Source organism: Nelumbo lutea, chromosome 4 (genome assembly GCF_056320005.1).
Source record: "Nelumbo lutea isolate HS-2025 chromosome 4, American lotus-T2T, whole genome shotgun sequence".
Classification (NCBI taxonomy): Eukaryota; Viridiplantae; Streptophyta; class Magnoliopsida; order Proteales; family Nelumbonaceae; genus Nelumbo; species Nelumbo lutea.
The window spans coordinates 32,561,672-32,633,760 of NC_142687.1; the positions used below are offsets into that span (position 1 = coordinate 32,561,672).

Here is a 72,089-nt window from a genome sequence, read left to right on the forward strand (position 1 = left end):
CAATTGTGGATTTACAATTTTGAAAGGAGAAGTTCGACCAGAAGAGGGAACGAGGATTCAGTTAATGGATAAGTTAAAGAGTGTTTTAAATTTTAATTAATATATGAAAAATAATTATCGGTTATTTAAATAAATTTGGTAACTATTGTATACGTGACAGTAATAGAGGTTTTAGATATGGTATGGTTTTCCATATCATAGTCGGACCCTGAATGGAAATTTCAATCAATTACATTAAAATTTGTTTACTTTTCATCTTTCTATGATTTATAAAATATATCTTTCAATTTAACAACTAGGGAATGACCCCATACTAAGTATGAGGAATAAGTAATGTTAAATTTATATTATGTAATCAATACTGTTAAATTTATATTTATTAATATTTAAAATCATTATTAAAATTTCAAGAAATATTTATTTCAAAAAATAGCTTTTTAGTAATTATTAGTTTGTTATGATAGCTAGAGGGTTAAGGCAAAAGTGGTTGTGGATAACCACTTTTATATTTTCTGCATTTTTTTAGGAATGGATTGGAAATAGTAGTAATGAATTGTGGGCTTTAATAGCAACTTCTTAAAAAATGCCACATATCTAAGAAAATGAGAAAGCCATGTATCTGAATGGTGGGGAGATGTAACATGGTTGTGGGTTTTAGTAAGAATTTCTCAAAAATTATCATGTGTCTAACTTTCCAATAAATGAGAAAGGTACGTGTCTGAATGGTGGTAGTGGGCTGTGAACTTTAATAACAATTTCTTAGAAAATGCCATGTGTTTAAATTTGAAAAAGCCACGTGTTTAAATGGTGAGGGCTGTTCCTGAAAACCTTTATTTAAATAACATACAACAGACACAAAGAAGGGAATATATATCCTTTACTCTCACTCCAAAAATTATCACTTAATAAACTGTACTTCAAAAACTATCCATAAATAATGAATAAATTAATCTTAAAGATACTATATATATATATATATATATACATATATATATATATATGTATATTTTAGATATGTATTTACCGTCACATTCTTCCAATTATATCTTTTGTTGTACAGTGCAATAAATGCACCATAGCTTTAATGATGGATGTGTCATACATTTACTGAAAATCCGAACTCAAATTCCCAATCTGTCAATTTTGTATTAATGAGGAATTAGCTGTCAGGATGGCTTATCTCCAACCAATCCGACCATACATTTTCCCTGAGTGAATGATTTAGCTCTTGTCTGAAAATTTGGCTTCATCTTCTATACTTGCTGACTGCTGTCTACAGTCATTCTCTTAGAAATTTATTCTTTTTTTTTTTTTGTTGGCCCGACTTGTATGTTTAGTCACTCTCTTCCACCTTGCCCATTATTTCTAACTTAATTTTCTAAGCCAATATAAAGTCATTGATTATATGGTAATTGGTTGCGTGTGAATTTGTTGCAATTGCCAGGACAAATTTTGGACGACTAACGTGTCCCTGAGACCAACCGGTTCCTTACATTTGGGCTATTGCTGATTCAGTTGTAGTTGAGCTCAAGAATGATAATTTTAATTAGGCCCACATTACTTGTGGCCTTAGTCTAGCCTAACCAACACTCTTACAGCGTCATTAGAATGGTTTATTTCACATAATATCTTTAGTTTTTACAGTTTGATTGGTTCAAACCCTTGAGTCCTTTAGAAAATTCATGAAGTATTGTATGTTTTAACTCCCAAATTTAAAATTCATTCAAGTGATTATACTAGAACGAATTGGGTAGGGAAAAATGAGAATAGGTCGAAGCAGTAAGAAATGTTTTAATTATTAATAATTTATCAATAGATATGACATTAAATAGTACAGAATGATAAAATGGGATTCGGGTAAAACCCCATATAATGGGGATAAAATTTTGATGGCGATGAAGCGGCTCTGCTAAATGGGTTGCTCAGCGAGATTCCCTAGATGACCCATAATTCTTCCATGTGGAATTTTGGTTGGGAGTCCAAAATGGCCCATATGCCTGTATGAGTGTTTCCTCATGCTGACCAGTGAGACGATTCCACATCAGAGGATCGGTGGCCCATGTCAGGTTGAGAAGCAAACTTGATCGTAAACTAGAAACAGAGTCTCTATCAATGTTGGAGTCTCATCTAACCTATATGACTCCTCAAATCTTGATGGGGATTCTGTTTCTTGTTCAGAGCAATATTTCTTTCTTAATTTGAGGTTGATGTGTGATCATCTCATTAGTTGTTATGAAATAACACTCATACAGATATATGGGCCAAAGCCAACTTCCATGTGTGGGTCTTATGGGTTTTGTTCACCAATATGTGGGACTGCAAACAGTATCCTTTTGTCTGAATTCTAATTTGAATATGATCCAATTATGGATGATCTGTATTTCATCCATTGATAATTGGATTTGAATACAAATCCATAACAATCTGATCCAATATAATATTCAAATATATGTGCCCTTATATCTGCATAAAGTTTCTTTTGTATCTTTTTGGTATAATTGGCTTAAAATTGCCTATTTAATTAAGAGTGATAGGTTTGAATATTATAAGGCTCAGTTTGGAAGGAGTACAAATACAAATATGTAGTGTAAAATTTTATATTTTGTATTATTTTATATATATTTATACTGTATATATTTGTATTTGCACTCCTTTCAAATTGAGCTAAAAACTAATTTTCAATTAATTTTATCCAAAACACACAGTATAGAAATTATTTGTAGTTTATTTTATCAATGATATATATTATTTTGATCATTTTTAATTAGTTTAATTTATTAATGAAATTTAATATCTAAAATCAATTAAAATTCAATCCAATTGTGATTTAAATATGATGGATAAAATTTAATCAAATCTAAATATAACAAATCAAATTTAGATTTAAGCATATCGAATTTGATTGGATCTGTTTGCAGCCCTAGCCTATGGTCATATGAACTGGTTGGGTGGGTTCGCAATCTCTTTGAGGCAAGTTATTTTATATAATTAAAGCTTTCAATTGTTAACATTCATGATCGAAAATGGTAGCTGGTAGGGGGATTGAATGCATGGCCAACCAAGAAGGCCTCACATATAGTGCCCCTTTTGGATCTATTATCTTTTTCAAGCTGGCGGAAATGTGATCGGACCTGCTTCCCATAGAGCACTCTTAAGCAGGAATATCTTCTGTACTTGTATATTATCATTCATGAAGAGATATTCTTAATGCACAAATACAATGAACTCTGTGATTGTTATAATTGAACGCTTTAGCTGTTTAGTGGGCTGTGGAACCAATGATAAGGTTTTACATCATTATTTAAATACATGGGGCTTACATCTTTTATAGTGGCGTTATGAATTTATTATTGATGTGAAACTTCATCATTGATTCCACTACTAATCAGCTAAAGCGTCCAACTAATCCAAATTCATGATCGGTGTGAGTGAGAAATAAATCCGGATTTGGGGAAAATATAGTTGGTCTTTTGGTTGGGAAACTCCCTATTTAATAGGGATGAAACTGGGTAAGAGTACTCACGGTTTGGTTAAAACTGAACTGTAGTTTTTTTTAACAGAACTAACTTGATCAGTTTTTAAAAAATCCGAACCAAAATTGAACCGATGCAATCGGTGGACCGATTAACTGCAGTTCGGTTTTTTATACACTCAAAATTAAAAAAAAAAAGGATGAGAGAGAGAGAGAGGTGGCAGTCCTGGTGGAGTCGAAGCAGCGATCGACGACGTCTTAGTTGGTTGCTATATATAGCTGGGGCTGGCTAAGTTGACTTGGTGCTTGCTGGTTAAGTGGCAACCAGCAATTTTTGAACGCTTTAGTTGGTTGCTATATTTAGTTAACTGCCAGTTTTTTTAAAAGATTAACTGAAATCGAACAGCAATTTTTGAATTTCTAATAATATCAAACTAAAACCAAACAAACTGATTCGATTAACCGATTTTTTGGTTCGGTTTCAATTGGTTTTTTCAATTAATTCAATTATTCATTTTTTTTTGCTCACCGTTTGTGTTGAACAAAATCCGTGAAATCTTAAATGGGGCGGAGCTTGTACCCCTGCCACTTGACCAAGACTGGTGAACCTACTTACTTGATACAATTCTATTGTTCGGAAGCCTAGTGGATTCATGCAGAAATATTTTCTTTCTCCTCTATAAATGAGAGAGAGATTACCATTTTAGTAATTGAATCAAGGGTCGCTCTTGCTTTGTCTCAAAAGAATAAACATTCATCAGAAAGCTATTAATTGCTTGTCTGAAGGTTTGCTTCCACTGTTGGAAACGTGAGAGACGACTACGGTCTAGAGAGCTATTGACGAATCGTTATTAGGATTTAGGGCAATAGCATGGTTGCATTCAGGTCGCAACTGGTATACTGTAGCAGAAACTTTGGGACTGGAGAACAGTTTTGCTTTTTCTGCCGAATCCACTGATGCATATCTTACGTGTTGATCACTCTATTTATGACTCACTTCTATTCACCTTGTTGGTTCATCTTCATCATTCATGGTTCATGGTTGGGTTGGGAATCCCATCGGCCATGAGCCATGAGAGAGAGAGAGAAACAAGAGGCGTGCGTACGTGGCTGTCTGACTCTGGCGAGAATCAGCCCACAGGAACAGGATGATAGGAAGGAAACATCCTTATCTTGTCTCAGTAGCTATTACTCGCTCCTGCCTTGGAACGTTTGCCGCGTAACTTGCTACGTTAACCTTGCTAGTTATTTTATTAAGCAATCGTGACTCGTGAGTCGTGACCCAAGTACAAACCCAAATACGAAAGCGGTTCAATTTCTTGCAAAGTGTGTTCTTTGGATTTGAAACAATATCTGTAACATAAACTCATTCAATTTTGTCGCTTCTACACCCCGGCCCGGCCGTTTTGTTGTTGTTGTTGCACTTATTTTCCTCTTGCTTAATTTGCAGTGCAAATTTTATTTGCTTAATTTGATGTAAATGCATGTATGTATTGGCTGAGTGTAAAATCTGGTCTATTTTTACTTTACATTTGGTTTTTCTTTTGCATTTTTTTGTGGGTGAGAAATAAAATTTGCATTTGGATGTGGTTCCCACCTTATATGAAAGAGAGTGGGGATAGGAGAATGGTTATTTGTTTGTAGGAAGCAAAATAATGCCATGGCCTCCTTAATTACATGGGAGAGTAACTGAAGTAAAAGGATGTAAACTTTGCATCAGTTTTTGAGATGCAAAATTTGTATTTATAAATGAATATAAAATAAAAGAAAATATAAATTTTGCATCACATAAGAGTGCAAACCATAATTATAAATAAATAGATGTAAAACTGAACCGGGTGTCAAATTTTTATTCAGTTCAGATTTGCACTTCAGATCCTTTGAAAACAACAATGGGATTAGTAAGTGTGATAATATTAGACATAACCATTGAAAAGTGAAGAAAGAAGAGGTATTTTATATTTGTATTAGAATCTATGGTGTTGACGTGGAGCCGCTTTCATGGTGTCTATAAAGTTGTTCTTAAGTAGTGGATGATACACATCGCATAAGAGAGGGTAAGTGCTGTATATATATCTGACCTAATTAGTGGGTTAGTGACAGGGTGTATCAGGGCCTACTGACATGACATGGTATGGAGAGAGACAGAGAAACAACTTATGCTGTCCATAGGCTCCCTCGTGTATTAGTAATCCATACAGCCATACCAACAGCTCTGTTAGTGTGACTTGAAATTCATGTGACATAGGGAGGACTCCATGAACAACAGTACTGTTTGCTTGCCAAATGTAGAGAAACCAAATTTTCTTTGTCAAGAGCTTGAACCCATTGTTGCCTTCATAACATTTAGGGTTGAACATATAACTTCATGATTTTTATGTTTTTGATTGGAGAATTGTGATAATTTAATATAGATTAATAATTTCAAATCTTTCTTTTTTCACTTTTGTACTAAAATTAATCAATAATTACATCAAACGAACAAAAAATGCAACCCAGTGCATGAGGCCCCCGCTAATACATAACCATGAAGTTGAGTTTAGGTTTATTAATCAAATAGTATGAGCATTTGATAGATTTTATAAGATTTTTACGAGTATGGGAGATTGGGTTAGGGTTAAGATGGCGGGTTCAAACCCTTTTGTTAGGTTTGAATATGAGGCTTGTGTATCTCATCTTTTTTTCATAAAAAAAATCACGACATGACTTGCACCCGTATGTATACACATTTTTGTCTCCAATTTCTACTTCGACGCATTTATTAAAATTAAACAATTCCTCTAATTTTCTCCTTTTTTACGAAAATCTGTTTGGTAAGAAAGTAAATACGAGCCATCGATTCTCTTGTTTTTATATCATTTTTACATCGTTCCGAGAATCTCTCTCTCTCTCCTGGTATTTTATCTTATGCCATCGATAAATCCGAGCCAATGCTATAATGACATTTGAAATTCTGGGTATTGTTACTATTTATAATATCACGGGGTCACTACTATTACTTTCTCTTTCTGTGGGTACAAGCAAGGTGGAAGGGAGAGAGACAGAGGCGGAGAGATTGCCGTCCATCTGGCCATGGCCGGCGAAGACGTCCCTCGCATGGGTCAGGCTCTGTTGGACCTAGTTCATGACGTTGGGCGGATCAATGGCTTTGGAGATACTTTCAGGAGAGAATGCTCTTATCTTTCCCGGAGGATTTCACTTCTATCGTTTTTGTTCGAGGAGATCAGGGATTTCAAGGGAATTCATGGGCATTCCTTTTCTTCCACATCTGCGCCGTCCTCATCTTGCCTGAAGAATCTTCTGATCACCCTCAAGGAGGCTAAACGGCTAATTTCGCTTGCAGCAAATTACGATCCCAAGATTCCTCATGTAAGTCTGTTACTCAGAATGCAATTGGGTTTGTTGAAATAATTTGTATCAGAATCTGCACAACGTATTCTTTCTTCATGGGCATTAGCAGAGAAACTTAGCTACTCTATGAATTTTCAGATTCATTTTAGTTCCCTGTTGTGTTGGTTGATCTGCTATTTTGAAATCATAGAAATACTCTTTTCATCCTGAACCGTCTAATTCCTTTACAAAAGAAGGATCTCCAGTGTGCTGGTGCGGGCCACCGTCTAATTCTTTTCACGTTTAAGATTTTCTTAGCAGTGCATAACTGTCTACCAAATTGAACAGGTAGTCTTTCTTAGTTATACTCCGACATCTGATCAATGGAAAGCAAGAATGCTCCATCTTGTTTACATTACTTTGAATTCCTGGGAATGGCTACAAGGTCATGGATCATTAAACCTTGGGTGGAAGAAGATTTAGTTGTTTGTTCATTTTTGTTTTCAGTAGAAAACATGAAGCATGCGACAACTTCATCTCTGCTGCAAACACGCATTACCACTCATTTTCCTTCCTCTTACATAACCATTCAGAAAACCTTCAATATCCTTGATGAAATCATAACCTCCAAAATAAATTAATGTCATTGTTGTTAAATCCCAAAACTGGGCATTGTTGGATTGGAAAATTTTGGAACTTTTACTAACAAGAGCTTGAGTCTAAAATTTGAATGTATGTTCTCGTATCTTCATATTGATTCTAGTAGATGAATCCTTTTGAGTTATAATTTGGCATTCCTAGAACTTTATATCTATTCAAGATTTTTTCCAACAAGCCAAGCCCCCTTCCCCCCTACCCCCCCCCCCCCCATAAACACCCTTAAGTTTTTAAACTTTCATCGCAATTGTTGCTCTCGACTTTAACATGTAAATTTGAGGTCAGTCCTCCAAAATAGCTGAACTGATTCTGTAGTTTATGTAGCATGTTGTTTACTTTAAATAGTGATTCCATCTAACCAGAGCCCTTGTTCTCCAATTGTTGAAACTTAAAAGATGTCCATCATGATCTTTTTGATTTTATGTTTATATCTTCAAGAATTTTTTGTTTCATGTCTAAACCTTTGTTGTTGCTGCTTGAATCAGGATGCAGATGCCAAGAAAATCTCCCTGAAATTCCAATGTATAACATGGCAATTGGAGAAAGCATTGGAGGATATACCATTTGATCATTTTGACATATCAGACGAGGTTCGTGAACAGGTAAGAATTGAGAAGTATATGGTGCTCTTGCAGTCTTGTGTTGTCTGCATTTTCTCCTAATTCATTCTCTTGGGTTAGGTTGAATTGGTACAGTCGCAAATGAGAAGAGCAAGAGAAAGAGATGGGTCTCTAAATTCAAGAACATTGTCTCCTGCCTTATCCAAGCCACTTGACAAAGAAGTTGATGTGCCAGTATCGGGCAATAGGGCAAATGGAAGATTGCATATTGAAAAAATGGGTAATGTCAAATTTGAAAGCCAAGCAATGGGGAATATTGTTCCAAAAGTTAATGGCAAGAGAGACCCTAACATGGAACAGATGAAACATGAATTGGAACGGCCAAAGGGCTTCTCAATATCATCTAACACCTCCAAATTAAATGGAACTGATTTTAGCAAGGCACATAACTTAGATATCAAGGGCCCAGAGGAAATTAAGAAGCAGGACCCTGTCATAGTTCCTGATGACTTCCGCTGCCCTATATCCCTTGAGATGATGAGGGATCCTGTTATTGTGGCAACCGGACAGGTAAACATTTTTGTGCTTTCATACACCATATGCTTATTGTGTGACCAAGCTTTTCTGAAGAATTTTAGAAACTTGATTAAATTCTTCATACTTGCTTTTCTAAATTATCTCCATCTCGATTCTGCAGACTTATGAGAGGTCTTGTATACAAAGATGGATAGATACTGGGCATAAAACATGTCCTAAGACTCAGCAGATTCTTCAAAATTCCACACTAACTCCAAATTATGTTTTGAGAAGCATAATAGCACAATGGTGTTCAGCAAACAATATCGAGTACCCAATGGGATCAACAAATGGGAAGATTAGAAAGAGTGATGGAACATTTCATGATATTAGTGAGGAGAAAGCAATCATTGATGCTCTGGTCCACAAGCTATTGAGTCGGTCCATTGAGGATCAGAGAAGTGCTGCCACTGAAATCCGATCCCTTTCAAAGAGAAGCACTGACAACAGGATGCTGATAGCTGAAGCTGGTGCTATTCCAGTTCTGGTCAACCTGTTAACCACAGAAGATGTGAAAACACAAGAAAATGTTGTCACTTGTATTCTCAACCTCTCTATATATGAGAATAACAAGGAACTCATAATGCTTTCTGGTGCCATTCCTTCAATTGTCCAAGTCCTCAGAGTGGGAAGCATGGAAGCTAGGGAGAATGCAGCAGCAACCCTTTTTAGTTTGTCACTTACAGATGAGAACAAGATAATTATTGGGTCCTCTGGAGCAATACCAGCCTTGGTAGAGTTGCTTCTAAATGGAAGCTCAAGAGGCAAGAAAGATGCTGCAACAGCACTGTTCAACTTGTGCATATATCGGGGGAACAAAGGTCGTGCGGTGAGGGCAGGGATTCTTGTACCATTGATGAAGATGCTCACAGACTCGAGCAGCTGCATGATTGATGAAGCTCTGACAATCCTATCAGTTCTTGTAAGTCATCCAGAGGGTAAGGTTGCCATAGGAAAGGCCAACACCATCACTGTTCTATTAGATATATTAGCAACAGGTATGCCACGCAACAAGGAGAATGCAGCTGCCATCTTACTTGCCTTATGCAAGAAAAATGCTGAGAACCTTGTCCATGTAGGAAGGCTTGGTGCTGATGTTCCACTTACCGTTCTGGCAAAGAGTGGCACAGAAAGGGCAAAACGCAAGGCTTCTTCACTATTGGAACTTCTTCACAAGATACGGCAGTTTTGAGTGTGCAGTAGTATTGGTTGGAAGGATTTGATTTATTCCTTGCTTCCTGTCATGACAATGAAATTTTATACCTTATTCTTTTTTGTGATAAACGAAGATAGGAACATCAGAACATGAGAAGAGAAATCGCTCATGGTTCTGTGTACTCCTTTTTCTTGTAGTGGGGTATAGGAAGTCCAGTTGTCTCTGTAATTACCTCATCCAGTAGATAAGAACTTTTTTTTTTATGTTTTCCTTTTTTCTTTTACCAAAAGCTGGTCCATTATGGAGCAACCCTTATTGTTGTTGAATAATAATTGAACAATGCTGACACAAGCAGAGAGATCCCTTCTTAAATATTAACCAATGTTTAGTGCAGGTGTTGCTATTTGTTTGAGAGATGGATCAAATGCCAAACATTAGCTGTTCTGTAAGGTAAACCTTGGTCAATCTTGTTGCCACTGTCTTTTTCCAGTGATCCAGTTGATTTAGAAATGAAACCAAGCTAAAACTTTTTCTTTTATTTTTTTTGAAAAAAGATAAGATAATATTGTTCAAGAATTTTAACTAAAGATACAACAAGCATGCAGGAGCAGGCTCCCACACACAAGAGCCAAGGCCCCTCATACAACAAGATACAAGATATATCAGATGCTCAACAAGTTTACATTTTGCAAAAAGCTGTCCCCTGGTCCCCAGACTGAAGAGAAAACTCCTTAGAGGCAGAAAACCAGACCCTAATTTGCCCACAGACAAGCTAAGAAGTTCATCCTCTGCCTTCTCAAATTATGGGACACCCTCCTATTTCTGTCAGCGCACAAGGTCCACTCAAAAAGCTATAGTTCATATACTTTACCTTCCATATACTAGTTAAAAGTATAAACAACAATTCATAACCTATATGGTGAATCCAAATGCAGTGGAATATGATGCCTTCTAGAGCACTGGCATTTTTTCCAAAACCACAGAAAACCTACTCTTCTATAAAACAAAACCACTCCCAACTATAGAACTAGATGATTTATTTTAATTTCAAACCTATATCTCAGAAGTATTCCTTCTCAATGCAGAAACATCCTAGTTCTGGAAAGTCTCAGGTTCATCAGTGGATTCATTGCACTGTTGACGTGGTATGGCACCTGTTAGATTTTGTCCAATGGCGTCACCAATCATGGTTTCACCATGTCTGCTGTTGATTGAAATCTTCTGCTGAACCCTTTGCTAAACCTGCTAGATTTCAAAGCTCATAGACTTCTCTGCCATAAAAGATTACCAAATTATGAATTGCATAATTGTCATCACAAATAACAATTGTGTGTAGAAACACCGTCTTTTTGCCACCCACAAATAACACTTTCAAGAACAACAGTACAGAGTGAAGTCAATGAATCTACTCTGCATTTAAACAGGAATTATCTTACCCACACAGTACTCTGATTGCTCTATTCAAATAACAAAACCAATCTAATTATAAATTGGATTAATTTATAATGCTATTATTTTCAATGCATAAAACATGTACTTCCGGAAAGTATTGGAAGTCAGAAGGAAACCTCTGTTAAAAGAAGTATCAACACAAGCATTTCTATCATAAATAATTTCTTAATTATTAATTGCACTACCAGTATTGGTGGGAGCCCCTGACTGGGCTGCCCTTTAGCATTCACTAGAGAATAAGGCACTTCTGACTCTGAAACACCCTTAAATAATTGATATAGTGGATAAGCTCTAAGCATGTATGAAGCTGGAGTTCTGGATATATTTAATAAAATTCTTGACAGATTACTTCATAATTTAAATTATGTGCCTCAGGTAGAAAATAATCCTGTACAGAAATGTTTTGAACAAATCTTTCATATTCCTTGATATGGCACTACCATGGTTCTCTCATTCCATGGGCATTTTGACATTCACTTATATTTGTAGTACCTTTTTTAATGTACAATCAGTAGGTTCCAACTTGATCCCACCAACACTATTCTTATTCCTTCCATGGTTATTGTAAGCCCATTAGTATCTCACTTTCTAACATTTTACAGTCTTTCAATTTCCCCAGGTTTGTGGTGGTTCAGACCAATTGATAATGGGAATGAGAAGAATGAAACAAAGAAACATGCACGGGCTAAACTTTCATCAGTAATATCAGCATTCTAATGGCATTAAATATTCTAGAAAAGAGAAGGCTTTGGTTGGATAGTCACCTTGTGAGTAGTAATTAACAAGATGCTTAAAAACTAAAAGAAACATCACTCATAAGATAAATTACACTATTGGATTGTCAAAAAGAAGAGATAATAGAGAAAAGGTCATCACCATCATCATCATCATATCCACTGTTAAATTATTAGTGCTTAAATCATTTCTTACTACTTCTGCCCATGTCCTTTTTGGTCTACCCTTATCTCTTCTAGCCCCTTCCACTCGTAGAAAATTTCTGGGTTTGTCTTTCTGTTTTTTCTCTTGTTTGTTTTCAAGGGTAGCCGAGGCTACTCTCCTTTGTGAATTTCTTCTATTGCAATAAAGCTTTCTGATTTTACTGATAAAAAAAAGACTCTTTAAGATAAATTACACCATCACATATAACATTCTTCAAAAACAGGGACAGCCAACCTTGAGACTCCTATACTTTGGAACCGACTACCTTGAGTTACCATAAAAGGATTTGATTTGTTATTTTCTACCTATTATGGCGGTGGTCTTGTATTGTTTTTCAGGTGTGAAAGATGAAAATATAGACATGAAAAGATGAAATTGTTCTCATTAATTTATCTTTATTTAGTACCTGTCTCTAAGCAATTCATTTGTGTCTAATAATTCTGCTTGCCATGCAGTAGGCAGTAGCTTTCTTTTTCTTTTTCCTAGTTTGATTCATTGTGGAACAGACCTCACCAGACATTGTCAAACATTAAATTCTGATACAGAGTGAGCTTCCTTATTGTTAAATATTAAATTATATTTATATTAGGTGCTATTTGTTATTCAAATGCTCCAAAGACAAATAGTTTAGCATTCTGTCAAGTAAGCACCATCTAATTTTGTCACTAGTTAATTTTGTTTCTTCTATCTTTGAACAGTAGTCTAGTTAATGAAATTCAGTTGTAGCTATATATAGGTTTCAAAAAGGGTTTTAGCTATATATAATTGGTTCCGTTGTAGCTGACCCCATATATTTGGGATGAGGCTTGGATGATGATGATTACATATTGGTTGAGATTATTACCAATAGTTCATATATGTTGAATTTGAATTCAATGGAAATATGATATTTTCTAGAATGATCTTAAATCCACAAAGACTAGTCTGCATTGAACCAAGAATTAGTTTTATCACCATGGAAATCTTTGACTGCCTCTATGCACATTTGTAAAAACTAATTTTACAATAAAACTAGATTCATATTCTAAAATGAAAAATCCATGGGTGTGTTTCACCAATGTCAGTTTTTTCTTTGCTGTGATTTCAAGAAGGTTTGGTCCCTACAATTGGTTTGAAAAATATTAGTTTCTTAAAACAAAACCATAATACACATGTTATTGAACTTCAACTTTCAAGAACATGTTTCCATATGAAGGTTTGATATTATGTTAGTAAAGCATACAATATTCAGATAAAGATTTTGATTAAATGGATATTAGTTAACGTCTCTTATTTTCAAACTTTTATATACTTTGGAACCAAATCTGTTTGAATGTGGGATAGTATAATGCATAAAAGCTTTAAAGCAGCATTTATAAGGGTGTCTATTGGAAATTACAGTGTTCTGCAATGCACTGAATAATAGCCGCCCAATTCAGCCTTCTGGAAATGAAAGCATGTTGCTCTTTTTGTTAGTTTCAGAAACAGGGGAATTTTCCTCATTCAAACTGAAAATATTTTCATTTTGTTTTAAGAAAACACATGTTCAACAGTTCAAGAACTTATTTTCTGTTTCTTTGCTGATATTACACTTTCATAAACAAGAAAAATATTCATTGTTCAAGATAAAACTCCTCTCAAATCTCAATGCTGAGAGCTCTTAGTTCTAGAAAGTCTTGGGTTCACATGGGAAACCTCTGCTTTCATACTTCTTACTTACAAATTGCATAATCATCACTTACAAATTACAATGAAAATGATGTTTAGAGTTGATTAAGACTCCTAGGGATTGTCAATTGATACTTTCCAGGCAATGGTACAAGGTAAAGATCCCAAACACTACTAGGAGAAAAAAATATAAATTGTTTTCCCACATAGACATCTTACTCTGACTGCTTCTCTAGACAAATAACTTTACCAAATCTATCAAAAAACTGGAAATACTCAATCTGTACCCTTGAAAATGTCTTTATTAATGTAGAAAACATCCTATCTGTGTAAGGTCAGAGAGTTCACAAGTAAAACCTAGATAAAATGAAGTGTTCATGCACAATTTTTTTAACAGTTGTCAAATTATTATTTTCATTACCAGTATTAACTATGAAAAAAAAACACATTAGGCTACTTCTGACTCTTGGATAGCTGATGACCCAGTATCTGAGATTGTTACTTGGCTTCCCTCTGTATATGGAAGCACGACATCAAACCCGCATAACTGCAGGCTCTCTGTGGTAATGTCAGTGGATTGCCATGGCGTCACCATGACATCACTTCATCTAATTCAAAGTGGGGCCACAACATTACATCAAAGACTTTGATGTCCTGGTTTTAGCGCAACGCTAAGACCATGTTGTAGTGACAGTGGCTTGTCAATCTGGGCATCATGGGTGGAGAAAACTTTGGCTGCCCATGTTTGAAAGCCTGCTCTGTTCATAGGCGACGAGTTAAAAGGTAGTGCTCAACACAAACTTTTCATCTGAGATATAAAGTGGGAAGGACCTAAAAACCAAAGGATGCATGCTCTTTGTGTAACCAATACTAAAATGAATGGAATTAGTGGTTTAGAAGAAGGAACACTTTTTTTAAAGCTTCTAGCTGAATCGTAACATAGAACCGAGAATAGGAGTAGCCAACCTTGGGATGACAACTCAGTTGATTGACCTTTGAAAATCTGTAAAACCATTTCTCTTTGGACATCAACTCTGAAGATCCTCCATGGCATGCTCTTCCATTTGTGCCTTGTCCAACCAACTCCCTTGACTTAAATAGCTAGTTTTATTATACTATTTTGCTTGGCTTGCTCCATGAATGAAAAAGAAATAATAAAAATCTTGTATTTTAAGTCTTTGTCTAGACAAAAGTGGGCTGGTAGAATATATATATATATATATTATCCTTTTGTTTGTTAAATCCCTGAGACCAGATTACATGGAATGCGAGGATAGCAGAAGGGTTATCTTTCGATGCGTTTCAAAATGGATTTTTGCTTTACTAGGAAGTTTCACGAGCCTATAATCCTCTTGTATGATGCACTTTACATTAGAAAGAACGAAATATATTAAAGAAGGGAGAAGTTTCATATCTACTAGGTTAGGTGAGCAGATTTGATTCAACTCTGATTCTTTGCAGTCAAGGCTATGTTTTTTATATATATACATAGTCATGATTTTCTGTTAAAATTTAAAACTCGCATGCGTTCTTGTGTGATCATGTTGATCCAGTCCATGGTCTATTTAAAATGTGAGCTGGTCTTTTTCTTTTCCCTTTTTCTAAAAGAATGTGAAAATCAAGTGCTATGCAAGTATACCTCTCTCATAAGGCTCAAGCGGTCAAATACCTGTAGGGGAATGGAAAATGCATATTCTAGCTTGAAAAAAAATTATTGACATGTTAATATTCAGCCATCCATATGTAATATCACAACAAGATCTAATCCCTAAGTTTGTTTCATCATCATCATCATCTAAGCCTTGGCCCAATTATATGGGTCAGCTACATGAATCCTATTTCACCATTCTATTCTGTTCGGCATCCTATCCATTGCCAAATTACAGGTGCTTGAAGTTATTTTCGAGAAATGCCCTAAAAGCATGAGGATACATGATCATGAGAATTTGGTAAATTAAAGTTTTAGTGCTGGTTTTAAACCTTAGGGAACAAACAATTTCTGATTGTTGCATGATTTGTTTACTCTTAACACAATTTCTGATTGTCTCTGCTGGAGAACTTCTCTTTATGATGAAGAGAAGCTTTCAAAATGGACAAAGATATGGAGGGAATTAAGGGGAGACATAAATGTGCAACCATATATATATATATATATATATTCTCCATTAATTGGTCTGATGGCACTCATGTATATCATGCTGTAGTTATCAAGGAGGTTCGAATAAGAAGCCATGTTGCACCCCAAAGTATATCATGCTGTAGTTATCAAGGAGGTTCGAATATAAATACCTGTATCCATTGTAGTAGTTGAAACCCTTTTGGATTGAGTGATGAATCAATGCTTTTGTCGACTAATGTGGTTTTCCTCAATTAAATCATCCTTCTTCCTTAAGTTTTCTCAATTCTTTGACTCTAATGGGGTAGAGCAAGGAGGGCGGCTAGATGATTTAACATATTGGGAACCATAACTTAGGAGCCTTTATATTTTGACCTAATAAGATCCCATTAAGCCTATATGGGCCAAAATGTGGTATACACTCATTAAGCCCCATACCCTTTTGTTGAAGTCTACGGGCTTTGCATAAATGAATCACTTGATTTAGCCCACTTACAAGATAGCCCATCAATGCAATTGTTTCACTGAATATGTAAGCCCACTTAATAGGGATTAAAACCTAACAATCTCCCACCTGGGCTACATATGAAAACTAAAACAATTATATTGAATGAATTCCTTATGTGTACACTTCTTATGCTAATTTCTTTATATTTCTCCTTAGTTTCAATCTGGTCCATCTCCTGTACTAATATGAGACCATGACAGCTTTCGCCACATATATGCGTGACTAAGCCTTTCATGCTCACCATATCAATGCATTCAATGACATAGATCAAGTATGGATGAGTGGCATGGAAATTACATGCAATGTGATATCAAAACATGCCTATTTCCAACTGGTTCAACTTTATTCTTTAGATATATCAATAAAAAATTACAAACATATTCAGAAATATAGATGATGGAAAGAGTCATAAACTTTATTATGTGTAAATGTAGGCATGCAAACATGCCTTAATCCATAGACATGCAAAGTGCCAGAATTTATCCACCAAGTGTCTATAGGTACAAAAACTAAATTAGCCTCAGAACAAACTAAAGTGAGAGACATACCCTTCTTTATGCGCCAGGTGGCGTATTTAGGACACTCTTTCTTCATGTGTCCTCCTTTCTTGCAGAAAAAATAGGTAAATCCATCATCTTGCTTCTTCGCCTTTTTCTGCGTGGGTGTTTCATTTGTAGTATCCTTAGTCCTCTTCTTTTTATTATTCTAAGAGGTTGATGCTAAGTGAGCACTTTCCATCTTTTCTCTCTGGATTCTTTCTTCTTCTTGCACACATTGAGAAATGAGCTCATTAAGAGTCTATTTCTCCTTTTGAGTATTATAACTCACCTTAAATTGACTGAATTGTGCAGAAAGATAAATAAAAATTAAATGCACGAGCAAATCATCATTTATCTCTAACTTTAGTGCCTTTAGTTTACCCACAAGATTCGACATTTACAGTATGTACTCCCTTAAATTTCCTTTTCCCTTATACCTAATAGAAATTAGAGTAGCTAAAAGGTTGCTAGTCTCTGCTTTCTCATTCTTGGCGAAATACTGTTATATCGCCACAAGGGATTCCTTAGCATTATTGCTCTCAGAAATAGAGCCCCGAAACGCTTTCGGTATGGAACGTTTCATAATCATCAGACTCATGCGATTAGAACGACCCCATTTCTCAACTTTGGCCTCATTGGAATTGTCCTCAGCCGGGATGGGTCGCTCCATCCTTAACGCAAGGTCTAAATCCATGTAGCCGAGAACGATTTCCACATTCTCTTTATAGATCTTAAAGTTTGTACCATTCAGCATGGGAATGGCACTGATTTGAGCAAAAACATTATTTGTAGTTGCTGAAATTGAACAGAAAACAAAAAAAACATATAATCAATAATAATATAAATTACAAAGGCAAAATACCCAACACAACTTGACATTTAGTGTTTGCATAGAAACATCAATTGTAAATGGTACTCTCAACGCAACAATCAAACATTGATAATAAATCCTATCAAACAATAGCATTTCTTTGGACTGACTACTATTCACATGGATAATAGCTTTACGATATCAATATTCATCATCGCATGTGTATTCACTGCCTGGCCAAACATCAACCTTCCTTTGGGCCGATCAATGTCCGCATGGACAATGAGCACACAAAATCTTTATATTTCAAATCAAATTAATTTTACATTGCAGATGCTACTTTGGTAACATGCTGCTTCAATCAATTTAATTTGAAAAGGAAAAAAAAAAGTATTAATCCAAAACTGTATTCATTGCATGCATGACAAAGTCAAAAAAAAGGTTCAAGGTTACTTCCATGCAAAAGGAGAGAAAAACGGACGCATGCAAACTACTTATGTGCATGCAAATCATGATTCCAAATTTTTTTTTAGTCGATTCTGTAGACGCATCGAATCACTGATGCGAATTCTTGGGTTCCAGAGACACAACACCGATGCATCTTCCTTTTTTTTTTTTGGTTCCAGAGACGCATCACAACACTAATGCGTCTTCCCTTTTTTTTTTGGTCGACTGAAACAACATTGAATCATCACAATGCGTTGTTTTTTAATTTTTTTGGTCGACTTAACCACATTGAATCATCACAATGCGTCTTTTTTTTTTTTTTGGTCGAAACAGCCTTGCTTCATGGCTGTTCGGTAAGCACACACAACCGAACAATTGTATCCTCAGTCGAGACACAACCACAAAGAAATCGATTCAGAAAAAAAAAAAAACGATAATCCTAATAACCCAACATGATATAAGGCTCTGATACCACTTGTGAGAAAATAAAGGGGGAGCAAGCAATCCTAATCTTGCAGAATCATACCAATACCATACAATACACAAAGAATAAGAAGCCATGTTGCACCCCAAAGTATATCATGCTGCAGTTATCAAGGAGGTTCGAATATAAATACATGTATCCATCGTAGTAGTTGAAACCCTTTCGGATTGAGTGATGAATCAATGCTTTTGTCAACTGGTGTGATTTTCCTCAGTTAAATCTTCCTTCTTCCTTAGGTTTTCTCAGCTCTTTGACTCTAATGGGGTAGAGCAAGGAGGGCGGCTAGATGATTTAACATATTGGGAATCATAATTTAGGAGGCTCTATATTTTGACCTAATAGGATCCCATTAAGCCTATATGGGCCAAAATGTGGTATCCACTCATTAAGCCCAATACCCTTTTGTTGAAGTCTACGGGCTTTGCATAAATGCATCACTTGATTTAGCCCACTTACAAGATAGCCCATCAATGCAATTGTTTCACTGAATATATAAGCCCACTTAACAAAGATTAAAACCTAACAACTCAAGTAAGAGAAACAAAAGTATAATAGGGGTGGCAACCCATTAAAGTGAAGACCCTAAGCATCACATATGACTAAAGCGCAATATTATTATTTAAGCCAAGGAACCGAATTTTTGGGCCATTTGGTGACGAGTAATCCATTAAGTGATCACTTCTTCAACTAGTACTGACTAAACGAAGCAAAAAAATTATTAATATAACCAAGTTAGAGGCAAATGAGTCAGATTAAACTTTAAAAAGTAGTTGTGTTAAAAAGTGAAATCAGACTGAACGTTGAAGAATCAAACTTCCATTAATGCACGAGACTATTAATTCTCGACACAATATAGAGATAGTCTACCATGGTCCACCATGGGACTTTTACGCTTTGAAAAATAAAGTCTTTGAGTTCTCATGCAACTAATACGATAACCTACTGACCTGACCTGTCAACTCCTCCACCAGCAGCGGTTCTTGCCGACACAGGGTACTGCTTCTCCATATAAATATATTAATCAACGCAGCTCGTAGTCTTAATTTGAATGCATATGGTTTGATTTTGTATTTATTAAAAATGAGAATAAAATACAACTTCTAATATTGCAGCACCGTTATGGTATTGCACAGTTGCATTTATATTAAGGAAAAAAGGGTGAATCATAGATGCGAGGATCCCTGGAGGAGATATCAGCCACTGAATGATGGATGACTTGTCCATTAATGGATTTGCATTCAAAATCATGGAAGGTGGATGATGGGAATGTTGTTCACAAGTTGGGTTTGGATAGAGATGCATTATCTGTATATAGGAACCATGCATAAAGTAAAACTATTTGCTTTTGTATGCAATTATAGAGTAGAAGAGCCAACGGCATATTGGAAAAGGGCTACTTATTGAATGGAAGTAATAAGAAATGATTTAAGCACCCATGCATTATCTCATCGATAATATAATGATGATATATCATTGAATAAAACGAAATGATGAAATAAGATTCCTGTAGCCGATGCCATATGATTGGTACAAAGCTTAGATGATGATGATCTTTAGAAATATATGATGGCACCCTCGATTGAATCCCATCTCCTAGCTACAATCATCATAGAATGCTGGTCTTTGCCTTTCTCCCTACTCTAGAGCAACAATTAGTTAAAAGAGAGAGCATGGATTTTCCTTTGACGAGCTGTTCAAACTTTTCTCAAAGACAATACCAAGGTTTTTAAAACCGAATCAGACAATGAATCGATTAGGGGTTCTCAGGTTGCATAATCTGACCATTCAAACCGAATAGACGACCCATTGTACAAAAAAAAAGGTTAAACCGTTGAATGGCTCGAATGATTTGACCGCCCAAATCAGTAATTTACTGACCAAAAATCAATGATTTTTTTTATAAAAGAACAGTTTTAAGGTAAAATGGACATGACCGGTCCTGATTTTCCAGTCAGACCATCCAGTCCAGTCTGATTTTAAAAACCATGGATCTTCAAAAAGATGCCATATTCATTTTCAAACTTTAAAGCCATATTTCTACTCTCTGCATGGCTTGATATTAAACAATTTGGTTTGCTTGGCTCTAGAGAGATTTTGGTATTTTTAAATCAAGGAACACCCCTCACCTACCAAGCATAAAGGAAGAAGAAGATACGCTCACCAGCTCATGCACAAACCTGTATATATTATTGTGGCACTGTGAATTGTAATTCCAAATGTTTTCAATCTATCATTGTCAAGACTCAAGAGTAACAATATGGGAAATCACATCAACCCCCATTTGATTTGAGATTTGAGAAACCACGGCACGATTTCAGGCCAGCTAGTATAGCATCTTTAATAAAGCTGGTACCTAACCCAACTTACTAAAATTTTTCTCTGTCATCAGTGTGGTCCAGTTAATTAAACCACCTCCATTTACTGAAATCAGGTTGTGAAATGAATCTGGGTTGAAAAGGGTTGATGGAGAAAAAGAAAATGAAGAAAGGAAAGGTATCTTTTCAAGTTGGGTCCTGTTCCGATTCGACGTCGTTTCAAGTATGGTTCTAGAGCACTGCATGCAAAGTGACTAAGTGAGCGCCACCCAAATTTATTGCAGTCAGCACACAAGCAAGCAGCTGCAGCAACCATATGTATCTTGCACTAATAATCTTAATTAATTCAATGTCCCCTAACTTTCTTCTACCTTGTTAGAAATCTGTCGAAGTGACCAATCTCCAATTATATGGTTAGCTATTTCACCCTTATCTGGAGATTTTATTCTTCATCATCAATTGGGGTTAGTGATGAAATAATTAAGACTTCTTGCATCACAAATCATTTCAGAATTCTTTTCTTACCAAGTTGAACAGGGTATATGATTAAAGTTTCTCCAAGTCATGAGGATTTTGATCTCTCATCAGTTTATTACTGTACTGATGAATCATAAGTTAATCAGCAATTCCTACTTGATGTGCGGGATATCAAACTAGACTGAGTCTTGCAATTCACGTAAATATATGATAATTATTAATCTTCCCGTTTACTCACATGACAATCTTAGCCCTTGTACACATTGAGATCGCAATTTGATCGGTCTCCACACCCCGCTCCGCCTCACCCGTTGGAATGGTTTTTTTTAATACTGATTGTGGTTCAGAGAAATCCGAAACTTTCGGGATTGGGGATGGGGCACCCCGAACCCGAAATTATGTAACATAATATATATAATTATTGATATATTATATGATATTATACAAAATAATTCTATATGGATTTAAAAATAAATAAATAAATAAATTTATAAGCATACAAGTAAGTGATCGGGGCGGGGTGGGGTAAATTTGGGATTCCCGTAGAATTTCTTGCCTCATCGGGATTCGGGGTGGAGACGAGGCGGGTTATTTGAGTTTGGAGTCGGGGACGGGGCAGGAAAAACCCGGCCCCAAACCCATTCCATTGCCATTCGGTTTCGGCCCATTCCTATGTACAAAAATAAGGAAGAAAAAGGAAGAACAAACTATGCAAATAGGAATTTTTAAAAGAAAAAAAAATGGTTTTATTATAGCAGAAAAGATAAAATATTTGGTTTAACAAGAACTTTCCTCGGTGACTAGATAAAATATTTTTGATTTGAAATGATCCCGCCACAGTCCACCACCAAGTCATTAGTTCATAAATCATAACCCACCTGATGAAAGGAATCAAACAGAAATTTCTCGATTCCACACCACGAGTTACGGCCGAATCAATCCATAAAGAAGAAGACAAATATGATTATGTAATGATCTTCCCCATATAACCCCACATATCACGGGACTTGGGAGCCTTCGAAATCGGTTTAGTCTTGAGCAACAGAGACCGAAAGAACGGTTGTTAGAAACGTTTAAATTCGTAAGTCTTTGGGTTACAAGGAGAAGGCTAGAGACGAGACGATGGTCAGTAACAGATGGAAAGAATAAATTAAGGAAGAGCTCCGTCGCCCTTTATTTTCACCGTGTCACGTACTTTTTCTTTTGTCAAACATTCACCTGTGTTATTCAAAATTTTGCCTTCTTTTTTTGACCTCGACACCCTTATAAAGGCAGCGCCATCCATCAACCACCCATCCAACCAAAAAAACTCTCGTATTTATCTTTATCTTACATCCACCATCCCAGAAGAGAGAGCTAAAGGAACCTAGCTAAGAGAGTTATCAGCCAGAAATTGCTCATTAGAGCTCTCCATCAACCAAAAGCAAGGCTGTATTGAGAGAAGTACAGAACTACAGACAAATGGGTAACAGTTTAGGCGGAAGAAAAACGGCCAAGATCATGAAGATTGACGGAGAAACGTTCAAGTTAAAGGCTCCGGTAAGAGTTGGGGATGTAGTTAAGGACTACCCAGGTTTCGTTTTAATGGAATCTGAGGCAGTTAAGCACTTTGGTATCCGAGCAAAGCCGTTGGAGCCACAACAGGAACTGAAGCCCAAGAAGCTCTATTTCCTAATTGAACTGCCGACGCTTCCTCAGCAGAAGGTGGCCAGAAGGGTGCGTTCTAGCATACAGATGAGCGCCAAGGACAGGCTGGAGAGTCTAATGCTGTCCCGGAGGTCTACTTCCGACCTTACCATCTTAAAATCCACCAGCGTCGTCCCCGACGAGTCCGGACCAGAATCGCCGTCCGGGGCTCTGCGGGTTAAGCTAAGGCTGCCTAAATCACAGGTGGCCAAGCTGATGGAAGAGAGCAGTGATCCCAGCGAGGCAGCTGCAAAGATCATGGACCTTTGCCTCTCGAAGAACAACGGCAACGGCAACGGCAACGTCGATGGAGTTGCAGGCAGGAGCAATGAGGGGTCGCTCTTGCAGCAACAAGCGCAGTGGAAGCCTGGTCTAGGCAGTATCACCGAGACGAGTTGCAAACCGCGTGAGGTATGTTGCTCTGTCTTAACTCGTCGAGTCGCACCGAGTTTCCGTTCCGATGATCACTGGGATGACGTTTTATTAGATGAGATAGGTGTGAATCCCAAAGAGGAAGAGAACAACAACAAAGTTTGGTGGACCTAGGCACTTTAATTTGATTATAACTAAAATAAATTAGCGGACCCATGAACCATGATTGACTTTTTGGGCCTAGGCCCACTTCGTTCCTTTGTGGAGTTTTCCAAATGGGTTGTGCTTACTCAAGAAAGATTGGGCTCCCAACCCTTAGATTGGAATCCCTTGCTTCCAACGAACCCAATCTCATGGTTATGGTTCATTTAGCTTGGAAGCAACTCTCGTGTGAATTAGTTCTTTTATCTTTTTTAGTGGAGGAATCTGGGGTCGTTGTCTGGTACACAAAGGACAGTGTACCGTCCTTTTGGGCTTGAAAAAATGTCGACCGCGTGCAAGTAGATGGGACCCGAAAAATCAATCCACCAAGGAGATCCACTCAAAGCGAACCCGGCCCATTGATTTACGAGACCATAATAGTGCATTAGTGTGGAAATAATTAGCACAACAAAGCCAACCCGGCCCATTCAACTTGATACATGATGAGGACTGCATAGAGTAGGCTGCTCTGCTGCCGTGGCCAAATAGCTCTCTCCGACCGATCTCAAGGTGGGAAAGAAAAGCAGTAGAAAACCAAGGTTTAAGCTTAGACCATTTCAGACCTTTTATCAGTTTATAACATAAGTTTTTTTTTTTTTGTAAAATAAATCGTCAGAATTTTTAACCAATTTTTTATATGATACCGCAAAGGCTTTAACTGATTCCTACTTTTATGATGCCGGTTTATTGATTGTAAGTTTTTTCATATCAAATCTTTCTGAAATCTTTTGTGAAACCAAAACTTCACCAACATCTAGAAACTTGTAATTTCTTTTTTATCATCCAAGTCTCAAGAGGTAATGGAATTATACTAAATGAGACCGTTTTCCATCAAATCATCATCACTCATGACTATTTCCATGTGATCCTTATTGACATCTGTTCCCGTTCGTCCTCTATCCCCTCAAATTTGAAAACGACTCTAGGATCCATGTTTCATTCATTAACCATGAGATAAGACGCTTAGTTTTACAAGGAAAAATTCTGTCTTAATCTGATTTTTAATTCCTTCCGTGAAATATTAGACATTGGAGATAAATGGGAAAGGAACACAGCCACACACAGGTTGGTTGATAACAACTGACAAATTAACTGTCAAGCCTGCCGACGTGGCTTGACAAAGACGTGGTCATTTTATACACAAATCATGTAATGACACGTGGTAAACATGTAATAAACAGTCAGCGACGGCGGTCCAATTCCAATGTAGGAAGCTTAATCCGAAACGTCACAAAGTCAAATATTTGACCTACTTTCCATCTGGCTATGGTGATTTACCATCTATCTAATCTCTTTTTTTAACGGCCAACAATAGTTCAACACATACAACGGTGATGGGCCATGATTGATTGCCGTGAACCCTAATTAATTAATGTTTGACTTTTAGCCCACCGATCTAGAGCCTAAGTGAAGACAGCTCCAATTTCCCGGGCCCTCTGCATGTGCACATGTTTGTGTACAACTGTGGAATCACGATTCCTTTGGAAGTTTCACATGGGCTAATCACGAATTCACGATCATTTTAGGGGAAAAGTGGGGGTTGGAACTTGGAACTTGGAAGTCATTGACCCAGATCCGAAAACCCGGAAGTTTTGGGTTATTGGTTAGCGACGCCAAGATCCAACATGGAAGCAAATACTAAATAGTGTTTGTGTAGTGATGTGATTTCTTTTGCCTTTTATTATTATCTTATTGATTTCTTCAGGAATCATGATCTCTCCTAATTAATTCTCGTGATTGGTGTGTCTTAATTTGCAGAAACGAGTTGGGTTTTCGCCAATTGTAGAAGGAGAATGTGCCTAGCAAGCAAAAGCAAGGAGAAGTTAATTACTAATGAACCTTTCATTAACTACTGTAATATCCTAGTGGATCGGAGCTACAACAGTTAAAGGGAGGGTGTATTTAGGATATCTCTCTTTCTCTCATTCCAACCCCAACTTCTTTCTATGTCCTCTCTCCTCTCTGCGTATATGGCGGTTCATATGTATAGTTCACTGTATGCGCAAGTAAGTGAAGAGTGTTTTTTCAGCTGTTGGAAGAAATTGCAAAGGAAAGAAGAGTAATATCTTAATTATATATATATATATATATATAATTATGTTTATGAAATTTATGAAGTGCGCGCTTCCAGAAACATGCATGAAACAATATCTACTTCAAACTTGAAAAGCCTGTTAATTTCTTTTTCATGGTCTAAGTCAAGTCTAAATCCCCCTTCATTCACGGGAAAATAGGTTACATGCATATATATTTCTGACTATTAAAAATGGAAACTTGTATCAATCATTTTGATTATTTTGTTACGTACTTGACCAATACATCAAAAGCCAAATATTGGAACCTGTCAAGTCAAGCCATTTAGGCTATATTTGAATGTGATGTAAATCAAAGAACTGATATAAGTAAAAGTATATTTGGGTATGCGTTTGAATAAAGTATAATTTTACTTCCATAAAAGCACATCACTTTTAAAGTTTTACATCGATAATCCATGTAAAAACTATATCACCTTTTAAGGGTGCAACAGTAGATGACCCTTTCCTTTCCCTTATGCGGGCTTCACATGTACTATTCTATTTCAGGTAACCCTTTCTATGATAGCTTTCTTTGGTTGGAACCATGAGATACGGTATTTGACCAATACACTAAAACCCCTAAGATGGTCCGAGTGCATCAAACCAAGCTGTTTAACCTCTAGGGCCATAACACAATTCTACATTTCTCAAAATGAATATAGCACTAATTACTTTGAACATCATTAGCAATTTAACATTTAAGACAGTATTATACACGGAAAATTAAGCTCGAATATGATCGATTCTAAAGATTAAAAATAATAAAAAAGGGTTGGTCCACTCAAAATAGTGTAACATAACAGAATATCAAAATTGATGTTCCAAAGGTTTCTATTTTACAAACAAGACAAAGCATGGCACATCTTGTATCTAAATATATGTTATAATATATTAGATACATCATATCATACATGTTTTGTGGAAAAGCAAATTTTCCTCACTTTCACAAAGCAAGTTCTCACACATGAGTGATGTAACCATGGTTTTATTGGCCCATGTTGGTTGATATTGCAACGCCACGCTGAGTATATTTTCAAAGAAGTTGTACTGTTTAGAAAAATGATTTCAAACCTTTCAACTTTAAAGGTTTTATGCGTTCATATTCACATTTGAACCTCTAAAATGAACTCATTTCAGGAGTCAATGAACAATGAAACGTGCTCATTTTTCATTTTAATTAGGACTCTTACGAAATGAGTTCCTTAATTAAATTCCGTTTTCGATTAATATTTGGATGATAGCTGTATTTAGAGTGACCTAATTACATCTTAATCTACAAAACAAAAGTGCACTTTTGTCAAACTTTGACACCCTTTTCTTACTTACTCAACATGAATTAGCCACTCTTCGCTTTGGATCACCAAGGAATTCAAGATTGCAGCATATTCCACTCCTTAAGAAGCCACTTCCAAGGAACTCAAAACATACACCCTTCACCCCAAGAAATTCAAAACCTCTCAAAGTTGTGGAATTGGATACACAGATTCCACGAATTTCTGAATTCCCCAGTGGTACAGAGTTGCACACAAATAATTCAATCCAAGGATTTGCAGAATCCTCCCTGCCCCACTGTACCTGCCCAACCTTTCTCATTTCTTGCATTAAATGGCCACTCTCAGACTTGAATCCTGTAGTCTCACGCTTGTCTCCTCGAGGTTTAACCTTTGCACGGAGCAATGGCCCTTGTTGTGGGCCTACGAACAGTGTTTTTGGCCACTTGTTCCAAAGTAATCTTTAATGCTAACAGTAGGCATTTGAGAAATTCAGTCCCTATGAAAGTAATTGAATTGACCAGACCCTGTGCCAACTTCCAAGGTTAAATGCCAAGGAAAATGAGACAAGGTGACCCTTCTAGCATTAAAATTTGGCAGTATTCTCTACAGTCCTTTCATGGACGTAAAATGCTTGCTTCTGTCTCTAGCTATGAATAAGAGCCGACTGGAATTAAATCATCTAATTAAGATTGTTCCATCACTAGACTTCAAACTATTGAGTCTATTCGTTGGATCTTCTTATCAACTTGTAGAGCAATTTAAGACCAGTGGTTGGCTGTTTAATGTGTTTCACGGCAATATACTTTGTCAAGTCTAATTTGTTTTTTCTCAAATGATATTTCCAGCAAGTCTAATTTGTTCCATCAGTGTTTCCTTTGTCTAATCTTGTATTAGAAGTTTAAACTTGTAATTTACAATTTATTAATTTTTCTTTTTATTCTTTTCCTTTTTCTTTTTTTTTTTTTTTGTTTCTTCATTAAAAAAAACAGGGAGTCTATCTTTGAATGCGTCTGTGACGATGGCGACGCCGGAAAACGCTGTAGCAGAGAAAATTTATGAAGCTCTGATACCGTATCGCAATTTGGAGGAAGAGGTAATTCTCGTTCATTGATTACAAAAATATTACAAAGAGAATTACCTCTTCCTCCAAATTGCGATACGGCATCAGAGCTTCATAAATTTTCCCCTACAGCGTTTTCCGGCGTCGCCATTGTCACAGACGCATTCAAAGATAGACTCCCTGTTTTTTTTTCCGACGTTTCTTTGGGAGATTGTCCTCTCGTTTGTTCTTTCTGATCTCGACAAGGTTGTTGCTCGCTAAGCCTCGTCTGCATCAACGCCAATCTTGCGGGATTTCTTGCGAACATTGGTTTGGGAACTAGGTCGAAGAAGACATTGTTGCTCGCTCCTCTTTCTTGCTTCTTTGTGGTGTTCGACGAAATACCCCAACTGTGATCGTTAAAGAGTATCTCGTTGTTCTTTTCCCAACGGCGCTGAACTGAGAAGGATTCGCTGGCAGAAATATTATCCTTTGGTACAGAACAGCATTCTTGACGTATCCTTGCTTCACTGATGATCGCCAGATGAAGTTATTAGTTCTTTCTCTTTGGGCCTTTTCCGAGATCTGGTTTCTTCATCACAGTCTTTCTGCGGCACTGAACAACATGTTCAGACAGATCTAGTTCTTAAGGGAGTCCTGTTTCACAATCTCGCCGGGTAAGATTATTGACTTGATAATGCTGGCTCTTATTAAGATCTATTTCCATCGATCTATTTTCTTTCTAATCTCTTATACAACGAAGAATACGTTGATCTGTTCCATTGGTTCTGGGTTTTTTTTTTTTTTTTCGTGGTTTCCATTCTTTGTCTTTGAATGGAGATTCGAACGGCTTTCGACGACATCGATTGGGGTTTGCAGCAATAGGGCTTTGCAGATCGAAAAATCTGTTACTGGTTTCTTCCTCTTGCTGCTACCGATGCTGTTGAGCAAGCTGAAACATGAATTCATCAAGAACGTCCTCCATACTCTGCAATACTAATTGGATTAAAGAATAGTTTGAACATCTGAGAAGGGCTCTCCATTACTGTCCGCTTCTGAAGTTCTATTGAACGACTGGAAATATTATCGTTGTTTGTTCTGTTTGTAGGCGTCCCTTCGGTCTTCTGCTTCTGAAGTTCTATTGAACGACTGGAAATATTATCGTTGCTTGTTCTGTTTGTAGGCGTCCCTTCGGTCTTCTCCTTCTGAAGTTCTATTGAACGACTGGAAATATTATCGTTGCTTGTTCTGTTTGTAGGCGTCCCTTCGGTCTTCCTCTTGCATACATCGCTTTTCTGCTGTAATCAACATGTCAAACAACGAAATTCGTCTCCATCAAATCCGTTCTACCTTCATCCGAATGAGAATCCATCCCTGGTTTTAGTTTCACCAGTTCTATCAGGGCCTAACTTTTATTCATGGTTCAAATCCATGCGAATGGCTTTATAAGCTTGGTTTTGTCGATAGAAGCATACTAATTCCTTCGAAGTATGATCCTACTATCCAACCTAGCAAAAATGCAACACGATGGTATATTCATGGTTAGTTCGATCCTTATCGCCTTCAATTGCTAAAATTATTTTGTGGTTAGACAATGCTGTGGATATTTGGATGGACTTGCATGATAGATTTTCTCAAGAAATATGCTATAAGAATCTCATAACCGTAAGAAGAGATTTATAACTTTTGACAAAACTCACTTTCTGTCACTAATTATCACACACAATTAAAGATTTTGGGGGATGAATATATTACTCCTAGACCTGTTCTAGTTTGCACTTGTGAGCCCCAATGTTTTTGTCAAGCACTCAAAATTGTTAAGAAAGCTTATCAGAACAATTATTCTATCAGATTCTTGAAAGGCCTCAATGATAATTTTGCAATAGTAAGGTCACAAATCTTCTTGATGGATCCTTTGCCCAACATTAACAAATTGTTTACTTTAGTGCTTCAGCATGAAAAACAATTCAATAATCCTATAATTAAGCTTGAGGAACCAGCCTCTGTGTTCTTAACCCAAGGACAAGGATCTAATTACAATCGAAGACCATTTGTTCCACAAAATTCACAGCAATCTCAAAGATCTTTTTCCTCTTCTAACTCTGGTTCAGGAACCACTAATTCAAGAAGGTCCTATGCTAATACAGGATCCAAGCCAATCTGTAGCTATTGTAACACTCAAGGACATACAGTTGAAACTTGCTATAAAAAGCACGGATATCCAGTTGGCTATAGAGGAGGAAAGGGCAAATTCGGTTCAAAAGCTGCGCATGCCAATCAAGTTTCTTATAACAGTGAATTAGCAGACGAAGGCACAGATGTTGCGGATTCTTCAATTCCTAATTCTGCATCTAGATGTCATAATGAATTCACTTCAGCCAATAATGTGGCCACCTCTCTAATTACTCAGGACCAATACAATCGGCTTATGAGTCTGCTTTAGCAAATCAACCTTGCTCCTGGTTCTGCATTAGCATCTTTTTCCACACCTCAGATTAATCAGCTAACATCAACCTTTATTCCAATTGCTAATGAGTCAGGTAAATTCATTCTTTCATGCACCATTAATGATAATGAGTCTCATCAAACACATTGGATTCTTGATAGCAATGCTATTGATCATATAACTAATAGTTTATCCAATTTTTCAACATATACACCTGTCACAAATACACGTCATTTTATCTAATAATCAAAAGGTTTCAGTTTCTTACATAAGAATTGTTATATTCTCTTCCAATTTTGTACTTCATAATGTTCTTTATATACCTCATTTCTCTTTCAATCTTATATGTACTAGCAAGCTTACTGATTCATATCCTTATTGTCTCATTTTTCAACACAATCTTTGTATCCTCCAGGATCATCAACGTTGGAAGATGATTGGATTAGCTAAGAAGGTCAATGGCCTGTACAAACTTATCCTACCTTTTGTTTCCTGTAATTCTTCCATTACTTGTAATTCTGTTTCTATTCCTTTTTATAATAAGCTTAATGCAACTGATATATGGCATTTTAGGATGTGGCATTTGTCTAATCCTCAATTGAAACTTTTGAGAGCATTGGATCATTCTATAATACTACCATCCTCAAATTACTGTTCTATGTCATAATGCCAAACAAAAAAAACTTTCATTTCCCATCAGTCAATCCACTTCTGCCAACTGTTTTGATTTGATTCACATTGATACATGGGGTCCTTTTTCTATTCCTTCATTTTATGGACATAAATATTTTTTGACAATAGTTGATAACAAGAGTAGATTTACATGGATATACCTTATGAAAACTAAACCTGAAGCTAGACAACATATTCAAAACTTTTGTTTTTTTATTGAAACTTAGTTTTCTGCAAAAGTAAAGTGTATTAGATCTGATAATGCTATGGAATTTAACATGCCTGATTTTTATGCTTCAAGAGGTATTATTCATCAAACTACATGTGTGTATACTCCTTAACAAAATTCTATTGTTGAGAGAAAACACCATAATATTTTGAATGTTGCCAGAGCTCTCAAGTTTCAATCACAACTTCCCATTTCTTTCTGGTTTGACTGTATTTCTCATTCAGTCTATCTAATAAATAGAACTCCTTCCCCAATCATTTCAAACAAATCTCTATTTCAGTTTCTCTATCATGCTGTTCATTCATTTGACCATTTGAAAGTTTTTGAATACCTTTTCTTTGCTTCTACACTTGATACAGATAAAACTAAGTTTGATACTAGAGCCGATCCTTGTGTATTTCTTGGCTATCATTCTGCCACTAAAGGTTTTCGTTTGTATAATTTCAAAACTAAAAAGGTCATTGTCTCAAGAGATGTTCATTTCTATGAATACTTGTTTCCTTTTCATTCTAATTCTTTTTCAGTAGATAATTTAGACTTCGTTCTTCCCACAGAATATGCAGTTCCTTTAGTAGAACCCTCTCCACCTTCTTTCACATCTTCATCTACTAATCAATCACCATCACTTATCACTTCAGATAATACCACTATTGATCCAACCCCTTCTACTAATGTTTCACCAGATCTCATAAAAAGTACACATTTTGAAACCCAACCTAGAAGATCATCTAGACCTCATACACTTCATTCATATCTTGACCAATATCACTGTCAAATATCAAATCTTAAAGCCAATTCTGTTTTCAAAACCTCTAATCCTCACCCCATATCTTTTACCTATTCCACTCACAAATTATCTTCTTTTCATAGGATCTTTGCTACTCAAATCTCCCAAACCAAAGATCTTAGAACATATAATGAGACTATAAAATCACAATGCTGGAAGGATGCAATGGCACTTGAGATCAAAGCATTAGAGCAAAATAATACTTGGGTTTTAACCGATTTACCTGTAGGAAAATAACCTATAGGATGCAAATGGGTTTTTAAAGCCAAGTATCATGCAAATGGCAACATTGAAAGATACAAGGCAAGATTAGTTGCCAAGGGCTATACTCAACAGAATGGCATTGATTATCTTGATCCCTTTCCTCCAGTTGCAAAAATAACAACTATTAGATGTTTACTTGTTGTTGCAGCTATTAAAGATTGGCATTTGCAGCAACTGGGTATTAACAATGCATTTTTGCATGGTGACTTACATGAAGAAGTTTACATGACTCTTCCCTTAGGTTTTGAAACTTCTGACCCTTCAAAAGTGTATAGATTTACTAAGTCACTCTATAGTCTCAAGCAGGCAAGTAGACAATGGAATCAAAAACTCACTGATGCCTTGTTGTCTCAATGTTTCACTCAGGCAATTTCTGATACTTCTCTGTTCACAAGACAAGTTGGTTCTCATTTTATAGCCTTGCTAATTTATGTTGATGATGTCATTTTGGCAAGTGACCATTGAATTGATAAATGAGGTGAAAAAGCTCTTACATGATGCTTTCAAAATTAAAGATATCGGCCAACTCAAGTTCTTTCTTGGCCTAGAAGTTGCCATATCCACGACTAGCATTAATCTCAGCCAAAAGAAGTATGTGATTGATTTCTTGGAGGAAACATGTTTTATAAACAACAAACCGGTATCTACTCCTATGATTACCTCTCAAAGACTTGATAAAGATGCTGGTACTCTAACAGATACTACTTCCTATAGAAAATTGGTTGGCAAATTAATTTATTTATGTAGCACAAGGCCAGACAATTGTTTTGTTGTCCAACATCTTTCTCAGTTTTTGGACTGCCCTACAGACCTTCATATGCAAGCCGTACATAGAATTCTTTGATACTTAAAAGCTAGTCTTGGCCAAGGAGTGTTCTTCTCTGCTTCATCATCTCTACAGTTGAAAGCCTTCTCAGAGTCAGATTGGGTTTCATCTCCTGATACCAGGAGATCTATCACTGGCCATTGTGTTTTTTTTGGGAGATAGTCTAATATCTTAGAAATCCAAGAAGCAACAAACCATTTCCAAATCTTCCTCTGAAGCTGAGTATCGTGCCCTTGCTGTTGTTTCATGTGAAGTTCAATGGCTTACTTATTTATTAAAAGATTTGCAGATCCCTCAAGTTGCTCATTCTCTTATTTTTTGTGACAATTGATCATCTATTCACATTGCTCATAATCCAAATTTTCATAAGCGTATAAAACTTATTGACATAGATTTCTACATTGTAAGGGAAAAATTGCAAGCCGGTTTGATCCACCTGATGCCAGTAACTTCTGAAGACCAATTAACCGACTGCTTCACTAAGCCCTTGCCACCTCACTTGTTCAATAGCTCAATCTGCAAGCTGGGCATTCAAAACTTGTATGCTCCAGCTTGAGCGGGGCTATTAGAAGACTAAACTTGTAATATATATATATATAAATCAATGAAAGAGAATTACCTCTTCCTCCAAATTGCAATATCTTGGGCCCTTCTTATTCCAAGGGAGGAGGCTGTGCCTGCCATTGATGGACTGACTAGAACAAGCTAGAAAAACAATAATTATTTGTTCTAGCTAGTTTGTTAAGAAATAAAAACCTATTTAGGGACCTCATTTAATAGGTTAAGCTTTCTGTGAGATGGTATATCAAGTGGTCTATTGTTCGATCCTCACTACCCGTTTTAATTAATGAGTTTATGTACAAAGTATGGATGGGCCTTGATAGACGCATGGCCCATGCAGGTGTGTGACGTGGCATAGAGAGAAAAGTAGCAGATTTCCTCCATTTTCTCTTCATTTTCTTGTTAGTTTATTTCTGTTCTATTTCCTTGTAACTTGTACATAGGAATAGGTCAATAAATCCAAGGTATTGGCCTTAGGAAGTAGTCAATTTGGTTAAGTAGTTATTACTTAAGAACATGTCAAGTTGTTAGTAGTTAAGTAGTTATGTTTCTATGGCTTAGGGATAGGCTAACTACTAGAGAAGTTAATCCCTTAATCAGTGGCTATGTTAGTGGAAGGAAGTTGAGAATTTTCTTGTATTTAAACACTACTCATCCAACATGGGAGGGCAGTTGAAAATTAATAAAATCTTGTGGTCTTATTCTCACCTTAAGCAGAATAGTCTATCACTCTAGCTTTGATTGGGACCTATCAGGCCTGTTCTTGTCCATGCTTCTTCAAGCCCAAGAGGCTTTCGCATGAGGGGGCGTCTTAGAGACTAGAAACCTATTCAGTGACCCAACCTAATAAAGAGAGGTTTAATAGTGGCTTAGATTCCTTGTCATGTCAAGCATTTCTTTGTAATACCAGACAAAAGACCAACAGGTGAGGTCAAAAAGAGTTGGCTTGGTGTTGAAGGAACTTATTTCCATCCGTAGGAATGATCTGAAATCTGATCCAATTAAGCCATATTCAGATCTGAAATATATATCAGACCAATTGTAATTTGTCAGGTTTAACCCAGATCCATCCCAACCGAATCTGAGTAAAATTCAAATTGGACAAATTGGTTTATATATTGTACTTTACAAACCAAACTATGCATGACCACCGACATTGATCAATACTGGCGAACTGTCGGCGGTCTTTCTTTCCCAGTATAGCCACCATTGGGGAAAATCATGACCGCTGATAAATCTGTACAAAACCGTTGGCCTAGGTGGCATCAATTTGGACTCTTAAATTAAGTATTGCCGGCTTATCCTTTATTATACTGGCAGTCATAAACCGCCGGTAAAGTTAAAAAAATAAATAAATTTTTAAATATATTATAAATACCAACATTACAAACCGTCGGCATGATTTTCAATTTACATGTGTGCCGGCAGTGTGTAAAGCATCGACGTAGACACAAGGACCGCTGGTGTAGGTTTTGGTAAAAAAAGCCACACTATTTTAGGCGACGGTTGGAACCGCTGGCTTTAGTTTTGTCAAAAATTGGCATGCTCCTTCAGCCGACGGTCTAGACCGCCAGCCTAAATTTTGCAAAAGATTGTCCTACTCCTTTTAGTGGTGGCCTGAACCACTGGCTTAGACCATATCTAAGTCACCATTTTAAGCCTTATGTATAGCTACGCCGGCAATTAGATGACCGCCGGCTTTGATCAATATTTTTTTATATTATATTATCTTCAATAATTTTGTATATCTACACTTAAATAAAACAAACTTAATACACCACTATAATACACCGCTTGATTCACCACTATAATACATACTTAATACAACTTAAATAAAAGTTTAAGTGTAAAACTCAATCTATTAATATAAAGATTGATCATTATAATATCGAAAACAGATTGTTCAAATACAATCTATTGATCTATGACAATTTATTGTTCCTTTGATCTCTGACTGTTACTGTCTTCTTCCCCTGATCTTTGGCTTCTACAACCTTCTTCCTCGTATTGTTCATCTTGCTAGAATAATTGGAATGCTTCAGGGCAATCATCTGATCTGGGTTGAGTTTGATGAGAGTGCAATCAGTGGAGCACATGCCTCTAATGTCATAGGCATCTCTGTAGGGAGAAATATGGTTTTAACCTGCATGACCAAAATCAAGAAATGCCACCTTAGAACAGAAAAATGAGGCAATAAGTGTGACTACATTTGGAAGTTGCAAGCCTCCTGTGTAAAGCACAATATCTGTGCACAGTTCCCAAGTAGCAGTAAAGCGGCCAACATTTTTACCTGAATCTGAGTACCTAACCATGACCCATCCACAATAACATTGTAAGTTCCACTAGCACTAGGACTTGACAAACAGAATCACTATGCCTTACTGAACGTTATCTTCCCAACAGTATTTTGCATATTGATGCACCCATAGCTTCAAAGTGTCAAAGTTAAAGACAACAAACATTCATGACTAACTACATGACTACTACACAGGCCTTGGAGAAAAGTGAAAGGGGAATGGAGAGAATGAGGGCATAAAATTTGGATTAATTGAATTCTAAACGAAATTTGAAATGGTTATAAACAAAGTAGCTTCAGAATAGAGGGCTTGCACATAAGAAAATTGCATTTCCTAAGTGCATTCCCAGCAAACCTTTCCACCATACACGAGGCACCATTGTTGCAGGCATACTGAAATAAGGTTAGAAAATGTAACAAATCACCAGATTCTCACTACAATGAGAAAGCCAAGTGAACATGACCTCATCCTGCAACACTATAAAGACCACAAACAAGTGCATAGGAGTTGCCTTCGAATGGCATCTGGGTCTCCATATGTTGATATAGCAAAAATAAAATAATGCAACCAAATGTCCACGGAATATGTGACAGCCTCAACTGCTCGCTCATATACATCCACAACTTTCTCAATAGAACTCAGACGTCCCTCATGATCAGCATATTTCTTCCAGTAAACATAACACAAAGGGAACTCTGCTAAGAAAGCATCATAGACTTTCCAGATTTTTTATATGTCATCCTTACCTTTTCAAGTTTGACCAAAAGGTAAAAGAATAAACAACAAAGGGGGAATAACTCAACTCATGTTGAAGAATCTTATTACAAAACAAATTTTCAAAAAGATGTCAAGACCTAGATTAAACCTGGACTGTTGAGATATACTTTCTCAAGGATTTTCTACTTTTAGTTTAAGCTAGATCAGAGTGTTCTAGGGAGGAATTAAGTATCTTTGTGAGCTCTGTCATGAAGCCATCTTCAATTGTTAGATTACTTTCAGCATATGTTTTGTAATCATACTTTCTCCATTTTCTTTATCAATTATTTTCATTTTTTTAATTATTTGGATAATTTGATCAAACTCATTCTAAAGAGAAGAACCCCAACTCTTCAAATTGCCGGCATACCAATATCAAGTTAAATAAGAAAATGAGGCAGGGATTTTCTTTTGAGGGAACCAAGTTAAATAAGAAAATGAAATAAGAAGTATAGAAAGTAGGTTTTGGACAGAAACGGGGGCAGGAAGTATGAAAAAGAATGAAACGTATACAACAAATCTAGTAGGCAAATCTAGCAGGCAAGTAGATTAATAACAAATCCCTATAGCAGTTCCTAATACACCACAATTGAAGATCTTTTCAATCAACATTTTTAGTGTATCATCTTGATAAAAAACCTAGCCAGTTAGAGTTTTGAAGTAGCACTCAACTTTTTCCCTAACCAATCTTCTGATGCTTCCTAGATCAACCAAATTGGCCCAATTCCTAGACAAAACCTGCATTACTTTTATAAGCAAGCAAATATAGAATCAAACATTGTTTGTTTCCTTTGCTTTAGTTCTACTTACTAGCTTGGATTAATCTCTAATTTTGTCAGATTTTCAGGGTATATAATTTAACCAGCCTCCCCACCCCCCCCCCAACCAAAAAAAAGAGACCATTAGGCTATATTCAACCCTTTCTCTAACTAGCAGCCCCCCAAGACACACTCTAGTGGTTTGCTTCTTAGCATAATAAGAAGGCAACTCAAGGTAAGGAAAGAGAAATCAAATTAACCTATCTCGATGTTGGTATTACTTTAAATGGTATTTGAACCAAAAACATTGTTTTCTGCTTCAGTCTCCTAAAGAAAATAAAAGTTCAGTGTGGTAACCATGACAACTTGGGATCATTCTGCACCCCTAAAAGAATGTCATTAAACTGTATTCTGGCTAGTCCCAAAACCCTGCATGGGAAATTTGACACCTGTACATTTGTACTTTTCCAACTATCATATTGAACTCAATTTACATAGAACATATCCAGTTTCTTGATGCAACATGCAGTGAAGAAGAAAATATGAGGTTTTTAATGCTCAATGAAGCATGTGAAATAAACTTGTTATATGCCTCAAGTTAGACGTGGGAAACCTAGTAAACATGTTACTTGCAACTCCAATCAGGATTAATGGCAAGTTATCCAATTGACACCTGGTGAGACACCTATGCAGGCATCTTTTGGGTACTGGGCTGGGAAATTTGACACCTGGTGCATTGGGATGCTCCCCAGATCCAACTGCAGCAGTAAATGTGAAAAAGGTCATCAAAAAGAATTTTATTAATAGTGACTTTGGGAAATTTGACAGTGCTCAATATAAGAGTCAAGTTCTTGAACATATCATCAAATTTAAATCCATCAGTGTCCAAACCCGAGGCAGATAGAGCTGCTATACAAGCATAAGGCCCAGGGATAGGAATAACAGGAATTTTCTCATTTATACATAGCTTTACCTGCACCAAGTAGAATAATTTATTTTCAGAAAATTATTCACAATAAATGAACTTTCCAAGTTCCAATTTCACTCATTAACTAACATTAAGGCATTGCAAGATCCAACAAAAAATAGAAGAGTGCAGTGCAAGAAATTTCAAGTTTGTACTACAATATTACCTTGAGGAAATTTAGAACCTAACAGATACTCACCAGTTCTGTACCAGGGGCACTGATACTTGGTGACCCGGCATCACTAATCAGTTCCACGACATCACCCTGTTGCAACCTCCTCAATATTGTTTTTTCTCGTTGAAATTCATTGAATTTATGATAACTCAGCTGAAAACCTAAAGATTGCTATTAGAAGAAATTCAAAAGAAAACTATCAGTGCATTCTACATGAGATAAAGCCCACCAAAAGAAAACTATCCGACATGTTATACAATAGTTAAGTTTAATCCCCGGGCTTAGTAGTTTTTTGCCATCAATCCCTATTTTAATTAAATGAAAGGTGAAAGTGCAACTCTTAAGCTCTATCTCTATTCAATAATAAATATTTTGCAATGCATTTCTAAACATACATTCTTAAAGTCAAGATAAATTTCAAAAACATATTAAAGGCAAGCATATCTAAAACACGACTTCATGAAAGCAAGATATACAGGAGTTCTAGAACCCACATTTACTATTATGGGTTAAACAACCTTAACTGACCAAATAAATAAGCACATTTATTCAATTCGCATAAGCATTGAATAGTGGAAATGGAGTACCAGGAATCAAGCTTCGATTGAACTCTCTGGCTTCAAATCTTCAAAACGGTGGGTATTCGATTGAACTCTCTGTGCACACTTCAAAATGGTGGGTATTCGTCGCTTCAAAGTTCTAGCATTGAGAATGAAGGACACGAAGTAGTTCTCTGAATCGGTCAAAAGAGAAGGATATATAGGCTCGAAGAAGCAAGAAGATAATGGCATGAGATTAGGGATTTAGCTCTCTGAATCGGTGGATCGGTAGAGGAAGAAAGAAACCAAGAAGGTAATGGCGTCGAGATTCATGGAACCCAAGATTTTTTTAGCGAGGGATTCGTCGTTTGGCATTAACGACCCCCTCTCTTGGCGCAACTTAATCGTTTTGGCGGGACCCCTAAAATTATATCTCAATTTTTATTATTTTTAATTTTATTTGCCAATAAAAAACGCCGGGATGTGTGGTGTGTTAAGTGATCCTAGTTTTAATTAAAATTTGACCGCCGACTCCTAAACGGGTCATTTTTTGTTCGAATTTGCCGGTCTTTTCCGACATTAGATAAGGCCGCTGGAAGAAAACCGCCGGCCTAAGCCGTTTTTCTTGTAGTGGCCAGAGCAGAATACTTCATACGCATAGTAGGGACCTCAACATAAAAAAATAAAAAAAGAGGAAATAAAGGGAATAAAATAGTCTCAACTGACGTCAGGTTACTGCTACCCGTTGCTTAGTGAAGAAAATCAAGGAATTTCTCATCCTCATCATGGAAAACCTAATGGTAAATAGTGGAGACCAGTGTCTGGTGACAAATTTGCTGCTTTGGTTCAGCAATATAAAATATTGAATGTCTAAGTCAAAATCTTGACTTGATTAGAAGATAAAATGCAAGTCCAAGATCAAGGTTCTCCTTTGGAATAACTGTAGAAAAAAATTCTGCTTCCATTTCCACTAGAAAGCTAAGAGAGGGTTTATAGCTTTCCCAATATGTGGTACGAAAATTTATCAGTCAACACTTGTTCATAAGCAGGCCTGCCACAGTGTCTCTATTTTGTGGCCTTTTAATAGTCGAATAACTGGGGAATGAAATTAGCTTATATATGGTTCATTTGGTTATGTAGAAACTTAGTATATATTAATTAAAATGGCGGATGTGGTGGACACTGTTATTTGTATCTAAAATGACTGCTACTTTTGCTTCATTTACATTTACTGAAGTCAATACTAATACTAATTTCAGTTACAGTTTTTGTTCTGGTATAAAAAGGAAAAGCTTTCTGCTCATTGCTTCTCAAACCTCTTTCCAATTCCAAGGCACCAACAAGGAAAATGTCTTGTGCAGCTTTCCAAATGCATGCAGGACCCTGAAAGCTAAAAGTCTTTGAGTAAGTAAGCCTGCAGATCTCTTTAGAAGAAATTGAATTGGGTTCATGCCTACTTCCACATATGAGAGGAAAAAAGACATGGTCACCATCTTTTGCCTAATCCATTTAATTCATGATTAAATGGCTATTCTTTTATACATATATAAGAGTGGTGGAAAATAAATTATCTAATCAAGGACCTACCAGTAAATTGTAGTGCATTGAAAAATGAGAGCACCACCTCAAAATTTGTCTATGGACATGTGGTTCATTAAATTGGCTTTTTGCCAACTTCCAAATCGAGCATCCTTATCATACGTAGAATGGGGTGGCCCTCTCTTGCCTTAACGTTTTCATGCGTGTCAAATGCTTATTCTTTCCCACATGGTGATAACGAAATTATCTAATCAAAACCTGCCATCACCTACCTGTAATTTGTAGTGAAGTGAAGAACTTAGGTTATGTTTGGTTTGAAGGAAAAGGTAGGGAAAGGAAGAGGAAGGTATCAAAATCTATATAAGATTTATAAAGGTTTTCTTATCTTTCCTTTCCCTTCCCTACTTTTTCTTTCAAACCAAACATATAGCTTTAGTGTCTGAAGCTGCCTAACCAAAATTTTGAGCTATAGATCAACGTATAGGGTCCAAAGAGGCAAAGATTCTTTTATGGTCCAACACATTGAAAAGAACATCTCTTACTCGTCTGGTGGACTAAGTAACATAAAATCAAGAGCTAGCAGGCAGCTGAAAAGCTCTGTAGTTCCTGTTGGTTGTTAGTAGAGTTGGGATGGAATCCCCCCTTCACCATCCTCGACACAGAGCCTCTTGTTGTCTTCAGACTGCCCATTCCAGATTTCTGGTTTGGTCTGGCTCCTCCAGATGGGTCTGGTTCCTAATTAATCTGACTCATCCAACTCAGACCCATCGATTTTATCCAACCACTTGAGAAACGGGATAAGAAAAACATGGGTGCCATTGAAGGTGTACCTGTGTTTTGATGTGGTGAATGGTCAATAAATTGGGTGTTTGATGCAAATGCAAATGGAGATCCTATGCTGACACTTGACAGACAATCAATCATGCATACTGCTTTAATTTTATGGTTACGCTGATGAACCGAAGCAATTAAAATGGAGTTGATGGCTTGATGAAACCAATATGCATGCATGTTCTCATCTGCTGCCAAGAATTGTTCATCAAATGAGGGTTTCTTATCAGTTTTATCTTTGATTAAATGGAAGTCTGGTGCATCTGTTACAAAGAACAGTCATGTGGCAACGGAATATATTGTATTAATTGCATGGGTGGAACTTAATTGGAAACAACCACCAGGAAATCTTCCTATGCCCGTTGATCAAATCCTACTGCTGATACCAAAGGTGTATAGTTGAAACTTAATTATTAGGCCATGTTTGGTTTCATAGTTAATAAGAGAGACAGAAAGTTGAGGGAAGTTCCCTCAATTTTCTTTTTCTCTCTTATTTTCTATCAAGCCAAACACAGCATACGTTGAAAGATCACGATATATGCATGCAATACGTCTACTAATTACTAACTATTATATATGAATCAATGATCATTCCTTCCACGAGTTTTCATCTTGACCTGATTTGAATCTCTGATGCCATATATTTCGTATTTTTTAAACAAAAATTATTATTAAATATAGATATTAAATTATATGCGTATTTTAAATATAGATATAAAGTATGCCAAACTTTTTCATCATCTTCCATTGTAGAAAATGAATTGACTCTGATTTTTCCCTCCCTTTGTCAAGCTAATACCTTGAACCTTGATTTGATTTTGAACTCTCAGTCTCACACCTCCTCCAAGGAATGATAGTAAACCTACGAAAGGGAAAATCTTTGGCTCGTTAAGACTGTGTTTGGCTTGAAGGAAAAGGTACGTAGGGAGATCTGTATAAAGTATTAAACCTTTCTTTGCCTTTCCCTTCCTTTCCTTATCTTTTTCTTTCAAACGGAACACAGCCTAAATGATGGGTGCAAGCAACCTCCCTTGTATCACCAGTGATGGACATGTCAGCAAAGATAGACTCCACGTCACAATAATGACAGAGAATAAAACTCTCCTTTTATTTAACCTTGAACCTTATCTCAATCTGCAAGAAAAGAATATAAAACTTTATTCTGATGCCCGAGCCCAAATCCTACGTTTGACGTTGGCCCATGACATGGGTTAGGGCAACAGAAAAGGTTCCAATAATACATGCAGAACAGCATCAGTCTCCATCTACTGGCTGAATGAGGGTGGTCAATTTTTGTATTGTTAGCCAATGCGACTAGGATAGGATAGGGATAGGGAAGGTAAAAGTATCCAAAGTTGAATTGTTCATATTTAGATTCAAACCGATTCTTATCCATCAGAAAATATTAGATTCAAGGTTCCAAATATCCCAACCCAACATCTTATACATCAATTTTTTGCACTAATCAAAGTGCCAAATATTAGAACTCAGGAGGAAAAATCTATGTTGCCGGAAAGACATGATACCGCAAGGGATTTGACCAATCAATCCCCCTCCCCCGAGAATTTTGATAAATAATCACCTGATTGGTTTCTTACCAGTTGATTGATTACAAGTTTTTCCATGAACATTTACATTTAAATCGAATTCAATGGGATAGTAGGGGTGAATTATAAATAGATCGAATTCATATCGTTTAACTAGACCAAATTTGGATTGGGATATGGATAAACGGATAATATTTGTAGCCCTAAGGCTTCCACATTCCAAGAACATGACTAGTGGAACTTTCTCTGCACATGGAGCCCAGCCGAAAATCTGCCTTCGTTCACACTCCTATAAGTGTAACCACTGTGTTGTTCCATTCACACCGAAGACCATATACCAATTGGTAGAGTCCAGCCCACCAATAACATTTCGCCATGGGTGGAAATACGCAGCCCTCTTTGGAACAAAATTATATTTAATTAACCCTTCTCCCCATTTGCACAACATCAACAACACATGAAAGAATTTCTTTGCTCATTAATTTGTCGAATCTCAAGTTCAGGCTTAATTTGCCCATGCAAAAAAAAAAAAAAAAAAAAAAAAAAAGAGAGAAAAAATATGAACAAAACAATAACAACGGAATTTCTCCTCCCCCTTTATACAGCCCTACTTTTGAGCTTTACTTTTTGGCCATGTACAAAAGATGAACCAATGATACAGAGTTACAGACAACAAAAGATGAACCAAAAGGTACATTTTGCAGCAGCAAAGAAACACCGAAAGACGCAAGTCATGAAGGCCACTGATCAGGTACAGTATGGAAATAGGTAGTCATGGCTTTTCTGAATCTTTTCTTGTATTGTTTGGGTGAAATAATGGTTGGAGATGCATTTTTAGGGCCACCAAGAATACCTGATGCCTTCACCCACGTCTCCAAATGTTTGTCCCATGTATATTGCCTCATGAAGTCAATGATCCCTATAACCAGCTCCTTTTGATCGTTATCCACTCCAACCAGTAACGAGTAATCCATTACATCAACCGACTGAGAGTATTGAAGCCAAAAGTAAGAACGAATGAAATAACATACAACTCATGATAGATGCATATGCACAATAAAGAAAGGACTCAAAAAGTTTACCGCTAGAAAAGATGTATCATTCCAAACTGCCCTCTCTAGGCTTCTCTTTGCCTTGCTCCCAAGAAATATAGGTTTTGTACGAAGTGCTTCCAACAGATTCATATCTAACAGCACATTGTTCTTCCCTGTTGTATCTGGATTATAACGAGATCGTGCAGAGCCCTTGAGATCATACGCTCTCGAAATATTTCTCTTGTAAAAGAGGTTCTCCATCACCATTAAATCCATTTTCATTTCTTTCCCACCTTTCAAATGCTTAATAGAGACCTGTCAACCCCATAAATAGGAGTTAAGATTACCATTATCATATTCCAAACCCAAGACAAACAAACAAAATGAAGCCTTACCTGATAAATACCGAGGACTTTAGCAAGACAAGTTGGACTTCCTGAAGTAAGAGAATCTATCAAATATTTGAAGTATTTGGGTGCAAATTCCTCAAAAGAATCCAACTCTGTCTTTGTGACTTGTTTGACAATGAATCTCTCATCTAATGATTTGGCAAAATATGCATTGCTCTTCCCACCCTGTGCATGCCATCTCTTGCAACGACTTAGTGAACGTATGAAATCCACTTCACTAGGGCAGCATTTCTTCCTAAGAACATCAAACTGCTTTGCAAAATAACAGGTCACAGAAAACTTCACTTTGCTACCAGGAGATGATGACTCATCCCCAAAAGAAATCCTGAGATGAGGAGATTTTTTGGAATCTGAAGGCAGGCTCCCTATCGATGAAGATCGGTCATCAAATCTATAACTTATAAAGTGGTGATCGTCTGAGTCCAGAGAACCAAAGGATTGCCGGGCTGAAAATTCTGAACCTGCTACATGAAGATAGCCTGAAAGACTACTGAGTTCATCCTCTTTACTGTTGTCGTTTACACTCCAGCCTCCTCCATTCTCACTTGACTTACCAGCAATCCAATCATCATAATCTTTGCAACTAAGAGCATAAGATATTACACTGGTGGGTTCACTGTCATAAACAGCAACAACTATGTTATTATGGCCTGTTTGTGGAAGTAGTAACCGAACCCCTTCACCCACCATGTTAGATGCTGAGGTGATGAATGAGGGTGGAGAGCTGAACATGAAGTTCAAGTTCTTGGCTTGCCTTGGCAAGACTTGAGGATAGGTCTTCAGCATATTTGGAATTGGATCTCTAATCATACTCCTGTAATCTCCAGATGCATGGAAAGATTTAACAGAGGTCAAACGCAAGGAAGTAGGGGACTGTCCTTTGCAGATTCTTTCTTGAACTCTTAATGCAGAATCAAATGAATACACTCTAACAGGGGACATGAGCCTTCCGTAATATTGATTATTCATCTGATTTATAAACCCAGCTGAACCAGTTTGGTGCCTATCTGTTTGGAAGGGTTGAAGTAACTGAACTTTCATTGGTTGTTTACCTGTACCAGTCCATGCTAAATCAATCGTTTCAGAAAGATTGGATGTAGGTGATGGAATGCTCTCCATGGATACCTTCTGGCCTGTAACTTCCCCATCTGCATGCATTCTATTCAGCTTGTGAAGATGGAATGTAGCCAGCTCAAGGTCTTCATTACCATAATCGTCGGTGGAATTTGAGGAATCTACTTCGGCAGGTTGATTTTTGGTAGGCTCAAGATATTCTAAACTATGTTCTTCTCTATGTTCTGAGTATAAGGCATGCTTAAGGTTTTTGACCAATGACTTTGAGCTATTTTCGTCATGAGCACAACGAAATCTTCCATCTTTACGAAATGATTCACTTTTCAATTCTGCCATCTTGGAACAAGTTGCAGCCTCCTGCATACGGGAATCAACCTTGGAAATAGAACTCTTTACTCCAAGGAGAGAGTTCAATGAACATAGGTGGCGGTCCCATATGTAACAATCAATAAAGAGGTAGCGCCTCAAGCGATTGAGTTCTAAAATGTCTACTGCTATCTGACCTGGGTGTATATCATCTAGGCGAGCTGGTTGTAACAAACCCTGTTAAGACAAACATGGCATAGATAAAATGAGGTGGAATGCATGGAATGTGAATGGAACTTTATCTTTAGTTTCTAATTTTATTTATTTTTATCAGTAACAGAATCAAAAGAAGCTTGTTATATAGCAACTATGTGAAAACTCATAAAGTCCATTAACCATTTAGACTAGACAAGACAATATAGTAGAAAAACCTGACAAACCAATTACTAAGCGAATGGAACTGTATATGTTTAAAGTTAAGTACAACAAACAATAAACAAGCTTTCTGTTCAATTCAGAGATATAAGATTTAACCTCTGTTAATCTATTAGGTACTTACATCATATTCATGTCTCTCCTTTTTCAACAAATCTTTCAGCTCCATAATGTGATTGTGAAACTCGCTCTTGTTTGTAGGTTCATGTCCAAAAGACATACCTTTCTGTTCAATGTTGTGCAATGCATCAAATACCTCAGTGTATAGAAGTTCCATTTTAGTCAAGAGCTGGAAAGAAGAAAAATGTGTTACTGCTATGGAATTTTCCAACAGAATTTTACAAATAGAATTAATATAGTGATGGACAGTAAGATCATCCACTATTTGTAGTGGTTGAAGAAATACACGGTGAATATGAAATCACACATTTGGGTCTAGCTGACAACATTATAATTCCATGTTTAGCATCATTAAAAAGAATTCTGGGAGAAGTTTTAATAGCACACCTCTACTGCCTCTTGTCTAACCCACTCTTGTTGAATGTGACCATTAAATTCCAGCATTGAAGGAGGTAAACATATGGAAAGAATATCAATAGGGGAATAACGGAAAAATGCAACCATGCTCCCAAATCTGCTCATTAGAAAAAAAAAAATCAATAACCCCCATCACCAAGAATATAGACAAGAAATACCAATTTGACAACACATACCCATAGTAACGCAGGCAGTCCCTTTGCAAAGAATGACCACAACTTGCAACACGATTAGCAGTAGCATGATTTGAAAAGCTAAGCTCCAAGAACTTTCCGAAAGAAAGTCCCCATGCAGCATCTGACATAACAACTCTACGTGTTGCGGGTGGAACCCCATCCTTATATGCACACTTGAGGCATCGATGCCACATCCAGATCTTTCCATCACACTCCGCAGGTAGCTTTAGTGAGGGAAGGCGTCTAACATTTATTGTAAGGCTTCCCTGCTGGTGGGTATAGCATCGGACATGGGCTTCTGCAGGCTCCTTACAAGATCGGCATAAAGATGTCTGCTAATAACGAGTACAAAAATTGATGAACCAGTTCCAAAATAGGCACCCAAAACCATGAAAAAAATGCAATGAAAGTAGGACAAAGATACCTGATCAAACAAGTCATCACGAAGAAATCTCCCCAGTGGCTTATCAAAATTGCCATAGAATTTAATGCGCAAGAGCTGAGAGCGTTCACAAACAGTTCCTTTCAGAACACAACGGCTTGAGAAGGAGACCAATATGCTCTGATGTTTTTCAGCAGCTGAGAAAATTTCACCAGAGACTTCATCAGTCCCATCAGTCTTTGGGAGCTCATGGACTTTCCCAGGGTGCTGATAACTTCTTGAAGCAATTTCCTCGTCTTGAATCGAAGTTTCCAATGAATCATGTTGAGAACGGTCTCTAATATCCATAACCACATGATCACCGCTTACATGACACTGAGCCTTTCTAATGCTATAGCGGAAGCAAGAAGATGAGGTAGAAATATTGACAGGATTAATATGCTCACGAAATTGGTCTTGTTCTCTAGGTTTCAAACAAAGGCCAACTGAACCCTCATCTTGATCCAAAACATCTGAGCTTACACGAGGGGATGATGTCTCTAGCATGTTGCCTGCAACCCCATAGTGGAGTTCATCTGTAGAAGACGCAGCTGAACCAGAGACTAGAGAAATAGACTTATCAGCATTCACCATCCTTTCTGGTTTAGAAATTGAGGGGCTCAATGGAATTTTAGGTAAGGTTGCACCCTCATCAGCAAGGAAAGACGTCTCTAGGGACAAATGATAAGCTGCAAATACAGCATATTGAACGACATGTTTAACCTTCTTTAGTTCCTCATGACACGTTCCCTTGAGAAGTACCTATAGAAAAACAGTAAATCAATTAATCAAAAATAGTGCCAATGGTTAACCATTCCTTTTAACAAAACCGGTATGCAGAAACAAAGAATATAATAGATTAACAGGGAAAAGGTCTATAATAAACAAGGCTCCAACATAGTTCAAGCAGGAGAAACTGAGGTACATCAACATGATCTATCAACTTCCGCAATCTCATGCACTTGATGAAAAATTTTCTAAAATGCATACATGCATGGAGGCATATGTGCTCATATGATGCAGGTCACACTTTGTAAGCATATTAAACCGAGTTTTCTATTTTTTTTATCATTAACAGTTAAGTTTAATTATTATGAATGAAAGCATATCATATACATAGAAGTTTGCCTTGCACCCCAGATATTGACCTAGATCATACTAGTCACCCATCATTTCCTTTATACCAACCCTTCTTGGGGATCAGTCCCTAGCAGAACTGATTTCTATTAACCTATTGTCTTGCTAATAACCCATCTTCCAATGCATTAGCAGATCATGGAACTGAACAGTGACTAATTCTCGTCATGGTTGTCTAACTCAGCAAGATGAAAAGATGGGCAGGCACATGGGTATACAGAAGAATGAATAATAGGAGAAAAGTACATTTTTTATCAATAAAAGGATTTTTCATTAAGAACAAGAAAATATTACAAATTATGAGTAGCCTAGGCTACCTCAATAGAATTTAAAAATGCCAACTACAACTTTGGCTTTTCAGCCTTACAACTGAGCCCAGAAACAATGTTCCCTGTTAGCCCCCTTGTTTAGCTAGCTGGTCAGAAAATACATGACTGAACCAAGAATGGGCAATCAGCCTTTACCAATAATATTTATACCCATCATCATCATCTAATCTTTATCCCGACTATATGGAGTCAGCTACATTAATCCTGTTTTGCCATTCTGTTCTGTTTAGTGTACCAATAATATTTATATTACAAACATTAAAAAATCAAATATACTCCTTAAGGGTGTAGGATTACAAAATCCACAGGATCTGTGTTCAAAAAATCAAATAGCAAGACTTTGCTTGCTAACTTGCTATGCAGCAACTCACCGGTTAGTAATTATGTAGGCAGTACAGTTGAGATCTACAGAACTATCTTGTCTAGCTTCTGTAATTGCTGTCTCTCTCTATGAAAATTATCTGTCTCTCATCAAGAAAGATGCAAATAGTAAGAAAAAAGAGAGAGAGAGATGAAATAATAAGGATCACCTAGTTGGTAAGATCTAGGGTGCAATTTGTGTGGGTCCAACCTGAGCCTGGACCAACCCAGGCTGCAATTTAATACAGGCCGGGCTTGGATTTTTGGTCCTTGGGCTGGGCCTCGGCCCAAAAGTTTGGGCTTTTTTATTTTTCAGGTTGAGCTCAGGCCTAGCCCAACCTTATATCCAAACCTAAGCCCAGCCCAACTATATATATGTATATATATGCATACAAATAGATACATATTTGCATGCATACATGCATATATGCAATACTTTTATTTTGGTAAACCACACATATATGCATACATGGATACATATACACATATTTTTTAAGTTTTTAAGTCAATTTTTAGTGTGGGCTGCTTGACTGGCCCAAGGCCCCAAGCCCAAGTCCAACCTCAGTGCATCAAATTTCAGTGCAGGATGGGCCTGGGTTGGATGGTTCGGGCTTGACCTTGGGCTTCTTAGGGGTTGGGCCTAGGTTGAGCTTAACCCAGCCCAGCTCAGCCCACCTGACTGCACCTCTACTAAGATCTCTAGGTGAAGGCCATGACAAATGTCATTAGTGACAGTTGGCAGGTCACAGGATTTTTGCCTGGAAAGAATCATGTTCTTGCCGGTACACATGTTGTGTGTTTAAACATTTAAATTATAGTAAAATATTTGTTTAAATGCTTCAACTCATGTTTACATAGTATGGACTTCCAAATTTATAGAGATACCCATTATGAGCATCACAGTACCTAGCCACCACCTATTGATGCAGTAATAGAGAGACAGAATGACTTGGATTGGTGCACATTGCATGCAAATGAAGAAGATGCTACACTTGTCTGTGTGATTGTAACATCTTGCATTGCAAATACTTAAACAATGAGGGCATTCATGTCCAAACTAGTACTATATTTAAGTGATGAAAGGTAACAGGAGACACAGTGAGCCACAGTTAACAGATTTGTTGCATACTGTTTGATCCTCTAAAAACTCTATTTAGAAAAATGTAGAAATCTTTTAAGGATATTTAGCTCAATAGCATACGCCAATACAAGATGAGTTTAAGAGACAAGAAGGGTAAGAAGCAAAAGACTTCACTTCCTACTCATCATTCTATAAAGGAGAAGTTAAATTGGTTATTAACCCCAAATCCTCTTTTTTCTTTTTTTTTCCCCTGAATTTTAGCCAGTAACTTGATTGGAAAGCCTAAAATTGAACCAACAAACATTTGAGTTTGCACTATGAGCTAAAACACCAAGTGCTCAAGTTGTTGAACAGCAATATGAAGACTGCGACTGTCAAAGGAGCATAAAGCCAAAGAATGAAGGCAAAAGAAAATATTTGTTATTTCTTAAAAATGTAAATGGTTGACGGAACAAGTTATTGCAAGTCCCACCCAATGCCATTTCCATAAACAGTAACCTTAGATTGACTTACCATAAATAGAAAGTCATCATAAATAAAAGAGAATGGAAATTTGACAGCATAAATCTAAATGTCATGTTTCTAGTCACATGGCATTCAGAGTCCTAAATTCAAATACATTCAAAATGTTTGCATATAAAATAATCAATTTCGGATACACACACATAGAGTTCCTGTGCACCATACAGCAAATTTCAGTGAATTTCTATTTTTATTGGTAAAGTGAATTCTACATCTTCCAAAAACAATAGATTAAGGATGTTGAGCAGAAATTACCGTGCATCCCAAACGCCTTGGACAACCTTCAAAAAACATCAGGGTTTTGGCCAGTTTCTTGTTGGGATGACCAGGAATTTTGTTTTCTTCAGAAACTCTCTCTAAGCGGAAGATTTCACAGTGTCCCAATCGTGATGAAGAAAGATTATCAATAGATGGAACAATAGAAGCACCAGTACACCTAGCTATGCGCTCCAATAAGGGCCGCTTTACATTCAACACTAGAGAGATTTCCTTTGCCAATAGATACTCTTGAGCATAAGAAGATACAGATTTCTCTACCAGCAGAACATTTGGGCGATGGGCCTCTATCTTTGAAACAATCATCTTGAGATGATCCATCTCCTGTTAAAACTTGATAATTCAGCTCTTATACCATGTTATACCTAAACTTTACTAGGGAAAGCAAAAACAGAGAAAGGGGTGGTTAACCTGTTGAAGTAGCGTATTAAATGATGACAACTGGTTTGGAACTCTCTGGAATTCAAGTGATCCCCCCAAGAGAAGTAATCTAGGATTCTTGTACTGTGACATCATGCGCTTGTGTTTTATATTTTTTGTACAAACTACTCCCTTAATAAGGGTGCTGAAAAATTAAAAAGAGAAAATAATAAAACCATTTTAGTTCCATAACAACAGAGGTTCATGGAAATAATAGCAACTATTGTAAATGAAACTTACAATATCTGAAGGCATACCTCTCACTTGGACTTCCCGACACTATACATTTAACCTTTACATAGTCACCGGGATCCATACTGCCTCCTCTGTTTGTATCTGGTTTCACAAAATTTGCTGCTTGCCATGCAATTGACGCAACTATATCCAGCCAATCCTCCACACCATTCTCATTCTCCACACAGATGCCCTCTCCCTGTAGTAGCTGTGACACAAGAGACCTAAAGTGCCCATGTATTACCGCTCTAAGAGGTTCTTTGTATTCCTCCTTTGGTTTCTCTCTGACCGGGAATGCATCATTACTAAAGCTACCAGATGAGAAAAACATGCCAGACCCTCCAACATCATCATCCTCATCATCATATTCAAAGAAATTGCTTTCTAACTCATCCTCACCCTCCTCAGCTGGAGGAGGAAACCAAATGAGACCATTATTTTCAAAATCCAATGGCTGTTGTACTTCTTCACATTGTTCCCGGAATATTGACAAAGCATCAGAACAGTCATCAGGGTTCTCTAGATCCTCATTTTCTGTCTCAGGCCTTCTTAAAATCGCATTTTTTTCTTGGTATGGAGGAGTGTCATTCTGAGACCTTGGAGTTCCCCCTTGCTCCTTCTGTACAGAGTAGTGAGCTCTATTAGGAGTACTTGTTATCTTGTAAGAACTTTCCAAGGGACTTGAACCCACTGATTTAAAACTGTAAAAATCATGCCTAGAACTAACACTACTAGAATCTACATCAGATATGTCTTGATAGTATTCACTAGATGGACTCAAAAAGTGCTTCCCAGAATCCTCTGCATCTTCCTCATCACTCCTGCGTTGATGATGAAGTTTGAATGAATACTTGCATCAGAAGAGAAGGGGCAAAACATAAAAAGAAGTGAGTTCTCAATTACTAGGTGAATTAAGAATAAGAATTCATGAACCACAAATATAGCCAGGTTAAAAGGATTCTGTCAGAGAATATGCAAAATGCATTCCTTCTCTCTAGTAGGGGATATTGCTTTGTGCAGTGGTAGAATTTTGGGCTGGAAAACATGAGGACGTGGGTTTGAGTATGAGACCAAAAGTTTGGTCTCTATCCAGTCTACCACTCCCAAGATCCTGGATGCACATCGGGTAATGACCCTTTTTCATTATTTACCTTTACTCCCTAAACAAAAGACCATCACATGTGTGTTTAATATAATCAAGAAGAAATAAAATAACTACCTGCTGGGAGAGCAGTGAAAAGAAACAGGAGACAGGTAACCCATGGATGAGGGCATGCTGCTACTAGCAGTTGCATAGGGAGAAGCAGCACGTTCTTGTGATTCAAAGAAGTGCATGAGGTGATCACTGTGAAGTGGCCTACAATTATTATCATCACAAAACTTCCCATTACCGAAATGAGGAAGCATCCGTTCAGGACTCAGCTGAGGAGAACTAGAAGAAATAATTCTCTCATCGCGGTCTCTTCCAGCTTCATGCCCATGATTAGCCTGAAAGCAAAACTTGCAGTGTTTGGCATGTTCAGCATCCTCAGTGGAGCTTCTCCAACGATCTGATATAGCACATGGACCTTCAATGCATTTCCCACATAGTACCCGTCCACATCCTTGGCAAAGGTAATGAAAACTGAATTCTGTAAAGCGTTTTTCACACTCACAACACATACTGCAACTGTTATCAGTCATCCAGAATTCCTTTGAGAAACCAGATAAATCGTTTCCTCCCCAAGAGATCCAAGACCTAACCTTCTCTATTAGATCTATAAGTGAATTATCAGGTATTCCCATAGAAAAAAAAACCGTTACAGATTCTTCTTCTTCTTCTAAAACGTATATTAGAAAAAAGTATAAAAGAAAGAAAACGTATACAGTCTCCGGAAAATCTAAATTTCCTCAAAAAAAGTAGGAAAGAAAATCCGAAAGAGGGTGATATCTATAGAAACCCAGAATAAAAGTGGTGGGTGTCTTCAAAGAAATAAGAGAAAGACAACACTTAAGCGGTGTATGGTATCCAACAAGTAACGGACCCGCTAAATCCTTAATCTAAAAAGGGTCCAAAACCAATCCAAAGTATTTCTCAGAAACAAGGAAAAACAAAATCCCTCCAGAGAATCAGAAAAATAAAATCTCAAAGGAGGAAAAGCCAAACACCAAGTGGTTAAACGCATGAAACCCGTCGTAATATTTACATCAAATTGGAAAACATACCACAGGACCTCCAACAGCAACTACAGAGATCCCCAAAAAGACCTACCACAAAGTCCACAAGGTCCACAACAACAGTTACAGCATCAAGCACGAACGCTATACATAACCCACTAACCAATCCCTAAATCGTCCAGAATGCATCCAAGTAACGACTCAAGCATTAGTAGAACAGGAAATGGGGAAAGAAAGAACGCCAGATCCCTAAATCAAAACAACCTGGAATCTACCACAACAGATTTCCATTTTCCAACCAAAGAAACGAAAAAGAAAAAAAAAAAAAAAAAAAAAGAGTTGAACTCATCAAAATTCTCATAAACCCATAAATCAGAAATTCCTGCCTCTTCAGATTACCAATCAGTACAGATCAATAACAATACAATGAGGAAGAAAAAAGGACTTATCTGAGGTGGGTTTTCGTTAAATAACGTGAAGGATGAGAATTAACAGAAGAAAAAGAAGAAGTAAGGAAAAGGTCCCCTTTCTCTCGGTATCAGCTCGCATCTGAAACTGCACCAGCATACTCTGTTTTTCCATTTTTCTCGGCAAAGCTTTCATTCCACCTTCACCCTATTAAAATGTTGTCATTCTGATACTTGCTTGAAAAGAAAAACCCCCCTCCTCACCTTTCCCTTCTTTTCGATTCTCTCTCTTCCTTAGTGTAATGTTCAGCATCCTCCTCAGCAATCAGTCAGCAGCTGTGCTTAAAGTGTGAGGAGGAATAATAAGGCAGGGAGAGAGAGAGAGAGAGAGAGGGGGGGGTTGGATTTAGTTTGGTGAGGGGCAACATCTGCCAAGGGTGGGTGGCTGGGTGCCGAAAGGGTAGACTTTTTTTTCCTCACTTCCTTTTGATTCCATGATTCTTTTCTTTCTTTTATCCATCCTTGTTTTGGACTTTTTATCTGCTTGGCGTTTTCTCTGGTTTTGATTTTTGATTATTATAGCTCTGTTAGTCTGTTGTGTTGCGCATACCCACAACGATCTTCAAATACTCAAAAAAAAAAGCGATCTTCAAATACTGTTCTTCTTTTGGCCCATTTGCAGTCATTCTGAGGAGATTGGAGTGGACTGAGCCGCCCACCCTCAAACGTTTCATCACCATTACTGAATTATGACCTGTGAGTCATCTCCACGCGAGGGAATTTTTGGCTTTTTGTTGGTTGTTCTATTTCTTATTTATAACAAACTATATTAATTATTCACACATAACAATATTAGTCGCTCTCATAACTTATAATTCATTGCTTTTTAATTTCTTCCTGGTTACAGCTTATAAATGCTTGAAAAATAAACTCAGAAATGGAAATTATGGGAAAATTTATATATACCAAATTTCTCTCTGGCCACACGCCCAGGCCCACAGCAGCAATATGTAATTAATCATAGCATTTCAAAAGTGCTTTTCCACTGACAATTCTGACAATTAGTATTATTCTCAAATTAATTGAAAATGATTTAGGCGCCATAATTTAATGATGAATATGGCAATGAAAATGGTTGAAGCAGAATTCATGTGACCGATCCCATGTTGCTTGGACAAGGTTTATGGTCTGTTTGGTTTACGGGAATAAGGCCTAAGGGTCTGGAGTCATAATCATCCATTCTGAATTTAATCGGTTCTGTTGGATGGAATGAAATTTCGATTCTCATTCTTTGTTGAATGGTATTCCCAATAATTTGAGGGAATGGTCATTCTAACCTCCCTTTGGAAATGAATGATAATCTCATATCAGTCGAAAAAAAAGGAAAGAAAAAAAAGAAAGATAAGTGACTTTAAACCCCTGTCCCCCCAAACCCTATTTCTCTCTTCATATGAGCCAATCCTTGGGAGTTTTACATATCTTAACGGAACTGATTCCAATTTCCATCTAAACCAAACACGCAAAGGGAATAGGTGATTCTGATTCCAATTCTAGAGGATATTGATTCTAATTTCAACCGAAAATTAAATAATCCCTTAGATGATAGGATGTTTGGTTTTATTGGAGTTTATTGAAAAAACGCCACACATCAGTGCAACATAGGCATTTTGGCATTTATTGCATATGAAGCAAAATGAAACAATTGTTTAGTTTCATTGTTTATCAAATAAATGGTAGAAAACTGACGCTTTGAATTTTGTGCATGAGGCATTTGAGGTAACGTCAAATTCTTGTTTCCCCCAACACCCTAATATTTCTTGAAACCAAATGCTAATGTGACACACTTTAATGGATATTAATTTTAGGTAGAGAGTAAAAAATGTTTAAAATGAAATTCAACCAAACAATAAAAATAGAAAACATTTAAGTAAAAAACACTTAAAGTGAAAAAATATAAATAAATATAAAAAAGTGAAAAAGTACAAATAAACGCCCATTCCATAAATGCCCACGGAACCAAACACATACTATGAAAAAGGAGAAGGAAACAAACACATGTAATTGTGTATATAAGTAGAATGGGCGCTTTTTCATTATACATATAATTATAAATGACAACTGCATTCATTTCAAATAATTCATTTATAGATCATAACTTCATTTCAATTAATGATATAATCTTGCATTCATAAATTAACCTCATTCAATGAAGTTTTGCCTTTTGGCTTCAAAAAAGACCTTACATTTATAAAATAAACCAAAAAAAAAAAACCCTAGAGAGGTAAAGAGATAACATTTTTAAACTAATTCCCTTTCTTCTATTTAGTGTCAATATTTTTAAACTAATTTCTCCGTGACAATCTTCCCTTTAATTTCTTCTTCTTGGTGTCAATATGGATACAAATGTATTGGATTGTATTCGAATTGGGATAATCTGAATCCAATTTGATTGGATTTCACAAAGGCCACTTCAAATTCTAATCTATTAAGGATGTAGAATATTTGAATTTGATCCGATCCGATTTAATTTCTATAAAATTTGACAAATTATTAAAATATATATATATATAGCAATCTATATAAAGAAAACAAAAAAAATACAAGCATTTTTAATTATTTTATCATATATACATGCATTTTTTTATAAAAATAATAATATAAAAATTACAAAAATGCATTTGGATCAGATAGGGGGTGATCCAGATTCGATATGATCTGATCTAAAAATTTGATAGGGGGATATCTGAATCAGGCATTCTAATTCAAATTAGACCATGATCGGGTCCATTTGCACCCCTAATTAACTATTGAGCTTTAGACCTTTTCAATGCATTCATACCATTGTTGACCTTGGTGGTTGAACCAGTTAGTTGATGACCTGATTTTTTTATGGATTATTTTAGGGGATGACATAACCAGTATATAGATAGATAGACAGATAGATTAAAGGAAGGTCTTCAAGCAACAACCTCCACCCTTCAGACATGTGGCATTGTAAAATTTTAATAGATAAAATCTTAAGATAGGTTAAACTCTCACTCTTAAAAAAATATATCCACTCACAAAAAAGTAATAACTCTAGTCTCTTAAAATTCACACACGTAGCATCCTAAGCCCTAAAAAGTGGCCACTTCAAATGCTATGATAGTAACTAAATTTTATTCAAACACAAACATTTCAAAAGTAACGATTAAACAAATAATTTAATTTAAAAGTATTTAAAATATTAAATAAAAATAAATGAAATTCATAAAAAATGACTAAACAATTAATACAAATGGTGTGAGCTTTATTCTTTTAGACAACATAGTTTATTAAGGGCAAACTAGCTAGATTTAACTTTTTTTGGAAGTGTGACCTAATTTAGCTTTTAAAAATAAAATTATCAAATAAATAGTAAATACCAATTAAAGTGGGTTACTACTTACAAATAAGACCTCATTTAATCTCTTAAATCATATTAAAAACAACATAAATTAATGGTGATTTTCAAACAAAGTAGGTCAAAATAGATTGTCAATTACAAACATGTAAGACCCATGTTAATTTTTCTAATTTAATTTTTTATAATTAAATATTAAATTTCAAATTAAATGATACTTTAGTTGCCCCTTAATATGAGATCATTCTCTAGATAAAATATAATAATTCTCTTAAATCAAATAATAAGTCTAACCTAAATGTCTAATATAAATAATTTAAAAAATTAAAATAATTCAGATTAATGGTCCCGTTACTTAGTACGGTTGTCATTCCTAATTATACATTACAGGGGGAATTAAGGTGTGACAAGAGAGCATGTGAGGCCCACTGACCTTACAGTGTAAAGCCTATAGACTGCAGCTATGTACCCAGGTTTGATCTCGCACCTCCATATACGAATGGAAATCGAGATTAAAAATAATAAAAAAATGAAATATATACGGTGGTTCCATTTATTTTAATGTAATTAAAGTTATCAAATCCAAATTAATTAATTCACAAATCACGAGATACCCAGTATAAATCAATAGAATTATTTATGATTAGAAAATATGACCAGATGTCATATACAATTCGGATTTGAAAGAACTAACTAGCATCCAACCAATTAATTAATTAAAATCTATTCTTGGTTAAAATTAATACTTAATATAGGAAATCAAGTGCATAAGGGCATTCTAATTAACAAGGTTTTTTCTTGATTTTTTTATTTTGGACTTCGGAGCATTGTTGGGTTCACGAAAATATAGTCATTTCAACCCAACCTGATTTAATCTTAAATCATTTTAGAGATGACCTGATCTTGTGGTGAGAAAAGGCTGGAAGAAAAGAAAAGAAGATGGGTCAATGGGCTGCCCTACCTTTAAACAACAAGTGGGAGATGTTTAGTTTTGTGTGGTCATGTTGAGGTTTGATGTCATGTTCCCATCATTCAATTTTGGAACAAATTATATATCTCCTAAGCAAAAAAGCTTGGTTCTTTCTTTAGTTGGTATCTATTTGGACATTACTTTTTTTTTTCTTTTCTTTTCTTTTTGGGAATTGATTCAAAACGCACCTTCTCATATGCAACTCTGGATCCACAATTTTCTCAAAAAAAGAAGAAAAAAAAAGACAATACTAAAAACCTGGATCCACATATGAACTGATGAGATGTAAGTCATTCCTGCATCCCAAATTATCCCATTTCTTCTTTCATGTTTCCTTGTGACAACTTCTCAGCCATCTCTGCATCTCATTAGTTTTTAAAGGGTAGATGATTTGTCATTGACTAACCATAGTTCCTTAGCTGATATCATTCCCATTATAGGTGTTATCTTTTTTGTCAATTCTCTTTAAGTCCCTACTTAATGAAGATATCATGTAATAATTAATGAAACCCAATAAGTGGAAGGAATCTAGATAGGGTTGTGATAGGAGGAGGTAATTAGCTAATGTTTAGTTTGTGCTTACTCCATTTCCATCCACCTTTTGTAAATTAAAACCCTTCGAGATACGGCAGTCATGGAGGGCTGCAAATTCTACCACGCAATGTTAGTCTCAAGACCCAAAAGTCTTGTTGACCATCTTAGCCACACAAAGAGGGGCCATCGGGTTGATTTAGGTCCTCTATCTGATGAATTTGTCAAGATACCCATAAAAAGAGGGGGTCATCGGGCTCTCAAGTGATATTCAACCTTTTTTTTTCTCTTCCACTGGTCTATCTTAAAAAATAGACTCAAATGAATCCATTAATTGGACGACATGGCCAAACTAGCTAGCTAAATAGCTAGTACAAAGGTGTCCTTGGAAATGGATCTCATCAGCCTTTGCTACTGTCTGACTGTCTCAAACTTAGCAAGGTCAAAAATATCTCAGCTACTTCATGTCCTCTATCTAGGTGGAATGGATAACGATATCAACTTATTGAAACCTGTTCATGATCATGACTTCATGTCACACGTAGAGAATATGATTAAGGGGGTGTTTGGATGGATTAAGGGGGTGTTTGGATGTATGCATGTGGGTGTTTAGACTTTAGGGAATCAGGACCTGTTTTTTTGGACCCTCAAAAGATAACTATTTTTATATATGGTAGTACTTTGATGAAAATTAAATGAGATGATCTAAATTAAGGCCCTGTTTGCTTTTGGGTAAGTTATTTATTTGGGTAAATGCACTTATCTGGGTAAGTTTTTTTTGGAAAATACTTTCTTGGGTAAGTGCATTTTTCGTGTTCTTTTATTTCTCATGTAAATAAGGCAATGACCATTTTAGCCATAAAAATCCATTATTAAAAGGGGTATTGTTGTCCCATTCAAGTGTTGGCAACTTTCCCTCTAAGTGGAAAAGTTATTTACTCATCTAAGAGATGGGTATCACTTACACAAGTAAGTTATACCCAAGAAAATAAACTTTACCCGGTCCTCACATAAATCTAAAAAAATAACATGGGATTCTTGGTCAATGGGAACCAAAATCCCATTAACCAACTTTCTCCCCTCTCAAAATCCGAAAAAAGACACCCTAAATACAATTAGATAGAAGAAAAACTTGGTCATCACATCATTTTGGGATGGTTTTAGTGAAGGGTTGGGATATCATTTTACCACGGGGAGGCATGGCTGGCATGAAAATTAAAGCTTGGGAAATCTATATAGCAACCAATTAATCTCTTTGACCTTGTACATGGTTTCGAATGAAATTACTTTTAATTATTTACTTTATTAGTTCTCTGCATTGAAATTTAGAATTGGAAATAGAAAAAAAAAGTGCATGAGTCTTTATAAAGTATACTAATATATAAATAGAAGGGTAGCTAGCTTTTCTTATAGTACATTATTAGTTACCTAAAGAGAAAATAAAGTTCATGCCTTTAAGAAAACAAACAAGAAAAATACTGTTGATAGTGAAAGGAAGCAAAAAACTGATAAATTGCTTTACAATTAAACAAAATATTAATGGTATAATAAGATACAAGTAAATGTATTAAAAGTAAAGGAGAGTACAATTAGATGATGCATAACTGCCCATCCACCCATATGGTGGTTGGCTACAAAAACGGAGTAAGCAAAAGGACATCATCACCCATGTAAAGATGTTAAGATGATGCATGTTATGGATGAGTTTCACCGACCATCCACCCTAGCCAGTGTGATAGCAGAATATTATTTGCTCTTCACTTGTGAAACTACCCTCTCCAACAGTAGCAATATTGGATCCACTATGGGCCAAAGCAACTTCCAAATTAATGTAGCTGTTGATCAGAATTATCAAATTAGTGTGGCCAATAAGAAAGAAATTAATACAAATAAGTGATAAATGTTTATTGACTATGAGATGGGTTCATCTTAACAAGACAAAATTAAAAGGAGCTAGCAAGAGTAATTAAGTAAATAAATATACCATCTTAGATTTCTTTTCTTTCTTTTTTTTTTTTTTATTTTGTGGGGATGAAATAAATTGGCTCCACACCGGCCGACCAGCCAATAAAAAAATAAGGAAAAAAGAAAGAAAAGACGAGGTGAAGTACACATACTAATAGTTTATTATTTGTTGAAAATGAAGCTGGATCATGTACCATACCTTGTGGGTTCGCCCTGATCAGCAAGACAAATAGCAAAAGAAATGAAAGAGAAGGAAAGGACCACACGTATTGCAAATTGGAGCAATCCAGTTACACCTGCTCGCTCATCGTGTTCAATGCTCATGCCTTAGCTAGCTATATAGGTACTGTGCAGAAGGGTCCAGTCTCAGAGAGCTCTCAACTCTCATCGTAAAATCCATGAGTTCAAACACAAATTGCAGCTTGGGACTTGGTGTCACTCAGGGGGCCATTATTAGCTGGTATATTGCGTTTGCCAACCCTAAAAATGGAACTATATATGTGCATCCAGGATCCCAACTCCCAAGGACCAAATTAAATTATTAATTATATATTCTTTCCGTGAATGAGTTTAGTGTGGTCATAAACCTATTCCAGTGCTAATCAAACCATGCAAAGAACAAAGGATTAATGCATTAATTTATTCAATGCTAATAAAAGTAAAAATTAATGCTAATTAATTCTTAGGCTTTATTCGTTTATAATTTTATAAGTTATTTGGGTAAGTGCATTTACTAGGTAAATTCACTTATATATATATATATATATATATTTTTTTTTTTCAGGATTCTCAGGTAAGTAACAAAATATCATTTTTACTCATAAAAAAGTTAGTATTAAAATGGGAAAAATGGTCTTATTATGTTTTATAAAGGTTTTTCTCAGGTGAGAAAGTTATTTACCCAGTGAGATGGATAAGCTTTATCCAAAAAAATAAATGTGATTTTATTGTAGGACCCGTTACTTAATGTAAAAAGAACATGAAAAAAGTTGATCAATAATAAAAAGATACCCATTATATATTTATTGGTAAATAAAGGGGGCCTTAATCATAAAAAGGCATATAACCTGCTACTAGGCTCCACCAAATTATTCACCATTTCTTGAAGAGATTGTAATCTGCATAAATTCTTTGGCATTCGGAGACAAATTAAAAATTAATAAAAGAACTGTTGTTCGTTTTGTCTTTGTACAAAAAAAATTTCTAGCTTATTTTTGGCACGAGTAACCACTATTGTTCGTTTTGTCTTTCTGTCTCGTTGCAAAACTGTTTTCCAACCTATGAGCATTTAAGTCCTTTCGCTGTTAAGTAGTTGCGGTATAACTCCCAGTTTCCCCAGCTTTGTCTTCATGGAGGACGATAGAACAGGTGAGGAATTAAATGAAGGACATCAAGTTACCAACACCCTGATAGCAAAGCAAATATCTGAACTTGGAGAACATCTTGCCAAACATGCAAGGGTAGCAGGTTCTTTTGTGGAGATCTTAGTGGAACCAGTTGGGGAAGCCGAAGACCTCATCGAAAGAACATTCAGAGAACGTATCTTCCCCAGGATCCAAGTTACGAAGGAGAATGTCAGAGCGTTCATTAAAAACACATGGGCTCCAAAGAACCCAGTTTAGGTGGGCCACGATGATAGCAGTGGTTGGGAATTTGTTTTTGATAGTAAAGAAGACATGCATAGGGTTCTAAAAGATTGGAAGATTTGAAGGATTCCAAGTTGGGGGAAAATATTAAAATCTGGCACCAAAACGTCTGGGTGCAAATGCATGATCTAAAAACCCTTGGGTTAATTAATTATATTCCTTCATTCAGTGGTATGTAAAGCATAAGATGTAAACCAGTCCTCAAAAATAGGTGTAAACTTGAAAAATTAGAGAGAAAAATGAGGAAGAAAAGTAAGAGCAGCAGTACAAGAGTAGAAAATGGAGAAAAGAGGAGGAAGAAGAAGAAATGTTCGAATATCCTTCCCTTTCTTCTCTAATCCTTTTTATTAAAAATTAATGTTAAAATAATTACATGTATGCCCTTAAGTGGGCGGCCAGCTAGGCAGTAACATAAAGAGATCAAACAAAAAGAAATAATAGGCCCATTAGCTAACAGGAAAATAGAAAAAATATTACAAGAGAAGATACTAGGACCCATTCGGCCTAGTCTCTTTACACTCCCCCTCAAGCTGAGTATAGATGTCAATCATGCCTAGTTTGCTTATATAGTGTGTCATTTTTCCTCTCGGAACTCCCTTGGTCAAAATATCAACAAATTGTTCGTCTGATGTGATAAATGGCAAACAAACTTCTCTTGAGGAAACCCTTTCCCTTATAAAATGTCTATCAACTTCAATGTGCTTAGTTTTGTCATGTTGAATAGGATCATGTGCAATATTGATAGCTGCTTGGTTGTCATAGTAGAGCATCATTGGCTTCTCATAGTCAGCCCCCAATTCTTCTAAAAGGGATCGTAGCCACAGTAATTCTGACACACCATGTGCCATTGCCCTGTATTCTGCTTCAGTTGAGGATCTAGCAACTACAGACTATTTCTTACTCCACCATGACACAATGTTCCCAGTGGGTAGAGCACAATAACCTGAGGTGAATCTCCTATCATCAATACATCCTGCCCAATCAGCATCAGTGAAAGCTTCCAACTTCATGTGTCCATGTTTGGCAAATAGAATACATTTCCCTGGAGTACCTTTCAAGTAACACAAAACCCTTTATGTAGCAGTTAAATGAGTATCTATAGCAGAACACATAAATTGACTAATAACACTTATTGCATAAGAAATGTCCGATCGAGTCATGCAAAGATGTAACAACTTCCCAAGCAGTCTCTAAAACACCCCCTTATTAGATAAAAATATCACGATCCGTAGTAGAAAGCTTATGATTGGGATCAATAGGAGTGGAGATTGGTTTAACTCCAAGTTTACCAGTCTTAGCAAGGAGGTCAAGGACAAATTTACGCTGAGAAATGAAGATACCATCCTTAGATCTAGCAACTTCAATGCCCAAAAAACACCGAAGATCTCCTAAATCCTTGATCTCAAATTCAGAATTAAGAAATCTTTTGAGTTTATTGACCTCTTGAGTGTCATTACCCATGACCACAATATCATCAACATAAACTATCAAAAAGGTCACCGGAGAAGCATTTCTCTTCAAGAACAGGGTATGATCAGATTGAGTTTATGTGTAACCAAAGGAGACAAGAACAGCCCTAAATCTCTCAAACCAAACTCGAGGAGATTATTTGAGACCATAAATAGATTTCTGCAGTTTACACACCTTGTCTTGCATTTCTTTCCCATACACCCCTGGAGGCAAAGACATATATACCTCTTCATGTATGTCTCCATTCAAGAAGGCATTTTTAACATAAAACTGGTGTAGGGGCCAATCAAAAGTAACGGATAAAGATAACAAAACCCGGACTGAGGTCATCTTAGCTACAAGAGAAAATGTCTCAAGATAGTCAATACCATACATCTGAGTGTAGCCTTTAGCAACCAGCCTAGCCTTAAACCTCTCAATAATCCATCAGAGTGATATTTAATGGTAAACACCCATTTACAACCCACTGGTTCCTTCTCTTCAGGCAAGTCAACAATATCCCAAGTATGGTTCTTATGCAAAGCATCCAATTCAGTCATCATAGCATCCCTCTATTCAGGTTTAGATAAGGCTTCCAGTACAGACCTGGGTATCACATGGAAAGAAACAGAAGCAAGAAAAGAGTAGCAAGAAGGAGAGAGAAGGCTGTAAGACAGGTGCTTGGAGATACAATGGGCTGTACACTTCCGCTTTCCCTTGCGGAGAGCAATAGGAAAGTTAAGGTCTGGAAAAGATGTAGATGGGTCAGAGGAAGGATGACCTGTTACCTCAGTAATGATGGGAAAAGTAAGATGCTCTTCTGTAGGAGTGGAAACAACTTGCCCATGTCTGAATCTGTGCCTTTGGTACCACCTTTGGAGAATAGAATGAGGAGGAATCTTAGGGGAATGAGGTGGAAGAGGAGGAGGAACATGAATATTGGAGGTTGGTCCAATGGGAGAAGTGGACACCTCATGAGAGGACTCAAGAGGAATGGGAAGAGGAATAGCTGGGGACATAGCAAAGGGTTCTTTAGATTTCTTCCCCTTAGGAGAAATACTAAAGAAAGGAGTCAACTAAGCAAATGTGACATCCTGAGATACAAAGCAGGTGCCACTAGCTGGATCAAAACAACAATATCCCTTCTGTGTTGAGGCATAGTTTACAAAAGCACATTTACGAGCCTTAGGTTCAAATTTGTGTCTTTGATGGCTATGAACATGCACATAGCAAGTGCACCCAAAAACACAGAGAGGTTTTGAAGTTAAGAACCTGGGAGGGCATACTGTTGATAAAAAATGTAGCAGTAAGAACATCTTTCCAAAATTTTATAGGAACATAGGATGCAAACAGGAGGGATCTGGCAACTTCAACCACATGTCGATTCTTTCTTTTTGCCACTCCATTTTGTTTTGGAGTGTAGGAACAAGAACTTTGATGGATAACCCCAAAAGTTTCAAGATAGGCAGATGGGGTTTTCTCAAAGTACTCCTTAGCATTATTAGAATGTAATATTTTGGTTCGAGTGTTAAATTGGGTGATGATGAATTCATGAAATTTTTGTACAATAGCTGATACTTCATCCCTGGATTTCATGAGATAAATCCAAGTATAACAAGAACAGTCATCAATAAAAAGGATAAAGTACCTGTAACCCCCCATAATTGGCAAATGATATGGCCCCTCACACATCAGAGTGAATAATATGAAAAGGAGAAAGAGATCTTTTATTACTTACTAAATAAGAATGTCTACAATGCTTTGCTAGTTCACACAACTCACAATGAAGACTAGATAAAGACACTCCCTTAAACATCTCTAGAAACAAATGACTCAAAGCAAAAAATGATAAATGACCAAACTGAAAGTGACATAACAAGAATTTGTCAATAGACTTTGACAAACCTGACTCTAAGGCAACTCCATGAGGTGGTCCAAAATCTCTATCTGGTGTGTCCAACAAGTATATTCCGTTCGCCTCATGGCCACTCCCAATCGTCCTCTGAGATTGCAGGTCCTGAACACTCCTTTAAATATCTCTGGAAACAAATGACTCAAAGCAAAAAAAGACAAATGACCAAACCAAAAGTGATATAACAAGACTTTGTCAATAGACTCTGACAAGTCTGACTCTAAGGCAACTCCATGAGGTGGTCCAAAAGCTCTATCCGGTGTGTCCAACAAGTATATTCAGTTCACCTCATGGCCACTCCTAATCATCCTCTGAGATTGCAGGTCCTGAAAAACACAATAAGTGGAAAAAAAAGTTATGCTACAATTCATGAATTTAGTTAAGCTGCTAACAGATAACAGGTTTGTATTAAGTTTAGGGACGTAAAGGATAGAGGATAAATAAAGGGTGTTAGAGGTCTTTATATCCCCTTTACCAGAAATGGGAGCAAGAGACCCATCAACAAGGGATATTTTCTCTTTACCAGAGAGAAGGTGGTATGAGCAGAAGAGATTAGACAGGCTGGTCATATGGTCTGATGCACCAGAATCAATAATCAAAGGGATTTTATGATTACCTGAAACTGAAGCATGATTTGTAGAAGCACGAATACCTGAGTGAGCAAATGCAGATGATGATGATGTATTGTTGGAAGAGTGAGATGAAGAAACAATAGCTTCCAATTGATTTAGCAACCTCCCATACTTTTCAAAATCCGCCTTCATTGCTGCCAATTGCTCAATGGTTGATTTTTCTTCACTCTCCTTATTTCCTCCTTTAGGTATTATAGCAACATTAGCTGTCTTAGGCTTTTTACCTGACTACCCTTCTTAGAACTGTTGTTATTCTTAAACCTATCAGGAAGAAGCTCAGGATGAAGCTTCCAACAAATGTCATTTGTATGCCTCGATTTCTTGCAGTATTCACATATTTGCTCCTTTTTCTTAGTAGGACCCTTTGGCTTTATTCCAGCATGTGCTAAGTATTCAATAGGTGGACTCTGTAATTGAACCTGCCGCCTACTCTCCTCATTGCTTATCATAGCGTATGCTTGGGAAAGAGTAACCTCATCTTTGGCCAGGATATTTTGCCTAATGATGTCAAACTCAGGGTTGAGTCCAGTAAGAAATTCAAACACCCTATTTTTCTCCACCAACTTCCTATACATTTCAGCATCATTCTTACTCTCCAATACAACTATCTCCATAACATCAATTTCTTGCTATAGGGATTTCAGTATGGAATAGTAGATTGCTACACTCTTCTCCCCCTGTCTTAGGTTTTTTACGTCACTTTTCAACTTGTAGACTCTAGCTACATTCAATTACTGTGAATAGGTCTCAGTAACACTGTCCCATATCTCCTTAGCTGAAGACATCCAGAGATAATGCTGACTTATATAAGGTTTCATAGAGTTGACCAACCATCCAATGACTGTATAGTTCTCCTGCATCTATTTCTCAAATTCAAGGTCTGTCTCTTCGGGTTTCACTTTACTACCTGTTAGATACTTGAGTTTTCCTCTATTACAAACATAAATTCTTATAAGTTGTGCCCAAGCAAGATAATTTGTCCCATCTAGCTTGATTGTGGTTACACCAGTCAAAAAGGAATCTACCGAGCCAAGGTCGAAAACCGGCACTTGCATGAACTCACTTTCGTATGGATCCATTAATCAAACAAAAATCAAAGAACTATAAATTTGGTCTATATAAACTTACTTGAAGTCAAACCAGAACCCAGATGCTTGAAAACTAGGGTTTTACTCCATCCAACCGTTGGGGAGGAAGAGAGAAGATGCAGCCGCTCCTACCAGAGCTTCCCAATCTTTTCCAAACCTGAACCACCCTCCTTTAGGAGTCAAAAGACACCTCCCAAGCACAGAGTGCCACACCCAAAGCTTCACATTTACTTGTACCTTCAAAAATCTCTATTCGGCTAAGGTTTTGGGCAGCAACAGAACAACACCACTTCTTGGCAATATCTAGCCAGATTTAAACTCTCCAAACCCTCTACCAACTAGGTCAGAGATCCTCTGAGCTATAGAGAACCTATCTCTCCATACACTCTCTTAATCTAAGGGTGTATGGGAAAAGAGGAAGAAGAAAAGAAGGAAGAAAGAAACCTACTCTGATACCAAGATGTAAACTAGTCCTCAAAAATAGGTGTAAACTTGAAAAATTAGAGAGAAAAAGGAGGAAGAAGAAGAAATGTTCGAATATCCTTCCCTTTCTTCTCTAATCCTTTTTCTTAAAAGTTAATGTTAAAATAATTACAAGTATGCCCTTAATTGGGTGGCCAGCTAGGCACTAACATAAAGAGATCAAACAAAAAGAAATAACAAGCCCATTATCTAACAGGAAAATATAAAATATATTACAAGAAAGGATAGTAGGACCCATTCAGTCTAGTCTCTTTACAGTTAATTTCTGAATTCTTCATGTGTAATATTTAGACTTGGCTATGTTTTCTTCTTAGCTCTAATTACCATGTTAATTAGTTAAACCCTTGGTTTTGGTTTGGCGACATATAGGACTATTAATGGGTCATCAGGTCTGGGCTGGGACCAGTTAGAACTGAAAACCAATATCTAACATAAAATATTGAAGACCCAGAACTGAATTGGACCGATAGAGACTATAGTTTTTAGACCCAAAACCGGATTGACGGATTTTCAGGACAATCGGGTTTGAGTACTTGACGGGCACAATTATAAGCAAGGCCAGTGTTTCAGTACCTAGCTATCTAGTAGATAAGCAAGGCGAGAAAAAAAGGTAGCAAGTAAGAATGTGAGGTTACTGGACAATTGGAACGTTAAGAATAGTGAATTTATTTATTTTGATCTTTCGCAGTCAATTCTGAGTTTAAATTTTGGATTCACTGGACAAGTGGAAGTAATGGGCTTATGAGCGCCCTGGACCCGTCCATAGATCCTTTGTCACTACACTCAGATTCAGGAATCAGGACTCCTTTGGTAGAAGAAAAAGGTAGCCATTGGCCTTGATTCATGTTTTGTAGATCACCAAGCGTGCATGCATCGATCCGGTACTAGCTAGATAGGCGGCATTACAATTTACAACCTATTTCATTATGTGAAGTTTTTATTCAGCAGAATAAAATATATATATATATATATATATATATATATATAGGCACCGCCTTTAATTACAAATATTGGTTTTACTTCTAACAGTGTCAAACCAATCATCAGCTAGCTGTTTTCTAAGTTAACAAGTTGCAGTTAAAACTTGATATATATATATATGTATGTATGTATTCAAATAGAATAAAAATAAGTTCAAGTTCAATTAAAATAAAGTTTATTCATGCAAGATTACAAAAGGATATTAGAATAAAGTGAACAGAGATTTGCCTCGATGGAAGCCGATCTCAACAAAAATAGTCATTTTCAATTCTTCACTGTACATATATAGAAAGAGACATTACACGCACCCAACATTAATGGTCCCGGCTTTCTATTCTAAGGGTCTCTTGGTCTTGGGAGAGTCGGACTCGGACAGGCCTAATCTTGGCATTATTTTGTATAAAATGGCCTCTCTCTTTGTTAAATCCTCGTCCCCACCCTTTGTGAGCCAGAGATATTGTCATTGTATCAAACACGATGGCCTGGCTCCACACATGCATGCAGTTGTAATTTGTAAATCATCAGAAAACATTAATAAAGCATTTCATAGATCGAAAAATGCAACAGATGGTAGGATGATATATATATATATATATATATATATATATATATATATATATATATATATATATGAATATGAGACGACTGACATGGGAAGGCATGAATTCATCACATCTGTGGTGACAACTGACGAATATATATATATATATATATATATATGGTCCCGCATCTCCATTTGTTTTAAATAAATTCAGAAAACCAGCTGGTTATCTGTTTTTTTGAAGGACAAGTTTGATGAACTTGCATAAAAAAAGAAAATGCTGCAACCATAGTGGCAGCAGGAGATGCATGCATTTGAGCTCTTTTATTGGGGTGTTGCAGCAAGAAAATGAAGCGCTCACAGTAGCTAGATGGAAACCAAGGTTTTTAAAAATGAATCAGAAACAGAATCAGTTTTTGGTTAAGCGGTTCAACCGTTCAGGTTGAATGATTCGACCCGTAATGTCATAAATAAATTAAAAAATAAAAATACATTTATAAATAATAAAAAATCATAAAATTGAATAAAAATACAAAATACAAAAAATATAACTATCTAAATACAAAAATTATATAGTACAAAACACAGAAAATATAAAAAATTCTAAAAAATATAAAAAAATAAAACTATCTAAATAATTAACAATAAAGGAGACCAACATGAATAAAATTTAAAACCAACAGATTATCAACGGATTATTAGATGACTATGACATTGTTGGAGGGTCTTAGTAGAACACTAGATCATCCTATATCCATAAATTGAGAATCTGAGACTGAATTCAATTAGCTTTACTCTGGAAATCCTCATCATCATCTCTAACTCTAAAGACTGCATGAAAAAGAACTAGATGTAATCCGATGCCAAGTGACAAAAGAAGGTGAGTCACAGCAGGTGTGCGGATGAGCTCGACAATGGTCACGATGACCAAGATTCTAATGCCAAGGACTAAGCGCTCAATTAAATCGGCAATGGCAACCAACGGGACAGTGGCAGAAAGTCAAAAAGCAACAGAAAATCAGTTAAGCTTGTAATTTGTATCACTGGAGGAACCAGAATACATCCAGTTTTGAAATTGCCACCACCGTCAACAAGGTCCCAAACACCAAAGGTCTTTGCAAGAGGCTCAGAAAGATTATGGCCTAGACAGTGAGAGCGTAAGTGAAATAATATACTGGAAACTACGCAAGTTTTTGATGGTTCGCACTACGGCAGCTTCTGGGCTAATTGGGGCTGCAAATTTTTTGCGTTTTTGAGTTATGAATTTCTTGACATACTCAAGCTTGGCTATCACTGCCCCCGCCATGGCACCAACAACAAAGATGGTCACCGCCGATAATGGTGGTGTGATTGTGACGGTGGGCTTCGGCTTGGTCGCAGGTATTTGCCGCTGCAAGTGCTGCTGCAAGCATGCAACTATTATTTCCGCTAGAAACTCCCGCCCGCTGCTGCAAAATCACCGGCCGCCGTTGCAAGTCAGTCGATTGACCTATTACTACCGAAACTGTTACTGCTGGACGGCTGGACTTACTGCAAAATCAACGCTGGTTGCCGTAGATGAAGCTGACCGCCGTCGCTGGTTGCTGCGAATCGTCGTCATCGCTGTGTACCGCCATCTGACGCCGTAGGTCGTAGTCGGTTGGGTGTGAGGGCTGAGAGGAGGGAAGGTTAGAACGAAAATGGGAGTCGTTCTAACCCTAAGCATTCGTAATATTTGGGGTAGGGGATATGGGAGTCATTTTATTTTATTTAAATCAATGAAAATAAAAAATATAACCCGCGAACCGCTGTTCGGGTTGAACGGTTTAGCAGTTCAATCACCCGGGTTCTGACTTTTTTAACGGTTTTTAAGGAATTGCCAGTTTA

At 36.7% G+C, this 72,089-nt stretch overlaps 3 protein-coding genes and 3 long non-coding RNA genes across 14 annotated transcripts; 3 read left to right on the plus strand and 3 right to left on the minus strand.

The window, feature by feature from the left end:
• The first annotated feature begins 6,193 nt into the window (after nt 1-6,193).
• LOC148855046 (U-box domain-containing protein 11-like) lies at nt 6,194-10,102 on the plus strand. Its single transcript, XM_088941409.1, has 4 exons — nt 6,194-6,841; nt 7,945-8,061; nt 8,140-8,589; nt 8,717-10,102. The coding sequence occupies exons 1-4, from the start codon at nt 6,545-6,547 to the stop codon at nt 9,785-9,787; spliced, it is 1,935 nt and encodes a 644-aa protein (XP_088797535.1). The 5' UTR covers nt 6,194-6,544; the 3' UTR covers nt 9,788-10,102.
• A 12,285-nt stretch (nt 10,103-22,387) lies between these two features.
• Nucleotides 22,388-25,862, plus strand: LOC148855047 (uncharacterized protein At1g66480-like). Its single transcript, XM_088940867.1, has 2 exons — nt 22,388-23,583; nt 25,504-25,862. Exons 1-2 carry the CDS (start codon nt 22,948-22,950, stop codon nt 25,546-25,548), a joined length of 681 nt encoding a protein of 226 aa, XP_088796993.1. The 5' UTR covers nt 22,388-22,947; the 3' UTR covers nt 25,549-25,862.
• Nucleotides 25,863-27,805: 1,943 nt separating this feature from the next.
• On the plus strand, nt 27,806-33,989 carry LOC148855048 (uncharacterized). Of its 6 annotated transcripts, none has more exons than XR_016113335.1 (5): nt 27,810-28,102; nt 28,156-29,674; nt 30,281-30,673; nt 30,995-31,073; nt 33,766-33,989. It is a non-coding gene; the product is annotated as an uncharacterized LOC148855048 (long non-coding RNA). The 6 variants fall into 6 exon arrangements; XR_016113334.1 differs by lacking the exon at nt 33,766-33,989 and adding an exon at nt 32,898-33,663 and having other exon boundaries at nt 27,811-28,102; XR_016113333.1 differs by lacking the exon at nt 33,766-33,989 and having other exon boundaries at nt 27,814-28,102; nt 28,156-28,810; nt 29,013-29,674; nt 30,995-31,283.
• A 1,628-nt stretch (nt 33,990-35,617) lies between these two features.
• On the minus strand, nt 35,618-39,624 carry LOC148855049 (uncharacterized). The gene is made up of 4 exons (XR_016113337.1): nt 39,459-39,624; nt 38,896-39,032; nt 38,403-38,702; nt 35,618-36,061 (listed from the first exon to the last, which is right to left on the minus strand). It is a non-coding gene; the product is annotated as an uncharacterized LOC148855049 (long non-coding RNA).
• A 4,161-nt stretch (nt 39,625-43,785) lies between these two features.
• Nucleotides 43,786-54,974, minus strand: LOC148855050 (putative 1-phosphatidylinositol-3-phosphate 5-kinase FAB1C). Of its 4 annotated transcripts, none has more exons than XM_088985714.1 (11): nt 53,299-54,974; nt 52,103-52,900; nt 51,837-51,990; nt 51,405-51,749; nt 47,724-48,482; nt 47,300-47,631; nt 47,094-47,220; nt 46,711-46,875; nt 44,757-46,388; nt 44,410-44,676; nt 43,786-44,313 (listed from the first exon to the last, which is right to left on the minus strand). In XM_088985714.1, the coding sequence occupies exons 1-11, from the start codon at nt 53,862-53,864 to the stop codon at nt 44,059-44,061; spliced, it is 5,400 nt and encodes a 1,799-aa protein (XP_088841840.1). In that variant the 5' UTR covers nt 53,865-54,974; the 3' UTR covers nt 43,786-44,058. The 4 variants fall into 4 exon arrangements, with proteins under 4 accessions (XP_088841840.1, XP_088841839.1, XP_088841842.1 ...); XM_088985713.1 differs by having other exon boundaries at nt 47,300-47,634; XM_088985716.1 differs by having other exon boundaries at nt 52,103-52,929; nt 53,299-54,575.
• Nucleotides 54,975-71,218: 16,244 nt separating this feature from the next.
• Nucleotides 71,219-71,938, minus strand: LOC148855051 (uncharacterized). Its single transcript, XR_016113296.1, has 2 exons — nt 71,755-71,938; nt 71,219-71,671 (listed from the first exon to the last, which is right to left on the minus strand). It is a non-coding gene; the product is annotated as an uncharacterized LOC148855051 (long non-coding RNA).
• Nucleotides 71,939-72,089: the final 151 nt, after the last annotated feature.

Bases quoted from the DNA above. Each gene is read 5' to 3' on its own strand.
- LOC148855050 (XM_088985713.1), bottom strand. From the start codon at position 53,864: ATGGGAATACCTGATAATTCACTTATAGATCTAATAGAGAAGGTTAGG. The intron at 47,221-47,299 runs GTATGTGTTGTC...TCTAATGAGCAG, and splicing joins GACTGCCTGCGTTACTATGG to ATTTGGGAGCATGGTTGCAT. The intron at 44,677-44,756 runs GTAAGGCTTCAT...TGGGGTTGACAG, and splicing joins AAGTCCTCGGTATTTATCAG to GTCTCTATTAAGCATTTGAA.
- LOC148855046 (XM_088941409.1), top strand. From the start codon at position 6,545: ATGGCCGGCGAAGACGTCCCTCGCATGGGTCAGGCTCTGTTGGACCTA. The intron at 8,062-8,139 runs GTAAGAATTGAG...CTCTTGGGTTAG, and splicing joins CAGACGAGGTTCGTGAACAG to GTTGAATTGGTACAGTCGCA. The intron at 8,590-8,716 runs GTAAACATTTTT...TCGATTCTGCAG, and splicing joins TTATTGTGGCAACCGGACAG to ACTTATGAGAGGTCTTGTAT.
- LOC148855047 (XM_088940867.1), top strand. From the start codon at position 22,948: ATGGGTAACAGTTTAGGCGGAAGAAAAACGGCCAAGATCATGAAGATT. The intron at 23,584-25,503 runs GTATGTTGCTCT...CTTAATTTGCAG, and splicing joins CGAGTTGCAAACCGCGTGAG to AAACGAGTTGGGTTTTCGCC.